The following is a 72089-nucleotide window of genomic DNA, read 5'->3' as shown; positions in this document are numbered from 1 at the left end:
TGAACAAGTAATAATATATATATATTTTGAGTGTATATATATATATCCATTCATTTTACTTCTGCTTAGTCCCTTTATTTATCTGGGGTCGCCACCGCCAACTTATCGAGCACATGTTTTACACAGCGGATGCAATCCAGCTGGGAAACACCCATACACACTCATGCACACACATACACTACGACCAATTTAGTTTATTCAATTTACCTATAGCAAATGTGTTTGGACTGTGGGGGAAACAGGTGCACCCAAAGGAAACCCACGCCATCACAGGGAGAACATGCAAACTCCCCACAGAAATGCCAACTGAACCAGCCGTGACTCAAACCAGTGACCTTCTTGCTGTGAGTCAACAGTGCTAACCACTGAGCCACTATGTTTTATTTGCTATTTTAATATTTTTAACTTTACTACATGCAAGGTGGTTGTTCTGTCCCATACAGAAATGTGATCTTTGCTAATATATGTAAATTATATTTAAATAACATATAAAATATAATATTTGGATTTTACATATATAAAATAAATGTCAAATTTGCAACATATAATTCCAAAATATTACAAAAATTGTAGCTCAAAAGTTTTTATACCATTGTAATTACAAATATATAGCCTTCATAGGACCTAAATGCTAAAATATGTAAATAATAATTTTATATATGTATTCATATACAAACATATATAAACACAGACACACACATACAGTGCTCAGCATATATAAGTACACCCCTCACAAATCTATCTTTTAAATTCATATTTTTAGGAAGTTATACAATATTATATTTATGCATATACAGTAGGTTAGTCCTGAAGCCAAATCTGGAGCTTATCTAAGAAAATACGATAACGGTCTAAAAATAGTACAGCCAAATTTATATATTATAGAAAGATATTAAAGACAAATTTAAAAATGAGGAAAAATCAAGAATTTTTTGTAGGTTGTAATTTTCTTTTGCAATATTTTGCTTGAATTTAAATGTATTTTCTTTCAATTTCTAAATATGTCTGGTGACTAAAATATTATTTTAATAAATATATCTGTTTAATAAATCAGTTTTGCTTTAAATGCACCAAAATACATTGCCTGTATTAATTGAGAAATGGATGAAAATATTCATTTTCAAAATGGGGTAGTTAATTATGCTAAGCACATATGGTTCTGTGTATGTTCATGTTCATATGTATAAGGCCATATGAAAATATAATGTAATTCCAATGTTGAAAAATATATGTAAACGTCCATTTTGGTAATAATCTTACATATATGTTGTATATATGACATATATTTTATATATGTGAAATCCGATTATGAACTTGTATGCAATAGATGTGACTTGCATATAATGACAGTTCTACACCTCCATCGCCGAATCAGTCATCTGCACATCAATAACTGTCTGGTTTAGCTCAGCTACTAAATACGATCTTCAAAGACTACGTCGAATAGTTCGGACTGCTGAGCGAATCACTGGTACAACCCTTCCTACTCCCCAAGAACTGTACTTATCCAGAGCGAGCAGAAGGGCTGCCAAAATCACTCTGGACCCCTCACACCCAGCACACTGCCTCTTTGAACTTTTACCTTCTGGTCGACGCTACAGAGCACTGCGCACCAGAACAGCCCGACACAGAAACAGTTTCTTCCCTCAGGCAATCCATCTCATAAACACTTGATGATAATAGATGTAGAACCAACATCACTACTTGCTATACACTATTACACACATATACACTTATTTAACAACACACTTACATGCCAATATGCACATAACAGCTGCACATATAACATTGTATATAGTAATACACCTGTACACACACTTGTCAATTTGTATATTTGCACTCACTACTTACTTCTATATTTTTTAAATATATTTATGATCTGTTTTGTGTCCTGTCTCTGTAATCCTTTTGCACTGTAGAAGCTCTGTCACCAAAACAAATTCCTCGTATGTGTGAACACACCTGGCAATAAAGCTCTTTCTGATTCTGATTCTGTCATATATCAGATTTCTGTATAGGGTGACATAACACCTTATAAATGCAGTATTTTGTACTTAATACTATTCAGAAATGTTTAAAGCTACACCTTTAAAAATGATATGATTAATTGGTCAGGACAGCATATGTTTTTAATCCATTGTAACTCATTAAACTAAGTTTTCATATTCTAACTTAACATTAGAAGTTACGCAAGCGATAGTCAGTTTAACATATAAGTTCAATGAATTCATAAGGTTAATTTGATTCAGCTTAAAAATTTAAGGCAACCAGTATTTTTTACAGTGTACGACAATTGAACGAATTAGACAGACAAAGATTTCCTGTGTGACAGAATCTGAGTTGCTCTTTTCCGCCACCTGCTGTATAGTCACAACACATCAAGACTTCTTCACCTTGATTTAAATAGACAGATTGTCAGTCATGTGTAAAATCACAACAACTTTCCAAGCACACTGTGTGAAATATATATATATATATATATATATATATATATATATATATATATATATATATATATATATATATATATATATATATATATAATACTTCATTCATGTGTAACAGACTGCTTTACAGCTCAGTTTGTCTGAAAGCATTTCCCTCTTTTTCCTCCAGCTTTTCTTTAATTTAGTTTATGTTAACAAATGTCACTCTTACGCAACTGCAGGCTGGAGTTACCAGAGTACATGTGGTTTAAATCAGTTTTATTCATCACTCATCATCATCTCACTTATATTTTAAAGCAGTGTGGAGTCTGTCTGCGGTGTTCATGTGTTGTTGAGATGTAAAATCTGCTCGGTCCGAGTTTGAAGGACTTTATAGAGATTCATTTATGTAACTTTGCATCAAATGTTTCTTCACTTTCAATGAGAAAGAAATGTAGCGGAATATAAAAAAAGTAAAAGTTTATATTTAAAAACACATATATTTGTGCATACTGTGTATATTTTTGTATAGGCAAGGCAAGTTTATTTCTATAGCACATTTCATACACAGTGGCAATTCAAAGTGCTTTACATAAACAGGAATAAAAGAAACAAGTATAAGAAAATAAAAACAAATAATAAAAATAGTAAAAAAAATTATAATAAATAAATAAATAAAATAAATAAGCATAAAAACAGATAAAATGTGTTATAAAAGAATGAAAAAGAAGAGAAAAACATAATAGTGCGATCTGTCGGACGTAGCACAGTGCTCATTCAGTAAAGGCACAGCTAAACAGATGTGTTTTCAGTCTTGATTTGAATGTGCCTAATGTTGGAGCACATCTGATCATTTCTGGAAGCTGGTTCTAGCATATTTAAATGTAAATATATGTATGACTGTTGTATAAAAATATACAAATGAAGTCAAAGTATTAATACAAGACAGACACCATCGCATCAATACTTAAATAACATTCTGAATTAACCCTAAAAATAAAAAAGTTTGAAAAATTCCATTTATGAAAATGGGAGGTGGAACTGGACATAGAATTATCAGAAGATAAGTGGCAGTCCGTTTTAGATAATATTCACTCATCTTCAATTTGTTTAAAACACAGAGTTATACAATTTAAAGTAGTACACAGATTCCATTGATCCAAAGTGAAACTAGCCGAATTTAAACCGGATATATTAGCCCACTAAAATTCAATGTCTAGCCAGTGTCTAAGGACATCGTTATTTTGATGTCCAATAATGACGTCAAATGACGTTGATATTTGGTTGATTTTAAGTTGTGTTAGAAAAGTCGAACGCCGATCCAACATCTTAAACCAACATCATATTGACGTTGAATACTGATATTTATTAGTCAGGTATGGCAACAAAAATTCAACATCTGATAGATGTCATAGTGGTAAGATCCACACAATGTCAAGCTGTAACATCATTGGACATTGATATTTGGTTGATTTTAGGTTGGACGCTGGACATTGACCTGACACACAACGTAAATCTGACGTCACATTGACGTCTTGTGCTTGCTGGGTGTGTAAGGCCTTTACGGTCATCATACAGTAAACATCTGTCATCTTCTCATCAGTGACCTGCATCTAAACAGTCTCTGAGTCAATGCGTGGAAAGATTTTGGTCATCTTCTTGGACACTTTTAATGCTTTTAAACAGTTTGCTGCATTTATAAATCGCCCATGTCTTGAGGTGGTTCATTATGATGCGATTTACCTTCTATGTGTGATTTAATTAGACAGGAATCACAGGACTGATTTTCCTAATCCCCATAGACAAGACAAATAAAGTAGTGACTGCAGGTTGAAGGAAAGTAGTGGACTAAAAATACTGATTCAGCATTAAAAATGTACTCAAGTGAGAGTAAAAGTACACATTTTTATAACTACTTAGTGACTTATAATTCCTAGAAAAACTACTCAATTACAGTAAATCGAGTATATATAATTAGTTACTTAACAACACTGGCCAATGCTCATCACAACCAATTTTAACCACACCTAGACACATGCATAGATGTTTAGAAGGTGCTTAGTGTTATTCACACAGACACTACTACTAAACACCAGTATAACGCATAAACTTAAAGTCATGAAATAAACATTGTTTATCAACATTAGATGCAGCATAAATCTCTAATGTAAATAACTGATGAGTAAACTAGCTTGCATGGTTCGGGATCTATAGAGCTGCGCATCAGTGGATTTGCTCTTCAGTGTTTGGACTCTCAGTAGTGATTATTAAACCACACTGAACTGAGCTAAACTGAACTGAACTTAAACACTACAAACTGAACTACACTGTTCCTATTTACTATGACCTTATATGTGAAGCTGCTTTGACACAATCTACATTGTAAAAGCGCTATACAAATAAAGGTGAATTGAATTGAAAACAACTAAAAAGATCCATAGTAATGTCAACAAAAAGCATAAAAAGTGATGTGCCGTGCAGGGATTTCTGGGAAAGTCAATTTACGGTTATTCGCTGTATATATTAAGGAAACATACTGTTAACCAGGTTACGGAATTTTACTGTAGCATTTTTACAGTTTTTTACCCTTGAAATCACTGCCATTTTTTACAGTGTAGAACCTTTCCTTGTTTTTTTTAATACGTTAAAAAATGTATTTATTTTTCCTTTTCTTTTCTTTCCTTTTATTTATATATATATATATATATATATATATATATATATATATATATATATATATATATATATATATATATATATATATATATATATATATATATATATATATGAGTAAAATATGTCTTACTTAATACTATTATATATTTGTATTTTATTTTAATATTATTCATATATTTTATAGAGCCTAAATGTATATGTGTGTGACGGGTTTTGTTTGTTTGTTGTGTTAAAAAAAGATAAATTGAAAAGATATTTGTTCTACATGTTTCATATCTAACATGTTCAATAAAAACAATTTTGAGAAAAAAAATCCATATTTTTCAGCATATAGTCAGGGGCAGAATTAACCAATCAGCCAGGAAAGTGAACCACTAAAAGAAAACCTGCGAGCCTGCATTAAATAACTGGACGTTTCTATAAATAATAAGCTATATAACAGTTTTCTATCATGTTTGATGATGTGGGTCCAACAAATAAAATGTCTATGCAATTATTACTTCCATCTGAATACTTCCCCCCCCCCCCCCCCCCCCCCCCCCCCCCTCCAATCATGGATCAGTGGAACATGCCAGTAAAACTAGTTCTGAGCAAAGATTAATCACATCCAAATTACAAGTTTGTTTTGACATAATATATGTGCATATTATATATATTTATTATGTATATGTGGTACAGACTCATACATAAAAACAAAATCTATTTTGTCACATGGTTATTTAATCTGTATCATATACATGTGTGTTAAAATATAAAAAATTTCTCAAAAATATGCATGTATGTGTGTATTTATATACACAAAATAAATATACACAACAACACACATATATATGTAAAAATGTGATTAATCTTTGCCCAGCACTATTAAATAATGTTATTAAATAAACAAAATAGTTTATTATTTTTTGCATTGCAAAATGTAAACATGTAGAAAACAAGATTGTGTTACATATGCACTGAAAAAAATGATTTAAAGATGATTCCTTGGATTTACTCAATTTTTTACGTTAAGTGGTTGTAAACAATTTATGGGCTGAATTTAAACAAACAAATTAAGTTGAACATTATTAAATTTTATTTGTTTGTTTAAATTCAACACAAATAAATTGCATGCAACACTTTTTTCAGTGTAATAAATAAATAAATAAATAAATATATAAATAAATAAATAAATAAATATATAAATAAATAAATATATAAATATATATATAAATATATAAATATATATATATATATATATATATATATATATATATATATATATATATATATATATATATATATATAATGCACAGACATATCTGACACAGACATATCTGACACAGACATATCAAACCAACATTTTATTCTGGATGGGATTAGTTTTTTCCGCAGCACTACAATAAACTCATAAGAAAACATTAAATATAGTCATATGGGTTATTATTTGACTCTATATTTTAAAGTCATGAGCTCCAAACATTACAATAAGATAAAAATATAAGTTCGCTAAACATTTTTGAGTCTCAGGAGGATAAACAAAGACTAAAGTCATTAGAGCTGATTAATTAGTTTTAGACAAGCGCTCGGATTAAGCTACGGTCACACTGGGCTTTGTGTGTGCGAAATTCTGTCGTGCGGCGCTGCGAAAAGGGGCGGGATTAAACAAGATAATTAGACATTAATAAAGCGAGCGATTGCTCCATGTTTTTAATTTCTGTCTAGAGAGGTCCTGTTTTGATGCTCGATTCATCTCACGCAGTCCAAGTGATGCGATTTCGCAGGTTAGAGTTCACCAAGCTTGAACTTGCACCGCAGCAACCTGCGAAACTCGACGCATGACCCCGCGTTTCCGGTCTGACGCATTCGCGTGCGTATGAATGGAAGTCTATGGAAGGAAAAGTCAAGTGTGACCGCACCTTTAACATAGTGTCTACGTCACAACGCAAAACCGGCAGGGCGCGCGCTGATTGGTCGGACGCGTCTCTCTGCGTTCCTCCGTCTGAACTCATGAAAAGAACCGAGCGATCCGTGTGTGTCAGTGATTTCGTACCGGGCAGAACCGAGCAGAACCGGGCTTCCCATGCTGGATCTGCGTGAAACATGGCGGAGTTGAGCGCGGTGCGACAAGAACTTGTAAGTATCTAAACAATCAGGAGTGACGTCACGTGGGTTTTCTGAAAGCCTGCTTCACACACACACACACACGGAAACAAGTTTGACCAGCTGACTCGAGAATATGCGCGTAGTGTTGTTTTACAATGAATAATACACCCGAAATATACTTTAATAAGGATTGTTATCGTTTTACTCACCCTATATGCGTTGTTGTAGATATATAGGTGTAGTAGAAGATGTTTAGCAGAATGTTGACGCTCCTCCTACAGTGGAAGTCTGTGGGAAGCTGTCAAACTCCGGAGCTGACGGGAAAACTTAAAATGCGTAACATTAATGCGTTATATTGACTAGCGAAGGCAAAGAGTAGTTTATAAAATGAATCTGTTGGTAATATTGACATTTACAGTGTTTTATCAACAACATTGTGTTAGCTTGAAGGAATTGTAACTAAGGCTGGTCTTATTACTTTTGTACAGTAGAATATTCCTATAATAATAATATGAATAATGATAATAATTGCCTGATAATTACTATTATTATTCTCAAACTACTACTACTATATTAAGCGGCGACACAGAGGCTCAGTGGTTAGCACTGTCGCCTCACAGCAAGAAGATCGCTGGTTCGAGTCCCGGCTGGGTCAGTTGGCATTTCTGTGTGGAGCTTGCATGTTCTCCCCGTGTTGGCGTGGGTTTCCTCTGGTGCTCAAGTTTACCAGTACTGGGTTGCAGCTGGAAGGGCATCCGCTGTGTAAAACATTTGCTGGATAAGTTGGCAGTTCATTCCGCTGTGGCGACTCCTGATGACTAAAGGGACTAAGCTAAAGGAAAATTTATTATTATTATCATATTATTCTCATTGTATTATTGATAATAAAATTGATAAATAATAATTTAATTAATATAACAATAATAAATAAACAGACTACCACAATTAGTATTGCAATATCATAATATCACTCATTTGTTATGCGTTTTAAATTTAATATGAATAAATGAGTATTTGATGGAGACAAATTTCATTCAATCATTCATTTTCCTTCAGCTTAGTCCCTTTATTCATCAGTGGTCGCCACAGCGGAATGAACCACCAACTTATCCAGCATATGTTACACAGCATATCCATACACAGTGGACGCCCTTCCAGCTGCAACCCAGTACAGGGAAACACCCATACACACTCATTTACGCACACACTCATACGCTATACGGCCAATTTAGTTATCAGTTCCCCTTTAGCGCATGTGTTTTGGATTGTGGGGGAAACCGGAGCATACGGAGGCAACATGAACACGCAAACTCCACACAGAAACGCCAACTGAGTCAGACGGGGTTTGAACTAGCGACCATCTTGCTGCGAGACGACAGTGCTAACCACTGAGCCACCGTGTATATAAAAATATCTCATAAAAAATTGCGTCTTCAAATTGTCTTTGTGATTAATGTAATTTAATTTAAGGATTAAAATGGAGTCACACACACAAAATAAATCTAAAAAAATAAATGCTGTTTGGAAAGTAAATATAATTATTATATTATTAATTATTATTAAATGTAATTAAATATTTTAATTATTTTAAAAAGACAATATAGATTCTATTTTATAATATAGAGCAGAATTACATCAGGCCATACATGTGTATAGGCTTTCTAAGATAGACATCGAGCATACAGATGCTTTGTTTCTGAAAGATGCTGCACATTGAAAAGATTATGAATATAGGAGTGATTTAATACTATCTGTACTTTTGTTTACGGTGTGTCTGACACACTCTTCATTTACTTTCAATGTACAAAAGAAAGCAGCTTAGATATTATGGATACTCATGGATTTGTATGTTTTCTGCTAAAGACGTGTGTGTGAATCAGCTTTTCCAGCAGTCTGTAATAGTTATCATGTTTTCTTGCCTCTTTTGATCGTGGCTGTGCTTCCTTCGTTCATCACAGAGGAGCAGAATCGAGCAGTTTCATCATCGGGGAGCTTCAGTCACCACAGGAGGAGATGAGCAGAAACTGTAAAGACGGAAGCAAAGGCTGTTTTGCTTGGATTTGCATGTTGTCGTGTGTGTGATGTGCGCGATGTGATTGGTGTGTGTATGTTGTCGTGTGTCAGGCCCGTGCCATTCTGTGGAGGGATCCCGTGGAGGACTGAGACCTGGCAAGAAGATCACCATCATGGGTGTTGTGAATGCAGGCCGGAAAGGTAGTTTTATGCTCAATGCACACCGACACACACACGCACACCACACACAAGTTGAAATCAGAATAATTAGCCCTCCTGTTTATTTTTTCCCCCAATTTTTGTTTAACGAGAGATTTCTTTAACACATTTCTAAACACAATAGTTTTAATAACTCATTTCTAATAACTGATTTATTTTATCTTTGCCATGATGACAGTAAATAATATTAGACTAGATATTCTTCAAGACACTTCTATACAGCTTAAAGTGGCAATTAAAGGCTTAACTAGGTTAATGAGGTTAACTAGGCAGTTATTGTATAATGATGGTTTGTTCTGCAGACTATCAGAAAAAAATATAGCTTAAGGGGTCTAATAATATTGACCTTAAAATGGATTTTCAAAAATTAAAAATCTGCTTTTATTCTAGCTGAAATAAAACAAATAAGACTTTCTCCAGAAGAAAAATATTATCAGACATACTGTGAAAATTTCCTTGCTCTGTTAAACATCATTTGGGAAATATTAAATAAATATAAAAAATCAAAAGGGGGCTAATAATTCTGACTTCAACTGTACCTGTAAAGGCCGATACACACCAAGCAGACACCAAACATCTTGCGCTGATGAGACTCAACTGAAAACTCAACTCTCTCTTCCTCTCTTCTTCTCTACCCCTCTCTCTCTTCCTCTTTCTCTCTCTCTCTCCTCTCTCTCTCTCCTCTCTCTCTCTCTCTCTCTCTCTCTCTCTCTCTCTCTCTCTCTATCTATCTCTCTCCCTTTCTCTCAGTTCAATTTAATTCAATAATTGGTTTATTGACATGACAAAAGTTACAAATGTATTGTCAAAGCATTTATAAAGTTTACATTTAAAAGAACATGCGTATATATTTAAGAACACAGTAAATAGAAATAGTAGTAGTAGTAAAAAAATTAAATAATAATAATAATTCTGTGCCCGACAATCGGGTTGTCATGGTCCTAACCTTCGACCACCACCCGTTCCACAATGCACTGGCCTTTTACGACTCCCCCTGTAGGTGGTGGGACCACAGGAGAATAGTCCCACGTCGCTCCTTTGGGCTAAACCTGGCCACCAGGCACTGCACGACCATACAGGCCCCAACCCCAGGCCTGACTCCAGGGTGGGGCCCCGGCTGCGCCATACTGGGCGACGTTACAGTCCTCAATGTGTTTACGTTCATAAGGGGTTTTTGAACTGCACCCAGTTGGAGGAGGCCTCTGGAAAGACCCAGGACACTGGAGGGACTATGTCTCTGGGCTGGCCTGGGAACGCCTCGGGATCCCACGGAGGAGCTGGAGGAAGTGTCTGGGGAGAGGGAAGTCTGGGGGTTCTCTCCTAAGACATAGCGGATGAAAATGACATGACATAAATAATATTAATATAAATTAAATAAAATACAAATAAAACAATGATGAATTAAAAAAAATCAGAACAAACTACTTTAACAATCAACAATTATGGATAAAAAAAAATATTTACATTGATTTATATAACATTTTGGGAATGAATTAGAAGTTTGAGAAAATGGATTTTCTCTTTTATATGTAGGACTCTGTTTTGCATTTAACAAAACCAAACAAGACTTTTCCCGACCATAAGGAAAGTTTTTATCAATGTTCTCAATTCACACAATAAAGAAAAAAAAGTATTTCCAAAGCAAGTTAGAAAGAATTGCATAATATGAATATATTATGCAAATAATATTTAACACATACCTTCCAACATTCCCAGGAGACCAGGGGAGTTGTGGTGGCGATGTGTGTTTGTCCTGAATAACACAGTTGAGAACTGGGTTAGTAACGGTACTGTGGGATTAGTACTGTACTATGGACCGGTGTTCTTGTCGATTTGTCTTACCTTGTCAGATTGGTCCTACCTCCCATTCAAAAAAATAGGTAGCGCATTTTGATTGAAGAGCAATATGCTACCCATCAGATTTGCTACCAGAGTAAATTTCAATGTGAAGTAGTGTGATTTAAAGCTGTAATATTGCCCTACACCTACCGAATCTCTAACCCCAACCTCAGAACCATTTAAATACAGTGTTGGTAGCATAATCTGATGGGTAGGATAAAAATGTCAGGACACCTGGTTTCGGCGGCTGCTGCGATCGCTACATGAGTTGGCGACTCAAATGTGTTGAGCTGAGGACTGGGGGGCGGGGTGGAAATACACAAGTTTTCCACGGAGAGAAATAACAAAACGGGGAGGGTGGCGGGAGATGGGTCTGAAATAAGGGAGACTCCTGGGAAAAACATGAGTGTGGCAGGTTTGTATAATAAGAGTAATAAGAATAATGAAGCAGACTCTGGGTGTTGCTTACAAAGGGAACAGTTTTGTATTGATATCTATTTGTAATTTACTAAGAAAGTATTCGCGTGATATGTACGATGGATAATTCTAAATGAAATGTCTATTTATCTTATTTGTCTTTAAGAAATGAGTTATATCTTTTCCAATCAATATAAGGACACAAAACGTTCCTCATAACTTTCACTTTCACTTTCAAAAGAGTTCCAATAAATACTTGTAACTGATCTCTCTCTCTGTTTTGCTGTGTCAGTTTGACATCATAGTCTGACGTGCGGCTGTGCTGACGTGGCTCTCGATATGTGCGTGCGCTTCGAGGATCGGGAGATCCTGCGAAACGCCTGTGTATCTGACCACTGGGGTGAAGAGGAGAGATCGATACATATTTCCCTTCATCACAGAGCAGCCTTCAGGGTCAGTATCAGTGTTATTAATTCAATAAAAGTAATACTATAATTTACTCTGCTCATTTACCTCTTTGAATGAGTTGGATGTCGGTTTTGGGTTATGTTTGGTCCTCGGCAGCTAGCTCTCTGCAACTCTCACATGGTCGCTAAGCAGGGCTGCGCCCGGTAAGTACCTGAATAGGAGACCACATGGGAAAGCTAGGTTGCTGCCGGAAGTAGTGTTAGTGAGACCAGCAGGGGGCACTCAACATGTGGTCTGTGTGGGTCCTTATGACCCAGTATAGTGAAGGGGATTCTATACTGCTCAGTAGGCGCAGACTTTTGGACGAGATGTTAAACCGTGGTCCTAACTCTCTGTGGTTGTTAAAAATCCCGCCATCCTGACCAAATTTGCCCACTGGCCTCTGTCCATCATGGCCTCCTAACCATCTCCATATCATAATTAGCTTCATCACTCTGTCTCCTCTCCACCAATGAGCTGGTGTGTGGTCCTGGCGCAATATGGCTGCCGCTCATACGTCATCCAGGTGGATGCTGCACACTGGGAGGTGGATGAGGGGCTAGTGGTGGATCCCCCCAATGGTAAAGTGCTTTGAGTGTCTAGAAAAGCGCTATATATATATAAGGAATTATTATTATTATTATTATTATTATATTATTATTATTATTATTATTATTATTAAGTTATAGGGCGAAGGTCATCATGGGTCATGTAATATAAACGCGTTTAAAATATTAAAATCCTTTATGCCAGAAACAAATAATATGAATATTAATAATGTAATAATATTAATGTTAGTATTTAGAGTATCTATATGTAGATATTAGTAAGTATTTGTATTGTAATAATTACAGTTGAAATATTGTCATTAATCATTTATTTTATCATTTAGTTGTATTTGTGCTGGTCAAAGTTTAGAGTAAAATCATGTTTATCTTATTGTTCTTGTACTTGATATCAAAGTCCTTTATGCCAGAAGAAATGATATTTTAGTAAATATTTGTACATGATTACAGTGATATTGTTGTTAATATATCATCATTATAGTTTTTATTTGACTGTGAATATATGAAAGTTAAAGTAATGATTATAGTAATTAATTCATTTTTATGTTTGTGTTTTTATTTTGTTATATGTAATATATAATACAATATGAATTATTATTATTATGCTTTAGGCTGAAACATGTTTTATCAGATTGTACGATGCTTAATCTTTTTTTATTTAGTTTACTCTTTTAAGGACATTTTCATAAATCGAACATAAGGTTTTTTAAGGTTCAGATTGCTGCAAATGTAATATTTTGTTTTGTTCTAACCATGAAAGATTGCTCCAGAACCTGGCATTAAATACAAAAGTATATATTATTATTATTGCCATGATAATATTCAATCAAATATGTTTTTTTCCTCCAATTGGGCAGCAAAATAACTTTACGTCACAATTTATATTGTAGTTTTATCTGAAAAAAATTATGTCATTATTTTCCCCAAATAGATCATTTTTCCCATACAGATTATACATTATAGCAGGAATAAAAAGTCTGATTATGATTTTAAATTATATTATACCTAGTAATCTCCTGTCATATCTCCTGTTTCAGATTGCTGTATATGTAATATTTATTTTGTTGTAGCCATGAAAATATTGCTTCAGAACCAGGCATTGAAAAAAAAAAAATCGAATATTCTAATTGTAATCATGGTATTCAATCACCCATTTTTTCCTCCAAATTGTGCAAGCGATTAAAAACAAAACACGTTTACATCAAAATCTAAATTGTATTTTTTCTTGCAGAAATAAATGCAGTTTTTCCCCATACAGATTATGCCCATAACAGCATTATGTAGTCTGATAATGATTATGTAACACGATTACGATTTATAAATATATATTACACCTACTATCTCCAGTCATATATGTTATTTGTTGGTCTGATGTTTTTTTTTTGTGCAGGTTGAGATCCACTGTGAGCATCCGCGTTTCCGTGTGCTTGTAGACGGTCATCAGCTCTTCGACTTTTACCACCGCGTGATGCCGCTGAACGCCACTCGACACCATCCAGATCAGCGGCAGCTTGACCATCACAAACTTAACTGATCTCCAGCAATACAGTCTCTAAACCAGCAAGAACATTCATCCAGATTGAACCCCAGAACCATCAACATGGAGCTCTTCAATCAGCCGTGAGGAGGCTTTCGTTTTTATGAGCATCTCATTCTTAATATATTAGCTGGAGTCAGTTCATAATGCACTGAAAAATTCAACATTTAAAATAACTTTACTATAAAGGTTGAGTTGTTTTACTCTTAAAGGGACAGTTCACTCAATAATGAAAATGTTGGGGGGAAAACATCCTTTGACTTCTATAGTGTTTTTGTTCCTACATTCATTAATTTTCTTTTGGCTTAGTCTCTGATTTATCAGGGGGTCGCCACAGCAGAATGAACCGCCAACTGTTCCAGCATATGTTTTACGCAGAGGATGCCCTTCCAGCCGCAACCCAGTACTGGGAAACACCCATACACTCTCACATTGATACACACTCCTACACTACGGCCAATTTAGTTTATTCAATTCACCTACACCACATGTCTTTGGACTTGTGGGTGAAACCGGAGCACCCGGAGGAAACCCACGAGAACACAGAGAGAACATGCAAACTCCACACAGAAATGCCAACTAACCCAGCCGGGACTCGAACCAGAGATCTTCTTGCTGTAAGGCGACTTACCACTGAGCCATCATGCTGCCTTTGTTCCTACACTGTTAATTAAAAAAAAGTTGACTCAACTTAAAATTGTAAAGCAACTTGATGAAGACTAGTTGACTCAACTTAAATCGAGTCAGGTGCGGTACTTGGGTTAAAAATTGAGTCGACTCAACAAAAGCTGCTTTTCGACTCACAATTTTAAGTTTAATCAACTTTTCACATTTTTTTACAGTGTATATGAATGTTTTCCCCCCAATATTCTTCAGAAAATCTTTTTTTTTGTGTTCAACAAAGAGTTGAAGCTTTAAAACCACTTTAAATGTGAGGAAATGATGTGGAATTTAGCATTTTTGGTGAACTGTCTATTTACAGTAGAAACAATAAGCAATGCATTTGTTACAGTGTGTAATACATTCATTCATTCATTTTCTTTTCAGTCACCCTTTATTAATCAGGGGTTGCCACCAGGGCCGGATTAACCAATGCGTATTATGAGCACAGGCCCCAGCGGGCCCGTACACACTTGGGGCCCCTGCAAGGGGGGAAATGCAGATTTTGGAGTGTCTATTTAGGCTAAGTGCAAAAGCGCACCTCGTTGGAATAAGCTAGTTGAGGCATTCCTGCCCATCACATAACTAAAGAGCATGATTAAAAGCAGTGTGAGTGGCGTAGCTCGTACAACCCATGGCATTAGGTTTTGACGCGATCGATCATGATCCGATTCGAATCCAGCGTCTGATGAACACGTTCTTCTTTTTTACCCACTACATATCAGATTTTGCCTACTGTTCATCATGAGGAAGACAAGTAGGAATCATCAATTAGTGTGTGTATTATGGAGGACTCAGATTTATAGAACTGGATTGGAGAGGTGTTATATCCAAATCATATGCATTATAAGTTTGTAGAAGTTATACATAAAAATACCCTTAAATATATCTTTTTTTAGTACTGCTTCAGTGAACTTGAACAAGTATATTAAAGTCCATTCATTTCACTAGTTGTATTAGTATTATTTTTTTCAAAGTGTGCTTTAAAATGCTTTATAAATAAGTTAAATCTTTTGTAGACTATATATGTACTGATGTACTGTATATCATTTATTTTTTAAATGCGGACAATACATTATAGATTCATTTTATTAAAAATAATATTATTTTAATCTTTTTCCCAGTGATGGGTTGCAGCTGGAAGGGCATCCGCTGCGTAAAAACATGCTATATAAGTTGGCAGTTCATTCTGCTGTGGCGACCCCAGATTAATAAGGGACTAAGCTGAAAAGAAAATGAATGAATGATTGAATATATTAATCTTATTTTTTAATACAACTATAGGGGTGCGGCCAGGTAGGGGGCCTACAAGACATTGTGCCCAGGGGCCTCTGAATTCTTAATCTGGGCCTGGTTGCCACAGCGGAATAATTGTAATGATGCAATAACTAGTTAAAAAATATGAATTTTTAAAAAAAAATAGCTTTTTTCCACCAGCATCTATTTAAAATAAAGCACTGCCAGCATTTTTGATGAGCTGGGATTCGAACTCGGGACGCCCTGACATGCTACTGCACCATATGTCAGCGCACTAACCACTAGGCTATTGCGCCGACTGCATTTTTGATGATTTTGATCTTGAATTTGACGGCCCTCAGAATATTTTCTGCTATAAATATAAGACAATATTATTATATCAGAACTATTCGCCCTCCTGTGAGTTTTTTGTTTCCTTTTTCAAATATTTCACAAAATTGTTTTCCAGATTCAGGAATTTTTCACAGTATTTCCTATAATATTTTTTCTTCTGGAGAAAGTCTTATTTGTTTTATTTTGACTAAAATAAAAGCAGTTTTAAATTTTTTAGCTAAATATCTTAGTAGCCCCCCTAAGGGGTTAATTAGTTTCGATTACAGAACAAACCACTGTTATACAATGACTTGCCTAATTTAACCTAATTAACCTAGTTAAGCCTTTAAATGTCACTTTAAGCTGAATACTAATGTCTTGAATACTAATATCTTGTAAAATATTATTTACTGTCATCATGACAAAGATAAAATAAATCAGTTACTAGAAATGAGTTATTAAAACTATTGTGTTTAGAAATGTGCTGAGAAAATCTTCTGTCCATTAAACAGAAATTGGGGGAAAATATATAAGAATTCAAACTTAACAGGATGGCTAATAATTCTGACTTCTACTGTATATATCAAAATAAAGAACAGCAGCATTTTATTATATCTTCATGAGATGTTTTAGCGTCACTTGAGTGGAGAGAGGTTTCATAAAAAATGAAAAATGAAACTTAACTACTTAACAAATGCAAGCTTATTGTTAAATGTTCAATTAACTTACCTGCTTAATTACTGTTTATTGTGTTCATTTTTAGAGGAATTATATTTGAATTAAAGCATAAACAAATATGTCAACAAATCAAGCACAATATTGCACTGAGAAAGGCCAGTCTTGATACCAACCTTATGGTGCAGAAATGAAGATATAAGAAACATATTGCAGTACATAGTGAAGTCTTAATATAAAAGCACAACAAACAACTGAGCAATTAAGCGCATTAAAGAGATTTATTTATTTTCTAGACACGTGTTGATGAACTAAACAGGGTGATTTTGAGATTTTGCGAGTGTTTTATGAGAATATTATAATTCCATTGACGTGCACTTATAGCTAAGCAAGTGCATCTTCGAGGAAATCCATTTAGGTGCTTCTGTTTCCTCCAGACCAGCATGAAATCAGGGAGAAATCATCGCATTCCAGCGCTTTATGTGTGTGTATTTATGAGTCGCAGTGTGTCATGTTAACATAATTCATGTCCTAATTAATTAATAAAGGCTTCTAATGAGTGATATTGTGTCATCAGTGGTGATTGCAGCATGAACACACACACACACACACACATACCGCTGATATTGTACAAATCGTATTGCTTGTTTAAATATATATGAGTGCAAGTTTACATTTATCTAAATTTAAGTTTGGGGTGACGTGGTGGTGCAGTAGGTAGTTCTGTCACCTCACAGCAAGAAGGTTGCTGGTTCGAGCCTCGGCTGGGTCAGTTGCCGGTTCTGTATGGAGTTTGCATGTTCTCCTCGCGTTCGTGTGGGTTTCCTCCGGGTACAGGTGAATTGGATAAGCTAAATTGTCCGTAGAGTATGTGTGTGTGAAAGAGTGGTATGGATGTTTCCCAGAGATGGGTTGCAGCTAGAAGGGCATCCGCTGCATAAAACATGTGCTGGATAAGTTGGCGGTTCATTCCGCTGTGGCGACTCCGGATTAATTAAGGGACTAAGCTGAAAAGAAAATTAATGAATAAATGAATTTAAGTTTCCTCATGTACGAGCGAAGCAGCCGTTGAAATACTTTTGGATGAACACTTCCAGTCTCATTCACTTCCACTGATTTCTGGACGGTAAAAAGCTCATTATGCTGCTTCATGTTGCAAACTTATTTTTTCTTATTATATTCAGGTTGTGAATTACAGGGGAAATTGGGTGGGTCTGACCCCCTAATTATGGCTTGATCCCCCCTGAAGGACGTCAAAATAAGATGTAGGGGGGGGGGGGGGGGGGGGGGGGGGGTTAGTCTTTCTGAAACAGAAAACGTTCATTCTGATCTGTATTTTAAATAATAATGTAAATAATAAAAATATTAGAGATCCACTTGACCACCCCTATAACGGTTCATACCATTGTGAATGCATAATCGTACCAATCAGTCTATGCAAGAAAAAAAGTCATTCAACAGTCTGAAACTGCCAGATTTGAGCACCGATAGACACCGTAAGAGTTCACAAGACTGATTTCTCATGAAATGTGTTTGTTTCTACATGTAGCCCACATGTAAACTTTAAAAGTAGAGTCAAATTAGATGCATAGTTTGTATAGCTTGACCTAAAGTATGCCGAAATAGCTAATCAGGTTAGAATACACTAAATAGCCCATCCCACAAAACACTGAAAACATAAATACATTTTAATAATAAATTAGATGTAATTTAAATAAATATATATATCTGATTCACTGAAACATGTATTACACAAACTAACATTACTGAAAAAACAGATTGTTCAGTTCAGTTCATCTTTATTTGTATAGCGCTTTTACAATGTAGATTGTGTCAAAGCAGCTTCACATAGAAGATCATAATGAACTGATTCAGTTCAGTGTGGTTTAATATTCACTGCTGAGAGTCCAAAGACTGAAGAGTAATCCATCGATGCGCAGCTCCACAAGTCCCAAACTATGCAAGCCAGTGGTAACAGCGGTGAGGATAAAAAAAAACTTCACCAACAGGCGAAAGTGAAGGAAAAAAACCTCGGTAGAAACCTGGCTCGGTTAGGCACGACCATTTCTCATATGGCAGCGCCGCACGCTGGAGAACGCAGGACGTCAGCGAAGACTCTGCGGTCCCTGGAGTCTCACAGGAATCGGTCTCATGCTCTCTACTCCTCCATGACCACCACAGCAGCTGCTCGGGATACGGCCTGGTCCAGGATTATGGAAACTTTAGGATCATCTCTTCACAGCTCTTAGATCGCATCAGTGGCACTGCATAATCTCTGGGGGCCCGGGATGAGTATCCCCAGGTGGAAACAGAAAATATTCGCACACTGACTATATTATTCTACTTTTTATGTGTAGTCCTGAACATACTTGTTCGTAGAGTAGTTTGATAATTTTCTCCCATATACGCAACTAAAACAGCAGTTATGAAACATTCGCAAAATGTGCGTACTTACTTACAGAATATTATATATAAGGTCAACACTGAGGTGTGTTTGGGGAATCTTTACTTCAATAATTGTCCAATTCAAACTTTCCGGATGTTTGAGTTGTGCTGTTTTGTCTTGTCTTCTTCCGGCATGTTGCGTGTTCTTTCTTCCTGCTGGTTTTCTTATCTCCCGCTTTGCTTCCTCAGGATTGAGTCTATATAGCTGAGCTGCTTCTCTATTGTTTCTCTTTTGAGTGGATGGAAATGTGCTCTTTAATTTGGCTTTCATCCAGAGAATGAACCTGGCTATATTCACTGTGCCAAAATACATTGATGGAGCTCTTGTGTTGATGTTAACGCAGTGGTGATTGTTGACCATCTGTTGATTTCTAACTAGTAAAGCAAACATAATTAACAATTTACTCATAGTTTAGTTCCAAAAAGGTGACACGGTGGCTCAGTGGTTAGCTTTGTCACTTCACAGCAAGAAGGTCGCTGGTTCGAGCCCTGGCTGGGCCAGTTGGGATTTATTTGTGGAGTTTGCATGTTCTGCCCTTGTTTGGGTGCTCCGGTTTCCCCCACAGTCCAAACACATGTGTATGAGTGTGTGTGTGTGAATGAGTGTGTATGGATGTTTCCCAGTACTGGGTTGCAGCTGGAAGGGCATCCGCTGTGTAAAACATATGCTGGATAAGTTGGCGGTTCATTCGCTGTGGCGACCCTGGATTAATAAAGGGACTTAGCCAACAAGAAAAGGAATGAATAAATGAATTTAAGTTTCCTCATGTACGAGCGGGAGCAACCGTTGAAATACTTTTGGCTGAACACTTAAGTTGGTGGTTCATTCCACTGTGGCGACCCTGGATTAATAAAGGGACTAAGCCAACAAGAAAATTAATGAATAAATGAATTTAAGTTTCCTCATGTACGAGCGGGAGCAACCGTTGAAATACTTTTGGCTGAACACTTAAGTTGGTGGTTCATTCCACTGTGGCGACCCTGGATTAATAAAGGGACTAAGCCAACAAGAAAATTAATGAATAAATGAATTTAAGTTTCCTCATGTACGAGCGGGAGCAACCGTTGAAATACTTTTTGCTGAACACTTAAGTTGGTGGTTCATTCCGCTGTGGCGACCCTGGATTAATAAAGGGACTAAGCCAACAAGAAAATTAATGAATAAATGAATTTAAGTTTCCTCATGTACGAGCGTGAGCAACCGTTGAAATACTTTTGGCTGAACACTTAAATTGGTGGTTCATTCCACTGTGGCGACCCCAAATGAATAAAGGAACTAAGCTGAAGGAAAAATTAATGATTGAATGAATATTTTATATCAGTGATGTATGATATCATTCATTCATTCATTTTCTTTTTAGCTTAGTCCCTTTATTAATCTGTGGTCGCCACAGCGAAATGAACCGCCAACCTATCCAGCATATGTTTTACGCAGAGGATGCCCTTCCAGCTGCAACCCATCGCTGGGAAACACCCATACACACTCATTCACACACATACACTATGGGTAATTTTAGCCTACCCAATTTCCAATACCCAAAACCCACGCAAATGCTCGAACCAGCGACCTTCTTGTTGTGAGGCGACAGCACTACCTACTGCGTCACCGCGTCGCATGTATGATATCAACAACACTTATTTTCCACTAAGAAACTGAATTCTGTTTAATAAATAAACTAATTAAAATAACGTTTATAAAGTAGATTAATAATAATAATAATAATAATAATAATAATATTTACTTATAGATTACATGAATAAAATTGATTAGAATACATTAGACTGAATTTTGGATTAGATAAATATAAATAAATTTATAAACTACAGGAAAAGCCCATTTCATTTAATTTATTATATGTAGTTATTTAATATTTAATTTACTTTATATAATGTTGTGATTTATGTATGTACACTATAAAGAAATGGAGGGTTTCATACAAGTCTTTCATGTTGTCCAAACACAAATCGATTAAGTTAACTTAATCTGTTTTTACAAATTTAAGTGGATTGAACATAAAACAATTAAGTTGTCCAGCAAAAAACCCTTAAGAATCGTGTTGGTTCAACAAACTTTAAATAAGTAGATCGAACGAGCAGCAAAAGTCATATTTTGAGTGTAATTTGTTCATTTCCGCATCTGTTATTGTACTGTAAATGTGTTCTGATGATGATAAGTTGTTCGACATTACTATATGTTCAATAATAAACAAATAAATCCCCCAAATGATCTTCATCCAATCCACACACGTCAGAATCCAGAAGTGCCACACCACAGCCCATGATGCATGCTGGGTAATACTCGGAAAAGAGCAGGATACACACACACACATTCACACACACATACACACAGAAAAAGAGGCGGTGTGTGTTTTTGTTGTGTCTGTATGTGGAGCTCCAGATGCTCGCCGGGATGACGGGATTCACCACTCCGGACTCCTGAGGTGAAAACACGACTGACAGCTGCGTGAAAACTAGCCGTTAGCTCACAGGATTAGCCTGCTAGCATCGCCCGTGTTATTCAATGGATTCTGATGCTACTTTGAGTTTGAATGCTAGTAGCTCGAGTGTGGGTTATTTGGAGAGTAATAACACGAGTCTTACGGCACCTTCGTTTCAGTGTCAGGTAAAAGCGAGGTTATTTTGACAGGTAAACACCCTGTTGAATGGTGACAGGTGTATTGAGCTGCTGTGAGGAGCAGGCTAACGGCTAACAGCTAGCCGTAATGTAAACATCCCCAAAAACCGATTCGATTTCATCTGAAATATGGCATGTCAGTGATTGTGTTTAATTCCGATTTAATCTCGTGTTAATGTAGGCTATCGTTAACTAATGTCCTCATCAGCTGTGTGTGGTATTAATAGATATTTTGATATATGTTTAGTAACTTAGGCCTGTTCTTTCTTGACAGCTGTAATGTTAAAATCCGGTTTGTTGATATTAAATCATCATGTTTTACAGATTTAATAACATCTGTGTTAAACTGTGCTTTATGTACTAGAATTCTGTTATTTAACATCCAAATAACATTTAATAACATGTTGAATTTGTACTGCAGAACTTTAGATTGGAGTTATGATAGTGAAAGTAAAGAATACATATCAATATGTTAATATATGTAAAGCACCTTAAATTGCTGTATGGAGAAATTTATTATTACATTAATTTACATTACATTTGTAGAATAGTTGTCATAAAATTGGACTTGTTAGTTCCTAACTAAAAATAGTAAATATTAGCACATCTCATTTGTGTAGGTTTAATACTTAGCAATATGAAGTATTTGTAATGTATATTTGATATGTTTATATATAATTTAATTAATAATGTAAAAATCTAATATATATACAGTATATTTTAATATAATGACACTTATTCTGTTATATATTTTAATTAGCGCAGCTCAGAACAAGCATGTTGTTTAATTTTTACGTTCATATATTCATAAATACATACATATATACCCTATTTAAATTACTTGCTCTGCTAAATTGTGAAGTTCTTCATTGGAAAAAAACTAAAGGTTATAGATTAAAGGTTACACAGATATAATTCAAGTTTTGTTTATTAATTACTTTTCTACAATAGTTGTCTTAAAAATGCGACTTGTTAGTTAGTTACTAGCTAAAAACAATGAATGTTAGCCCATCTTATTTTGTATTGGTTTAATACTTTACAATATCAAGTATTTATAATGTATATTTGATATGTTTAAATATATTATGTTTAATATTATCAAAAATATGATATATATATGCAGTATATTTTAATATGATGACAATTATTCGGTTATATAGTTTAATCAGTACAGCGCAGAACAAGCTTGTCGTTTAATTTTTACGTCCATATATTCATAAACACATACATATTCCCTATTTATATTATTTACACTACTAAATTGTTATGTTGTGAAGTTCTTCATTGAAAAAAAAAACTAAAGGTTATAGATTAAAGATTGCACAGATATAATTCAATTTATTTGGAAGCCTTGTTATTTAGTAGTCTTGTTTTATTAATTACATTTGTACAATAGTTGTCTTAAAAAATGCGACTTGTTAGTTAGTTAATAGCTAAAATTAATGAATGTTAACTCATCTCATTTTGTGTGTTTAATACTTTACAATATCAAGTTTTTGTAATGTATATTTGATATGTTTAAATATAATATAATATTATAGAAATATAAAATATATTCAAATAAAAAATATATTTTAATATGATGACACTTATTCTGTCATATATTTTAATTAGTGGAGGTCAGAACAAGCATATTGTTTAATTTTAGGTTTATATATGCATAAATGCTTATATATATATATATATATATATATATATGTATATATATATATATATATATATATATATATATATATATACATATATATATACATATATATATACATACATATATATACATACATATATATACATTATTTTTATTAATTGCACTAGTAAATTGTTAAGTTATTCATTGGAAAAAAACTAATGGTTATAGATTAAAGGTTAGACTTGCTCAGATATAATCCAATTTATTTATTTAGAAGTCTTTTAAATAAATTAATTTATTTATGAGTGTATAAAATTGTGGTCAAGCTTCGTAAGTATCGTGAACGTAAACTGTGGTTTGGCAACGATCCTCTGCTTTTAAAAGAGATTGTTTGACCCACCTTTAAACAAACACAGGGCTGACATTCAACACAATAGTGCTGTTATATTTGCTTTGTTCCTTTGCAAATACTTGCGTCGTGCGACTGAATTCTTTCAGTTTACTCCCGTCGTTGGTCTTTCAGAATGGATCTGGTTTTCTGCTCCTCCACAGTCGCCACTTCTCACGTTAGCACTTAATTAGCGTCTGTTTCGAAGGCAATCTGTCTGCTTTTACTCTGCTTGATTTGATTCGAGTTAAACAACAGGAACCTGTTTCTGTAAATAGACCCTCGAGCGCTATGATAGTGAGCGCTGCCAACAGAGAGCCATTTAGCGCTAGTCCAGTGCTTTGCAGGAGCATTGATTTAAATATGGATGAACATTGATTTAAATATCAAAAGATTGATTGTTTATTGATGAATGTCTACTAAATGCAAATGTATATTTAGGTTTAAAATTAGGGCTGCATGATACTGGAAAAATATGCAGTATTATTGTTGATATTGTTGTCTTACGATATAACATTTCCCTTGAAATATGCTGTTTATTAGCTGTGCTTTTGTTCACATTGTACTTTAATGTACAATTCAATTCAATTCAATAACAAACCATTAGCTTAGTAAACTACTAATTAGCTGATTATTACTAGTTAGTAAGGTAGTTGTTGGGTAGGATTATGGATGTAAAATAAATGCTAATAAATATCTTAACAATAGGCAGATAATAAGTCAGTAAATGGTGTGAATTGTTACTTATGTTAAAGTGTTTTTAAATCATTTATTTTTTTAATGATATTAAAATAAACAGGTAAAATATATATTTTATATCCAATTAATTCTAATTCAGACTAAAAAACTATGAATGAATAAAACCTGCGCAGATATTCTACTCTGATTGGCTGTTGTCATTTTCCTCTTATCTCGACTCCGCCTACTAGTGTTAATTTTCAGTTCAGGGTTCAGCTCTCCAGCCAATAGCAAAACAGCAGGTAATGAGGAGGTTGGGCTAAATATAGTATGACCCCATCTGATTGGTCAAATTCAGATAAACAACCAGTGCATAAAATAAATGTAATCCATCCGCGATACATACAGTTGAAGTCAGAATTATTAGCCCCCCTTTGATTTTTTTTAAATTTCTTTTTTAAATATTTCCCAAATGATGTTTAACAGAGCAAGGAAAATTTCACAGTATGTCTGATAATATTTTTTCTTCTGGAGAAAGTCTTATTTGTTTTATTTCAGCTAGAATAAAAGCAGTTTAAAATTTTTAAACACCATTTTAAGGTCAATATTATTAGCCCCTTTAAGCTATATTTTTTTCGATAGTCTACAGAACAAACCATCATTATACAACAACTTGCCTAATTACCCTAACCTGCCTAGTTCACCTAATTAACCTAGTTAAGCCTTTAAATGTCACTTTAAGCTGTACAGAAGTGTCTTGAAGAATATCTAGTCAAATATTATTTACTGTCATCATGGCAAAGATAAAATAAACCAGTTATTAGAGATGAGTTATTAAAACTATTGTGTTTAGAAATGTGCTGAAAAAAATCTCTCAGTTAAACAGAAATTAGGGAAAAACATAAACAGGGGGGCTAATAAATCAGGTGGGCTAATAATTCTGACTTCAACTGTATATTGCATATATTATTATTGCGATAATGATAATCTTGGGGTATATTGTGCACTATATATTATACTAATATTGCGGTATATTAATCACTATAGCCTATGTCGAGTAAGATGCGTGTTGCTATACTTTTGAAAAACTAAAACAAAAGAGTAATTAGATGTAGGACAAGGCTGATGAAGAAAGACAAGGCTGAAGTGAGTAAAGAGGACGCGAGACTGATAATGCGGAGACTCCCTGCTGTTCTCACTGTTGCGTTTCAGCACTGCAGAAGGAGCCCACTTCATTTTGTGTGGGAAATCATTCCCAAATTATTCTCTTCATTTCAGAATTTATGTAATTACAGTTTTGGATTAATCCTGAGGGCTTCCTGACACTTCATCCTGACATCGTGTTTCATGTATTTCATTGTTGAGTTGCATGAATTGTAGGAAAATGTATTGTGTAGTAAAATGCAGTTCTACATCAAAACAAATGTGAAAATATATTTAAATAGTTTAGATATTGTAATAGTTTTTTAAATTCGGTTATATATTATGAATTGTACCTGTTTGCAATGTAAATTGCAAAAACACTTACACACAAAAAAAACACAAAATATTTTCACATTTATTATGTTTATCAATGTTTATTAAACAACATAAACACTATTACTGAACTATTACAGTAATATTTACATTTAAAAATACAAAGAAAAAATCCTAATTTAAAATTGAGTTTTTTTTAAATGCTTGTCTTTACATATATGGCAAAATGGCTTTTGAATATTATTGTGAACATAGTATGCACATAATTGCAGGTTATTAGACTGATGCAGACATAATTTTTATGTGCGGCTGAAATGACTACAAAATGCGTCACTGAGACACTGAAAATCAAAAATCATGATCTACTTGCATGCAAACAAACACGTGCTTCACTTCATTCTGATGTGGTTTATTTAGATGAAATGCTGCATTTTAATATTTGGTTTTAATTTGGTTAATTATGCATCACTCGATAGTGAAAATGTACTCATCGTTTACTCAACCTCAAGTGGTTTCAAATCCATTTGAGTTTCTTTGTACTAGGGTTGCACGGTTTACCGGTACTATGGTAGTATCGTGATACTATGGCTTAAAAAATGCTAGCGGTGCCACTGTAGTTTATAAACGGTAGCATCGTCATTAATGGTTTATCTCCAATAGATAATGTTGCACATGGAAAAGCCACTAAAATGCTCACACGTTTGTGCAGCAATAGACCATTTTATTTTAATAGTCTGTGGAGGCCTTTAACGGTTACAAAACTGTGCAGAATTCACGCCTTTTATGGTAGCCTATTGCACGTTTTCTAATGCTTCAGTTTGAATGCACATCTGAATCGGTTCATTTCTGTTAAATAAATAGATGGAAAACCCAAAATAGCAGCAGGAAACATTGAAACAATTATTGAGCACTTCATATAGCCTAATTTTGTTAAAGAAATGCTCTTTTGTTACACATTTTATTCAGTATAATTAATTTTTTTTTGTTGGCCAGTTATCTACAAAATAAACAAAAAGACTGAATACATTTTAGGTGAAGTGACGTGTAAATAATACTTTATTTGGTCTTAAGGGAATTATGAACTACATTAAAGTTGACCTTTTATAACATAAAATATAGTATTTCTGACCATTTTCTTTATAATTTGAGTTATGAATTACAGTATCGCAATACTACTTGCTATCGTGATACTTCAGCTGGTATAGTATCGTAAGATTAATTAATTCTATTGCGACAACCCTAGTTTCTACACAAAAGAAGATATTCTGAAGGATGTTGGAAACTGGTAGCCATTGAGGTCCACAGGAGGAACAAAAATCCTCTGTAGAAGTTAGTAACTGTTTTTTTGTAACATTTATTTTGCAAAATATCTTCTTTATTAGAAGTAGAAAGAAAACATTATCACAGAGAACACAGATGCAAATCTATATTTAGTGTAGATCTTAGTCTAGATCTATATTTTCGATTGATTTCAGTGTATCATTGGAAAATATTGATTTGTATTACTCTTTATTTGTACTCAAATGTCGGTGTTGGTGCTAATCTCCATCGCTTGTGTGTTGCAGGTGTGAGCCGTGACGTGTGTTTCTGCTCAAGGCCTGATGGAGCCTGATGTGATCCGCATCTACTCCTCCTCTCCGCCGCCGATGGAGGACGCTGGCGAGGACGAGGAGGACGAATTCAGCGACTTCACCGGCGTCCCGAACAGCACCAGCTTCTCAGAGTTCGACACGCCAACCACCTTCAACCAATCTCAGGCCCTGAACGCCACTTCGCCACCAGAGCTGCTGAGCAATGGACGGATCGTGGGTCTGTCTTCACAATCCTCCGGGTCTACCAAGGCTAACGGCGTAGCGCCTGGCGGGGGTCAGACTAGCATGCCAAATGGCAGAACGGTTAGCGTTGAGGAACTCAAAAAGCTGACCGAGCACCAAGCTCACATCACATCTCTGGAGTTTCCGACCAGCTCTCGAACTGACAATGACTGCAATGGCACTGTTGAGGTGCTTACAAACGGGTTTGCAAGCTTAGAGCAAGCAACAAGCCCACCTACGCCACACAAAAACAACGAATCTGATGACGATTTTGCAGATTTCTCTGCTTTTTCAAATGCTGAACATGACCAGCCTTCAAATACAGACTGGGAACTGTCTAATCAAGGGTGTAGAGTGGCTCAGAACGACATTAGCGACAGTGTTGAACTTTCCAATCAAGGGAGTAGATTAGCTCAGAATAACGTTAGCGGACAGTGTGAGGAGAGTATAGAAGGGGTTTCAAAAATCACAGGGTTTGGACTCCCTTCAGAAAGCTCTGAAGGTCTCAGTAATGGGGACTTGGGTTTTCATGAGGGATCAGATTTAGATCAAGGAGATCTAGAAACTAATACTACTGAATACGTTAGCACATCGCTAACTCTTAACGGCGTTGCTCGGAGCGAGAGCGATGACAATAGTGTGTCTCCAAATGGTGAGAGATGTAGCGGCGGACAATCAGACGAGAAAGGCTCTGAGACTGAAGAAACCGAAACGGAGACCTCCTTCGGTCGGCCGCTGTCCACAGAGGCGCTCGAAGAATTCGGCGACTTCAGCACGACGGGATCCGTACCATCGCCTCCGCTTCAGGAGGAGACCGCCACTCCTGCTGACCACAGCCAGCTAGCCGAGGACGATGACGAGGATTTCGGAGACTTCGGTGACTTTGGAGATGCCAATGCATTTAGTGCAGGTGGTTTTGCAGATTTTGACCAGCAGGGGGCGGAGACGCAAGTCACTCAGCCTGAAGTGACCGCAGAGAAAGCTGAAGATGACGAATTTGGTGATTTTGACACATCAAAAGAATTTAGTAAAACAGATTTGCCAGCTGAGGAAGCCACAACGTCTGCGGACTTTCCTGGAAGTGACAGTTTTGCGGATTTTAGCTCTGCACAGGGGAACGATTGCGGTGATGACGGAGGTTGGCAAGCGTTCTCTGAGCCAGATCAGAGCCAAAATGGAGAGGAATCATGGGCAACATTTGAGCAGGCACAGGATGGAGCATGTGCTGAAAAGAGTGGAGATAATTGGCAGCCAGACACAGCACCCCCTACTGGTGTGGAGGAGCGCAAAAGTTGCACAACGGTAAGCCTAAATGCCTATTTAAAAGTACTAAACAATTTGTTGGTTTGTCTTTGCGGTTTTTCTCCCCACCCCATGCTGTTTTGTTTTCCTGAATGTTCAAAGGTATTGAGAGTCTGGCAGGGATGTCTACAGGAAATTAAATCAGATTGAGGAATGTACCTGGACTGGATGATTTACTCGGTCTACACGGTTGATTGAGCAAAAATACAGCCTTTTCAGACGTCTTCATTTCATTCATTTCACTGATTATTCATTAAGTTGGAAGGAAACATGTTAACAAAGCATGTCAAATGGGTCATCTTAAAATAAATCAGACTTTCCTACACACAAATGTAAAATAATTAGTTTTTAATAACATTGGACTAATAATAATCTTATAGAGTGACGTTTTTTTTCCCAACACATTTTTAAGCAATGGTTTTAATATCTATTTTCTAATCACTATTTTTTGTCTTTGCTTTAATGATAGTACATACCAGTATCTTGTGAAATAAATAGTCAAATATTACTGTATTCAGTTTAAAGCTCAATTTAAAGGCTTACCTAGGTTGGTTATGTTGAATATGTAACCATTGGACAACAGTTGTTTGTTCTGTTGACAATCAAAAAGTAATAATTTCTTGGGGTAATAAGTGGGCTAATAATATTGACCTTTTAAAAATATATATATATTTAATTCCAGCCAAAACTAAAAAAAATAAAAGACTTTTTCCAGAAGAAAAATAAACTTGAGAAAAATTTGAAAAATATTAATAAACATTTTAAGGAGGCTTATTAACACTAATGTTAATTTGTGTTTTTGTTGCAAAGGCGGCACTGGTCAGCCGTCTGGAGAAGATCTTCCAGGTCAGTTTCGAGCTGGTTGTGTCTCCTCGGGTGGAGGATGAGGTGAACACACTCCACAGCTTCCTCAAACCTCCATCAGAAGAGCAGGATGGAGGCCGAGGACAGACCTGCGGGTGAGCGCTGACACATCATTATTTTGCAAAAATTAATTTGCCCTCATAAACTTAAATCAAATACTATAGCATTCCTTCCTCTAAACAACTTTCCTCACTTCCTGTTTATATAGAATTCATTTAGGGCAGGGCTATTGGTAATTTAGGGAGGGGCTATCAGTCATTTGGGGCAGAGCTATCAGTCATTAAGGGTGGGGCTATCAGTCATTTTGGGCAGGCTATCAGTAATTTGGGCAGGCTATCAGTAATTTGGGGCAGGGCTACTGGTAATATGAGGCAGGGCTGTTAGTCCTTTAAGCTGCGGTCACACTGCACTTTTCTCCCCATAGACTTCCATTCATACGCACGCGAATGCGTCAGACCGAAAACGTAAGGTCGTGCGGCAAGTTTTGCATTTCGCTGCATTGGAAAGTTCAAGCTTGGTGAACTCTGACCTGCAAAATCGCATCACATGACTGCGTAAGACCAATCGAGCATCAGAACATGACCTCTCTGGATAGAAATTTAAAATATGGACCAATCGCTCACTTTTTTTAATGTCTAATCATCTTGTTTAATCGCGCTCCTTTTCGCAGCGCTGTACGACAGAATTTCGCATGCTCAAACTCCAGTGTGACCACAGCTTTAGGGTGAAGCAATCAGTAATTTAGTGAGAGGCTACCGCTAATTTGAGGTGAGGCTATCAGTAATTAAGGGACAATTAGAAATTTAGGGCAGGACTATCAGTCTTTTAGTTCAGGGTATTCAGTCATTTAGGGCAGTGCTATTAGCCGTTTAGCAGCTATCAGTTATTTAGGGTGGGGTTATTAGTCCCTTTGGGCGGGGTTATTAGTCGCTTGGGCGGGGTTATTAGTCAATTAGGGCGGGGCTATCAGTCCCTTAAGGCGGGGTTATTAATCATTTAGGGCGGGGCTATCAGTCCCTTAGGTCTGGACTATCAGCAGATGTCTCGTTGCTTCTCTAAAATTTGTCTATGTGTATTTGTCTTGGGTCTATCAGTCCCTTAGGGCGGGACTATCAGTCCCTTAGGGCGGGACTATCAGTCCCTTAGGGCGGGACTATCAGTCCCTTAGGGCGGGACTATCAGTCCCTTAGGTCGGGGCTATCAGTCCCTTAGGACGGGGTTATCAGTCATTTAGGGTGGGGCTATCAGTCCCTTAGGGCGCGGTTATCAGTCCCTTAGGGCGCGGTTTTCAGTCCCTTAGGGCGGGGCTATCAGTGCCTTAGGGCGCGGTTATCAGTCCCTTAGGGCGGGACTATCAGTCCCTTAGGTCGGGGCTATCAGTCCCTTAGGGCGGGGTTATCCGTCATTTAGGGCGGGGCTATCAGTCCCTTAGGGCGGGGTTATCAGTCATTTAGGGTGGGGCTATCAGTCCCTTAGAGCGGGGTTATCAGTCAATTAGGGCGAGGCTTTCAGACCCTTAGGGTGGGGCTTTCAGACCCTTAGGGGGCGGGGTTATCAGTCACTTAGGGAGAGGTTATTACTTATTTAGGGCGGCGCTATCAGTCCCTTAGGGCGGAGTTATTAGTCATTTAGGGCGGGGCTATCAGTCCCTTAGGGCGGGGTTATTAATCATTTAGGGCAGGGCTACCAGTACCTTAGGTCTGGACTATCAGCAGATGTCTCGTTGCTTCTCTGAATTTGTCCATTTGTCAATCAAACTTTATTTTGTTAGCATCATTCGACAATCCAATCGGTTCCCAAATAACAAAATCATGCACCACCCTACATTTTTTTTTCTCAATTCAACACCATTTCAAGTGGATGTATGTCATGATGGCGGAAAAAAGACCTTAACTTCCGTTCCATGGCAAGTTTAATATCAGTGTGGTGATCATTATTGTGCTGAAGCATTATACATTAATCATTATTATTGTACTGTGTTCACTGAAGTGCTCTCTGTCTCCCTCTGGTGGGTTCTGCAGGGCAGTGCGGGACGTGTGGCAGCAGCTGCAGGATGTGAATAATGCCTTCGGTCTGCGATATCAATGGGGCGGCTCTCACACCAATAAAGCTCTGCTCTGCTCTCTGGGCATCGACACTAGAAATATAGTGAGTCCAGTTGGGGAACAGGTGGGGGTTGGGTCATTTTGAATGCAAATAGGTAACTAGCTGTGCACTTAATTGAAAGTTTATTGCTCTTTGGGTTAGTGCAGTTAATGCTTAATATATCATGAGCCGGATGCATAAAAATGAACAGAAAACAGTGGGGTGTCTTTATATGTACAGCTGTTAAAATAGATGTTTAATGTAAATATTAGTTCTTTTATTTTTAATTAATTGGCATATATATTTTCAAGTGCATAAATAGTATATTTCTTGTTTTAATATTGTTTATTTATTTAAGAAAATAATTTTATAGTCTTTTAATGAATTGATCGTCATGTTTACGGCCTAAAAATGATGCAGGATTTATTCTGAGTTAGTAATTTTCACAAGTAAAAACAGAAATACATTCGATTAGCAGTGAAATTTTGAAGTAGAGTGAAATATTCTTGTAAATTATACTTTAATAGACTAATATTAGTTTTATTTATGAATTTGATAATTTCTTTATGTAGTTATTATTTAATGGTGAAGTGATATTTAATATTTATTGTATTGTTATTTTTGTTATATTATATTATGTTAATTTAAGAGAAGTTCTTGTAGATTATTAAGCCTTAAGGTATTTGTCCTTTACATTTTCAGCTTTTTAAGATTATTATTTTCAACACAAACTGATCTTGAAATCAAAACTGCCTCACTCCCCAAAATCCTGATAAAGTTTTTAATATTGATAAGAATATATACAGCACAATGGTTAATTTCCTCCTGAATTCGTGAGCCTTTTATCGTTAACTTTCTCCTCTTCTGTGTGTTTCTCCTCAGCTGTTTACAGGCCATAAAAAGCAGCCTGTGATTGTGCCAATGTACGCTGCCAGTCTGGTGAGTCCAGTCCAGCTGCAAGCAAACTGTGTGTGTGTGTGTGTGTGTGTGTGTGCGTTTCTGTGTGTGTGTGTGTGTGAGTGATGTAGGCTGGTTTATTCTAGTCATTCATGTGTGTTTCATCAATCATCTTTGACACGTGTGGATCTGCAGGGGATGCTGGAGCCCACAAAAGAGCCTGTGAAGCCGGTGTCTGCTGCCGAAATGATCGCCTCAATAGCACAATCTCCTTCAGTCGCCACAGAGTTGAGCTCCTGTCCACCGGATAACACACAGGTCAACCTTCAGCATTCATTCTGTACATATGTATGTATATATATATATATATATATATATATATATATGTATATATACACACAGTCGAAGTCAGAATCATTAGCCCCCTGTGAATCTTCTTTTATTTTTTCCAGATGATGTTTAACAGAGCAAGGAATTTTTCACAGTATTTCGGTCAGTGTATCTTTTGGATTTTCATTTTAGAAACAGACATTGAAAAATGAAAAACGAGCCGTTTTTTGATTTTCGTTTTAAAATTAAAAATGAAAATTGAAATTCAAAGCGTTTTTTGATTATCGTTTTTGAATTTTAAAACGAAAAATCAAAAAACGGCTCGTTTTTGGTTTTCATGATGAAAAACGGAAAAACTAAACTCAAAAATGATTTGATTTTCGTTTTTTATTTTGAATAACAAAAACTAAAATCACCTTTAGAGGTGATTATTAAGAAATATGTATTATATATTTTTGTTATGTATTATATTATTATGTATTATATATATATATTTTAAGAAAATATGTCTTATCAAAACACAGTTATAACAAGAAAATACCTTTTGTAACATTATTAAATAATAAAATAATAGGCTATAGTAGGCTAGCCTGTGTGTGGCAGCATTGCGTCATCGTAAATGCGTCTGCTTATCTGGTTTCGGAATATAAAAAACAAGTCTTTATTCGTTTTTGTTTTCTGGTGATTTTAGTTTTTGTTATTCAAAATAAAAAATCTAAATCAAATCATTTTTGAGTTTAGTTTTTCCATTTTTCATCATGAAAACCAAAAGCGAGTCATTTTTTGATTTTTCGTTTTAAAATTCAAAAACGAAAATTAAAAAATGCTTTAAATTTCAATTTTTGTTTTTAATTTTAAAACGAAAATCAAAAAACAGCCTGTTTTTCATTTTTTAATGTCTGTTTCTAAAATGAAAATTCAATGACCTAAAGATACACTGACCTACTTCCTATAATACTTTTTTCTTCTGGAGAAAGTCTTATTTGTTTGATTTCGGCTAGAATAAAAGAGTTTTAAAAATTTTTTAAGGTCAATATTATTAGCCCCTTTAAGCAATATTTGTTTTGGATACAGAACAAACCACTGTTATACAATGACTTGCCTAATTAATAAACTTTAACCTAATTAACCTAGTTAAGCCTTTAAATGTCACTTTAAGCTGAATATTAGTATTTAAAAAAAATATCTAGTCAAATATTATTTACTGTCATCATGGCGAAGATAAAATAAATCAAAAATAAATAATTAGAGACGAGTTATTAAAACATGTTTAGAAATGTGTTGAGAAAATCTTTCGTTTTGTTAAACAGAATTTGGGGGAAATTATAAATAATTGTTACAATACAATAGTTATTATAATAAATTAAATAATTACAATTTAACAGGAGGCTAATGAGACTTTCTGAGATATGATTATGAATATGTTCTTTGGTTTTAGCTGTAAATTCCCCCACATCTCCCACATTTAATTGAAAACTATTAGAGTTTTGTATTATTATAACTGTTTTGATTGGTTTTGTTTTGTTTTTAGGAGTCTCTTCCTCCTGTTCAGTTTGACTGGAGCAGCAGTGGCCTTACCAACCCTCTGGACGGTAAGATCAGTCTGTGGTTTCTCTCACCACAGAAAAGAGCAGGAAAAACAAAGCTTATTTCACTCCTTGTGTCTAAAAACTAACCATAAGCTCAATTTATGTGAGCTGAAAGCTTCTCGCTAACACTAATCCACTCATGTAGAGCTCATCTCTAATGAATATCTGGATTAGGGCTGCACAATATATGGCAAGATCATTACGATAATAGTATATGCAATATATGGATCATAAGTCTTTTAGGTCATTGCTCGTTTCAGTTTTCTGCTGCTGATGCTTGGACTCATGTGCAGCAGACCTTAAAGCTCAACACTTTCATTCCACTATCATCCTTTAAAAATTCAATCCAGTTAATAATACAAGATCTCTGTGCTCGTTTTTAGTTTTTCATTAGTTTTATATGTTAGTTTTATATCTGCATTTGGGAAATTGGTATTGTATTGTGTCTCTGCTGCTTTGTACTGTATCAGATTGTTTGTCAGATTGGCCAGGTCATCATTGTAAATGTGAACTAGTTCTCAATAACGTACTGTACCTGGTTAATTAAAGGTTATTATTATTATTACCACCACAGATGTGTGTGATGAGTTACATTTATGTTATCCATTAGTTGTTTAGCTAAATTTGACCAATCAGATGGGATTGTGCTATCTTAAACCCTGCCTCCCCAGTAGTCGCAGTTCTGCTATTGGCTGGAAAGCTAAACCCAGAGCTGACAATAAATACTAGTGGGCGGAGTTGAGACAAGGAAAATGCCAACAGCCAATCAGAGTCAGAATATCACTCGTTCATAGTGACTCATTTAAAGACTGAATGTTTGCATCTTGTTCTTAAGTCTGAATTAGAATTAAATGGCGACACGGTGGCTCAGTGGGTTTCCTCTGGGTGCTCCGGTTTCCTCCGCAGTCCAAACACATGCGCTATAGGTGAATTGGATGAACTAAATTGGCCGTAGTGTATGAGTGTGTGTAAATAAGTGTGTATGGGTGTTTCCCAGTATTGGGTTGCAGCTGGAAGGGCATCCGCTGTGTAAAACATATGCTGGAGTAGTTGGTGGTTCATTCCGCTGTGTCTCCTGATGAATAAAGGGACTAAGCTGAAGGAAAATGAATGAATGTATGAATTTTAATACATTTACATAAATGATTTAAAGCCGCTAGTAAAATAGCATTTTTCAAGGAAAACGTTCTATCGTAGAAAATATAGTCATCGCAGTACTCAACAATAATAAGATCTCATAGTGTTCCAGTATGGTGCAGCCCTAATCTGATCATGCATCCACTCCTGCTGTCTCGTTTCTCTCTTTCTCTCCATAACCACCACCTTCTTCTTCTGTGGTTCTGAAGCGAGTGGAGGCTCGTCTCTGCTCAACCTCGATTTTTTCGGCCCTGTGGATGAATCGCCCTCCGGCACGGCCACCTCTATTCCAGGTTTGACCAAAGCTTTCTGTATTAACATCAAAACTCTTTCTCTGTGAGTGTGTATTCTTGATTTCTGCTCTGTTTGCATCTGTATCTTTAACCGTCTGTTCAATCTAGTGTTCTTGCATATGTGTGTATGCAGAAGAAATGTTTTTGTTTTTTGTAAAAACTTAAAAAAAAACAAAAAAAACCCCAAATACATCATATTGATTTTTGTCATGTGTGACAGTGAATGTGCAACATCACGCCAACAAATCAGTGATGTATTTCAGAGGTATGTTGATGTCTGTCTGTCTGTGTGTGTGTGTGTGTGTGTAGGCGTTGACCCAGAGCTGTACGAGTTGACCCAGGTGAAGCTGGAGGTCAGCGGGGGCAGCAGTCGTGTTGTGGATGCGTTTGCTCGCCTCATGTCGACTGTAGAGAAGACCAGCACCTCCACCAGGTCAGTGAAACTCATTCACTCTCCACCAGAGGGAGCCGCACCGTTCAGGATGAGTTCAGATCAGCACTGCTCACAGCTGTTCTGATGCATTGATATTAGTGTGCACATATCATAAAGTAGAAACATTTACACATATATGATTTCTAATTGATCTGATCTTTCTTTCCCATACTAGTCTGATCTCTCTTTGATTGGTCTGATCTCTCTTTGATTGGTCTGATCTCTCTTTGATTGGTCTGATCTCTTTATCTTTGATTGGTCTGATCTCTCTTTGATTGGTCTGATCTCTTTATCTTTGATTGGTCTGATCTCTCTTTGATTGGTCTGATCTCTCTTTGATTGGTCTGATCTCTTTATCTTTGATTGGTCTGATCTCTCTTTGATTGGTCTGATCGCTTTATCATTGATTGGTCTGATCTCTCTTTGATTGGTCTGATCTCTCTTTGATTGGTCTGATCTCTTTATCTTTGATTGGTCTGATCTCTCTTTGATTGGTCTGATTGCTTTATCATTGATTGGTCTGATCTCTCTTTGATTGGTCTGATCTCTTTATCATTGATTGGTCTGATCTCTCTTTGATTGGTCTGATCTTTCTTTCTGATTTATCTGATCTTTCTTTCTCAAACTGGTCTGATCTCTCTTTGATTGGTCTGATCTCTCTTTGATTTGTCTGATCTCTCTTTCTTTGATTGGTCTGGTCTTTCTCTCTAATTTGGTCTGATCTCTTTCTATTGATCTGACTTCTCGCTCGCTCTCTCTATCTGATTGTTCTGATCTCTCTTTCTCTGTGATTGGTCTGATCTCTTTCTCTCTGGTTGGTCTAATCTCTCTTTCTGTTTGATCTGATCTTTTTCTCTAATTTGGTCTGATCTCTCTATCTGATTGGTCTGATCTCTGATGTCTCTTTCTGATCGGTCTGATCTCTGATGTCTCTTTCTCTGTGATTGGTCTGATCTTTTTCTCTCTGATTGGTCTGATCACTCTCTCTGTGATTGATCTGATCTTTCTTTCCCGGACTGGTCTGATCTCTCTCTCTCTCTCTCTCTCTTTCTTTGGTTAGTCTGATCTCTCTTTGATTGGTCTGATCTCTCTTTCTTTAATTGGTCTGATCTTTCTCACTGATTGGTCTGATCTCGTTGTCTGATTGGTCTGATTTGCCTCTCTCTTTCTCACTCTGATTGGTCTGATCTCTCTTTATTTGATTAGTCTGATCTCTCTAATTGGTCTGATCTCTCTTTTTAATTGGTCTGATCTCTCCCTCTCTCTCTCTCTGATTGGTCTGATCTCTCTGATTTCTTTCTGATTGGTTTGATCTCTCTTTCTCTGATTGTTCTGTTCTCTCTGATCGTTCTGATCTCTCAGTCTGATTATTCTGATCTCTCTCTCAGCAGAAAGCCAGTGCCGAAGGAGGAGAATCTGAGCTCGGAGGCTCAGCGGGTGATCTCAGGCCTGCCGGATCTGTCCTTCATGCAGGCTAAAGTGCTGATGTTTCCCTCCACACTGACTCCTCTCCTGCCCTCGTCCTCTACGCCCGACTGACGCGCTCTTTTCCTCTCTTTCATTGTGTATCACTCTCCAGCTCCACAATATCTGACCCCATCTATGATTTTAATGCCATCCTTTCAGTTCTCCAGCTCTCGTTCCTCATTCTAGCCGTTTTTAAGTTCAAACACATCGTCCTGTACGCCAGAGAGAGAGTGCTAATCGGCTCAGTTGCCAAGATTAAGATATTTTATTCGTAGAGTGACTGTAGGAAGAGTTTGTGTTAATATTAGAGCCAATCTGTATATAATCAGGGATGAGATTTTGTTTTTTCTTTCGAGTATTCTTCACCGGTTACGTTAGTGTGTGTGAGAGAGAAAAGAAACAGAGGCACTTTCTTATTTTCCATGGGGTTTTTTTGACTTAAAAGTCCTTCAGCGGCACAAATGATGATGTGAATGATCTGATTTGTATTTAGATTATATATAAATGCATAGTTATATCGACTTGAAACCAAACCGCCTGCAAATTTCTCGATTTCTTTGATTATTTTTTATTTTTTTGCATAACAAAGGCCTTAGTTTTGAATCATTACGGCTGACGTTAGGATTTATATCGTTAAAACTGTAGGTTTCAGTTGTGTTGATTTCCCACATGCATTAGCGAACACTTTAGGTTTCTGTTGTGCACATTAGAGTTGAATTAATAATTATCTTGATTCCACACTGACAGATTTAGCTTTAATATCTAGCTGCTCATCTTTTGTTCTCATTTTATTCTTTTTTTAATGCTAGTTGAAACCACTGGCTTCCGACTGTAATGTAGTGAAGGAATTGTTGAATGAATGATTAACTTGAATATATATATAAATATAAATATATAGATGTATCGAGAATAAGGGACCAATATCTGCTGTAACAGTTTGCTGATTTCCCTGTGTTTTCGGTCATGCTGTGTTTTATTTAATCTCTCGTGACTCCTCTGGAGGACGTCTGCCATCATTGTGGATTGCATGAGGGGAAACGTTCGCCAGAAGGGTCTTCTCATCCTTTGGCTTTTGGTTATTTTTCGTCTGTTTGTCGTTTTATTTAGTCGTGTCACTGTTTAGTCTGTCTCCTGGAGGATTTTGCACATTGTAAAGATATATGGAAGAACTTGCTTACATAGTTAACTGTGGCTTCAGACTGTGTGCAGTCAAACTATGGAACATGTAAAAATTGTTATGGGAAAATTCCTATGGAAAACTCATACCGATGAATGATATCTCTAAAGAGCCTGTACTGAGGTCAATCGCGCATGCCCGGGTTCTTTGAAGAACAAAAAAAAGTGTGTAAATTTTCTTTAAGTGTACACAAGAAATTAAAATAATTTAAGAGAAAATCAAGTCTCAATCCTTTCTGTACTGCCTAAACTGAAAGCAATAAAGCACTTTTTAATGAAATGTAAAAGCTCCGATTAATAGATGAATCAGTTTTCAGCAATAATAAGTGATAAACTTGTTTAGAAATTGTTAGTTCATTGTTTGTACTTTTGTTTAATGTATTTCTTCAGGCTTATATCAGTATTTATGGTAATAAACTACATTACCCATAATCCTTTGCAGAAATTCCACCAATAAGATTTGACAAAAGCAAAGCAGGCCAAAATAAATCTTTATCTCCACCCACTTCCTTAAAGTATGTGTCTGTATACTCTAAAGTTCGTTCAGATTTGCATAAATTATGCATATTTTACCATATTTTAATTCCCAAATGTATATTTATATCTGCGTAATAAATTTCCACAAACTGTTACTTCAGTTTTTATTTATTATAAAATTTAATTACTACAATGCTGTAAATCATAAGAAAAAACAAACATTAAAGTACCACTTTATAACATTATATTCATATTATAAAATAGCCGCAATATATCTTTACACCCTCTGATAATGTTATCAACGTAAATAAACCAACACGTGTATATTTGCATTGCCATAGTAACCCTTTCCGAAAAAATTGAGCACATTTTATGATAAACTACAAATAATAGTACTTTAAAAACAAATTCGCATCAAATTTAAATGATCAAAAAACTGAATACTTAAGACCCGACCAAAACCTCCATGATGCAAAACCTCCAGAGTGGGCGGAGTCAGAGAGCAATTTGCTTCTTATTTTTGAAAGATCCGAATCAACACTCTGACTCATCAGGACAAACCAGAAGTACAAATAAAAAAATACTATTTTAAAAAGAAATTCATGTGAAAAATTTACAATTTAAATAAAAAAAAAAAAATGATAATAATTAGGAGCCGACCAAAACCTCCATGATGTGTAATTTCCAGTAATTTGTATGTCTGACTGGCCAATCGTCCAATGAGAAAACGGTGAGGAGGTGTGGCCAAACACAGAGTGGGTGGAGTCTGGTTTGTTTCTTATGTCAGATAGATCCAAATCAATATTAATTGATTCATCAGAACGAACCGATTCACTGCTACTATAAACATCCGCTGTGGAAAATAGTCGCTTTACCACATACCACGGTTTGGTATTTTTAATTCTGTTTATTAAAATATTTCAATGCAAAAATAAAAAAAACTCCACAAACAAACTTAAAATAAAATAATAAACTACAAACTACAAAAATAAAATAATAATTAAAATACCACTCTCTAACATTGTGTTAATTTTATAAAATAGCCGCAATATATTACATGGCATTACATGGCACAGCGTCTGATGTTATTAAAATAAATAAACCAATAAAAGCGTATATTTTCATTGCCATAGTAACTCTTTACTAAGAAAATTGAGCACATTTCCTGAAAAAGTACAAATGAAAAAAATTTATAGTAAAAAAAACCCACCAAATTTAACTCGACAATTTAAATGACCAAATAAAAAAACTAAAAATAATTACGACTCGACCAAAACCTCCATGATGTGGTCCAGTTTGTTTAGATTTAATTTGAACATCCGATTGGACGGAAGCACAGATTGGCCAATCCCTGTCTTGCTGTGCAACAAAAAGTTGTCTATTTCTGTAAACCGGAAATCATCCAATGAGAAATCAGTGAGGAGGCATGGCTAAATGGTGGGCGGAGTCAGAGAGCAGTTTGCTTCTCATTTCAGAAAGATCCAAATCAACACTCTTTGACTCATCAGAACGAATCGATTCACTGCTACTAGAAACATTCGCTGTAGAAAATATGAACTTCAGTTTGGTATTTTTTATTTAATTTATTAAAATATTTAAAGGCTAAAATACTGTAAATCATAAAAAATTTCCACAAAGAAAAAACAAACATTAAAATACCACTTTATAACATTATATTAATATTATAAGTTATAACATAGCCGCATTATATTACATTGCGCACCCTCTGATAATGTTATTAAAATAAACGAATAAAAGCGTGTATTTTTATTGACATAGTAGCCCTTTTCCGAAGAAAATTGAGCACATTTCATGATTAACTACTAATTAAAAATAAAAAACCTATTTTAAAAACATAAAATTTAAATAGACAATTTAAATGACCAAAAAAAAAGGAATAATTCCGACTCGACCAAAACCTCTATGATGTGGTCCAGTTTGTTCAGATCTAATTTGAACGTCTGATTGGACAAAAGCGCTGATTGCCCAATCCCAGTCTTGCTGTCCAACAAAAAGTTGTCTATTTCTGTAAACCGGAAATCGTCCAATGAGAAATTAGCTATGAGTAAGGAGGCGTGGCCATAAGCAGAGTGGGTGCAGTCAGAGAGCAGTTTGCTTCTCATTTCAGAAAGATCCGAATCAACACTTGTCGACTCATCAGAACGAACTGATTCACTGCTACTAGAAACATTCGCTGTAGAAAATAGTCACTTCAGTTTGGTATTTTAAATGTATATATTAAAATATTTAAAGGCTAAAATACTGTAAATCATACATAAAAGAAAATCCATAAAGAAAAAACAAACATTAAAATACCACTTTATAACATTATATTAATATTATAAAATAGCCGCAATATATTACATTGCGCACCCTCTGATAATGTTATCAAAATAAATAAACCAAACTAAGTGTATATTTGCATTGCCATAGTAACCCTTTACGAAGAAAATTGAGCAGAATTCCTGATAAAGTACAAAAAAAAACCTTTAAAAACTAAATTCACATTAAAATGAAATCGACAATGTAAATGTCAAAATAATTACGACCCGACCAAAACCTCCATGATGTGGTCCAGTTCGCTCAAATCTAATTTGAACGTCTGATTGGACGGAAGCGCTGATTGGCCAATCCCTGCGCCACCAAAACCAGTCTTGCTGTCCAATAAAAAATTGTCTATTTCTGTAAACAGGAAATTGTCCAATGAGAAATCGGCGATGATTGAGGAGGTGTGTCCTAACGCCGAGTGGGCGGAGTCAGAAAGCGACTTGCTTCTCATTTCAGAAAGATCCAAATCAACACTCCTCGACTCATCAGAACGAATCGATTCACTGCTACTAGAAATATCCGCTGTGGAAAATAGAGCCGTGATTCCCACAGTCGGACACAGATCTTCAATGTCAGCCAGCGCTGAGCTGAAAGTGTCTTTAGTGATGGAGGGTTGCAGACGGAGCCCAGCGCCGCCCTCCACCCGCAGCTCGTCCCGGATGTGTCGGAGGGTGTTGGAGATGAGCACCCGGCGGGACAGACGTGGCTCTGAATGTCCCGGGACGCTATGGAGCTTCAGCAGGGAAAGATTGAGCACCGTCTGCCGCTGGAGTCTGTAGCCGCTAGAGGACTCAGACTCGGATTCATCCCGACCGGAGCCATTATTACTCACTTCTGGCTCCTCCTCGTCCTCCAGTTTCCGCTTCAGGCCTTTACTCAACATGTAGCGTTTTTCTGAGAGAGAAACACACACACACACACACACACACACACACACAAACACACTGTAATTCTTGCTGCCTTAATAATTTTAGTTGAATCAAATTAATATTTCTAGTCATCTCAACTAACATCAATTAAACTGACTAAAAATATTAAGTTGAACTTTGTGAAACTTAAAAATTGTTGATGAAACCTGATTAACTTATTCAAATAAGTTAAACAAAAACATTTTGTCGTATTTTTTTCTCACAGTGCAATAAGAAAGCACAAAAAGTTTAGTATAACCAAACATGATATGATATTCTTATTTGTAAATTAGTTATAATCATATAAAATATCACATCACTATTGTAAATAATATATATATTTTATTTTGTTAAATGTAATCAAAATTAATTATAATATAAAATATTTCATGAATATTACTAAAGTTATTGGTAAAATGTGATTAAAATGAATTATAATAATATAAAATTATATATTAATATTATCAATTATATATATATTACTTGTGGAATGTAATTAAAATTGATTATAATATAAAATGTGACATTACTATTGCAAATAATATATATCATTTTGTTAGATATAATCAAAATTGACTATAAATATATCAAATATTACATTAATATTATAAATTATATATATATATATATATATTATCTGTGAAATATAATCAAAATGAAATTATATTTATATAACAAATATTATTTGTAAAACTGTGATAAAAATGTATTATATATATGCAATAATATAAAATATTACATATTTGTTAATAGTGCAAAATATATTAGAAATCTATATTTGTAAAATGTAATCAACATTTATTATAATATAGAATATGACAACAAATATTATAATTAACTTTACTTTTTAATTACTAGTATTATTTTAATATATATTTTAAAATGTTTAATATAAAGTTTTATTTTAAATATTTTCTAGTTTTTTATTGTATACAAAATTGATTATACAAGAAAAATTCAATGTAATAAAAACTAAATATCAATATAAAAATATATATAATCCTTAAATAATGTAAACAGATAACAACAAACAAAATATATAAATGTAACTAATAATATATTAACCCTTTATAGAGCACTCGTTGAAACAATATGTAAATGGGGTTATTACAAGACTTTTCGAATTTAATCACTTATATGTGCTTTTTCATCTGATAAAGGGTTAATAATCTTGCCCAAAGGACCTCCTGTTAAACTTATGACATAAAGTTCCTCTTTTTTTTAGATAAACACTGAAGGAGTCATCTTTGAACAGGCAAAAAAACTCAGCATCTTAGTCAACATTCATCAAACAATCATTCAGCACTCATGACTCTCCTCATGACATTACTGTAAATCACAGCTCTGCTTTAAACCTCACGTACTTCAAGAGATGACTGCTGAGTGATTATGATTAATAATGTGACTTATGTGAAAACATGTAAACCAATGATAGCAAGACACTGATAAATGCCTGTAATTATGAATTCTACAACTTTAAAAACCCTCTAAAACTCTACACTGTAAAAAAATATGCATAAATTAGCGGTTTTCCCATATTGTGTGAATTATGTTTTCATTTTTTCCCTGTTTATTTATGCTTTTCAACAACTTTTAACCTTAAAAACTTGGAAAAGGTGACTTTTATGAACATTTTTATTAGTTTAAAGTGATATATTGTCTGGGTTGGTGTGTGTATATCTTTATTAATAATGAGAACTCTCTTTAACATTAACTGTTAGCACTTCAGTAGTCAAGTGAACCCGTGACATTTAGCGTCGCACGCCCACATAACATTTTTAAAGTGAAACCTATGAAGGCTTACAGTAAAATGAAAGCTTCAGGGCTCTTGTAAAACTCAAATAAAGCAGCAAGTCAAGAGAAGAAACTACGTGAACAGTGATTAACAGCATTTACCGACCCTTGACCATCGGGCTCAAACTACTACAGTAAACACGACACAATGGGTCAGGTTTCACTCCGTTACTCACACTGGTGTCATTTAAATGATTTAAATATGACGTGTTTTACATTACTACACATTCGAGACACATTCACTACAACACAATTACAAAACTAAGTAAATACGGTAATTTACAATACAGTAGTATTGCTAGTTGTTAAGTTTTACCTCAAAATACGTACAATAAATGTAACGGAAAAGGAACCGTTACATTTAAATCTTCAGTTAGCGATATTTTCGAGCTCTTCATAGTGAATCACGAGTCTCCTGAAGTGGTTTAAATGAATTAAATAAATCAGCTGGTACACTCACCGCTTGCAGGTCTTCGAGCTGCTCATCGGACTCGGGAATCGCTCGCCGTTTTCCCCTCACTGTTGGATTTTTACGAGTCTTCAGTTCGTGAAGTCAGCGACTCCAGTCATCGGACCGACGGATCTACTATTCCGCCTTCAACAAACCCGCAAGCGGAGTCTTCAACAGTGACGTAAGGGCAAGGCTCGCAGATGTCGACCCATGAATGAATCATTTGAACCGATTCATATGAACAATTCAGTTCAGTCGATTCCCAAAATGTTTAGCCTCCCAACAAAGCACTGAACAGAAGCATTATTGTGAAAGAAACAGAAATACACGATATAAAACTTTAGCCTAATGACAGTAATTGTTGTAAGAAAAATTAATATACTTCTTTAAATGTGAATAACTGAAACAATGCCAATGCTAACTTTATTTTCTCCACAAATACCTTTAGAAAAATCCACATTTGATGCTAGTTGTATCAAATTCATATTTTTGTGCTAAATAAATGTGCCAGGAACACTTGGCTGCTTAAAAATTAATGGATTATATGTTAAAATTGTATGTAATTTATGCAAATAATGATTTCTGGCCTTAATAGCATATTTTATTATCATTAATACTACTTTAAAAATCATTACAAAATACTTAGTAAACATTTATGCAGTTGCATTTAAAAATACTTTGCATTTACTAACATAATACTTTGTCAAACCTGCAAAAACCTGAAAACGCAAGACCTTTTACTACCAAAGTATTTTTTAAACATATTACTTGAAGGGAACGCCACATAAATAATAATAAATATATGTGCTTTCTGTGTGTACATTTAGAGTAAACCTACAAGGAATTTAATTTAAAAGAGCATCGTTCACACAAATGAATTCACACAAATGAATCATGCTTCGTAATGCCACAGATGTCAGCCCTCCCTCTCCCTCTCTCTCTCTCTCTCTCTCATTCCAGTCCTCGTATGTCAATGAACGTGATCTTTCTCTACTCTGGAAAAGCCGCAAGTATGTGAAGTATTCACAACACAAGCTCAACAGCTCCTTCTCAGTCCAGGACTGCAGAAAAACAGTCATGAATATAAGTATTTCACATTACTCTTGTTCCATTGGCGAAAGCATTAGTTCATGTGTATATTTGTGAAAAACAGCAAATGAAGGAGGAGTGTAAGAAATCACAACAGATCTGCCAATACATTAAAGTCTGCGATCAATACTCAGATATATGTCAACATCACACTTCTGTCAACTTCAGAATATGATCAGTTAAAAAAATTATACATTTGACAAATATTTTCATGCAGAAAACAAAATGTATGAAAAAATAAAGTATATTTTGTTCACTATATGCTAGCCTTTAATGTACAGTCACCGGCCAGTTTATTAGGTACACCTGTCCAACTGCTCATTAACGCAAATTTCTAATCAGCCAATCACATGGCAGCAACTCAATGCATTTGGGCATGTATACATGGTCAAGACGATCTGCTGCAGTTCAAACGGAGCATCAGAATAGGGTTGTAAGGCGATTTAAGTGACTTTGAACGTGGCATGGTTGTTGTGCCAGACGGGCTGGTCTGAGTATTTCAGAAACTGCTGATCTACTGGGATTTTCACGCACAACCATCTCTAGGGGTTTACAGAGAATGATCTGAAAAAGAGGGAGATATCCAGTGAGCGGCAGTTCTGTGAATGCAAATGCCATGTTGAAGCCAGAGGTCAGAGGAGAATGGCCAGACTGGTTCCAGCTGATAGAAAGGCAACAGTGACTCAAATAAACACTCGCTACAACCGAGGTCTGCAGAAGAGCATCTCTGAACACACAACCTTGAGGCGGATGGGCTACAGCAGCAGAAGACCACTCCTGTCAGCTAAAAACAGGAAACTGAGGCTACAATTCACACAGGCTCACCGTCCTCAAGACTGCTTCATCAGTGTGTATCAGCAGATCTCCAGACAGACTTTGGGTTTATGTGCATGCAAATAAGTGTGAAAATCTGTGTGTGTGTGAAAATGTGGAGCCATATTTCCACACGCTGCACATGGTGACATCTGTGCTGCAGGTCAACCACAGCATCCAGATGGCCAGAACAAGAGGACGGAGATAAAGCAGCAGTCAGTCAGAGCAGCTGATTCATGCAGCACACACACACACACACACACACACACATAAAAACACACACATGCAAGCATGAACACACACACAAAATGCAGGACAAGCACACATGCAAACACACACACACACACGCTCAAAACGTACACACACAATGTAGGACAAGCGCACAAACATTTATTCAAACACACACGTACATGTAAGCATGAACTTGCACACACACTGCAGAACTGCATACACACACACATGCATTCAAAAACATACATGCAAGCATGAACACACACACACACAATACAGAACAACTACTTGCGCACACACACACTCAAAAAACACACATGTAAGGATGAACACACACACAATACAAAACAACTACATGCATGCACGCACACACTCACACACACACACACACACACACACACACACACACTCAAAAAACACACATGTAAGGATGAACACACACACACACAATACAAAACAACTACATGCATGCACGCACACACACACACACACTCAAAAAACACACATGTAAGGATGAACACACACACACACAATACAAAACAACTATATGCATGCACACACACACACACACACACACACTCAAAAAACACACATGTAAGGATGAACACACACACACAATACAAAACAACTACATGCATGCACGCACACACACACACACTCAAAAAACACACATGTAAGGATGAACACACACACACACAATACAAAACAACTACATGCATGCAGGCACGCACACACACACACTCAAAAACACACATGTAAGGATGAACACACACACAATACAAAACAACTACATGCATGCACACACACACACACACACTCAAAAAACACACATGTAAGGATGAACACACACACAATACAAAACAACTACATGCATGCACGCACACACACACACACACACACACTCAAAAAACACACATGTAAGGATGAACACACACACACACACACAAAATGGCTCAGATGTAGCAACATGTGCGAGTATCTGCACTTCAGGATGTGTCACACTACTAACAGCAGAAAGAAACCTCAGATGTTCATTAATAGAGACCCCAGCCTCACATTCACAGTCCAGCAGATCAACACAGCCACACGTCTGATTAATCACTTCCTCATTTGCATATTTAAACATTATTTTACTAAACGGTTTGTGCATTTCCCAATATAATTAATGAACTGCAAAACATTCATGAGAAATACGAGATCATGTATGCATAAATCCTCCTGCAGCTGCTGCTACTGCTCGCACATCCATTCATCACACACACACTGCACACATCTCCACATAACACACACTGCGCACATTTTCATTCATTTATCACACACACACGCTCCAGCATTGTCCTTGACCCTGACCTCTGACTGCAGGACAGCTGCTTCTGTGTGTGTGTGTGTGTGTGTGCAGATGTCAGAGCAGCTCTCTCCTCTTCAGGCATGTCAGTGTGTGTGTGTGTGTGTGTGTGCTGACTTCTATTGTCTGAATCTGCTGTGCATAATGAAAGTTTCTGACCTGCTTCACACACTTTTGAAAGCCTTTTCTTTGTTGTAGTAGACAATACTCAGTGAACAGAAGCGTATTAGAGTTTTTTCAGAGTTTGACCTGCAGAAATCTTGATTTTAATATATTTTAAAGACATCTGTTACGCTTAATTTATGTGATGAAAAACAAATCAAACAGAGCTGTCACTTATAGCAGTTTCTCCACTATCATTTACTTACTGTACCTTTTGTGAGGGGGGGGGGGGGGTGGACTAAACCTGCTGCCTTAAAAGTTGACAACTTAAATAGTGACGAAACCCACTAGTTATCTCCCTTTTTATCCTTTGCTGAATGAACGTATTATTTAGCTGACTAGTTATTAGTTACAGTTAGCAAAGGTGAATTCCTGCAGCTCTACTTATGCTACGTCCCAATCCGCATACTTCTACTACACCCTAAAAGTATGCATTTTTTTGTCAAGGAAAAGTACACACTTTTGAGTGTGCAACAGTAGAGTATGCAAGCTCTTGGGACATACTACGTCCTCGTTAACAGATTGTTGTGTTGCTTAGTTACAATACCTGTCAATCATCCACATTTCTTCCATATTTAATTTCCTACCTTATTGGAGAAGCAGCAGCAGCAGGTTAATCTCCCATTCACGAGTCTTTCATGCAGAGAAATCTCCTCAGGTGTTTGGATGATTCTGCATTCAGATGCTAATGTCCAAACACCTCTTTATATAAGTTCAGTATTGTTGTTGCAGATGAAATATAACACAGAAAACGCGGTTAAGACATGTTCCAGTTGGCTAGATATTAATTATCAGTCATTCAAACATCTTTACCGAAGCCTCTCTACTTGACGGTTGGTTTCGAGCGTCCGCCATGTTTGTAGTTTGTTTACACTTTTCACTCGCGTTTGATGTTCTAAATCGAATTCACGTCCTACGCGTAATGTATATGGTATATGCCGAGCTAGTGTTTTGCATACTGATAAACTTCTGGTGACCTGTTATTGTGAGTTTTTTTCCATTTTATACGGTTCCTTCTACAGCATGGATGTTGTAATGTAATTCAAATACAATCAGTTAAACAGACTTAGGCATACATTTAGTTGCTCAAGCGTAAAACGAGACAAAAGCCGTGTACTCGCACGCGCCCATCAGAATCGGCAGGCTAGCGCAGAAGCTCCATTGAAAATACCGGGGTAAAATAAATGCTCATAATATAAAGACATGGCGGGGGAGGGGGGGGGGGGGGGGGGGTGTTATTTAATGCAGTGCTTCTTGTAATCTGAGATCCACGTTATATCGGATATCACTTAGCCAGTGGAGATTGCTGATTTTTAAAGAAAACAGATCTTAATCACGCCGATTTTGCATTGGCATACAATTCACCGGAAACGATTAACCCAGATTACTGACAAATTAAAAGTCCCATTAGCATGCTTCGACATATACCCCAATTGTGGGCAATGTCAGTGGTCAGAGCAGGGGTAGGGAACCTATGGCTCGGAAGCCACATGTGGCTCTTTAACCAAAAATACGTGGCTCTCCTCTTCAATAATATTTTAAAGTTAAAAATTATAACTGTCACTAGAAATCAGTTTCCTATTGAAAAATATAATTACAATTCCCTTTTTATTGTATTTTCTACAGCAAAATGAATAAGAACTCAGTTTACAATAAAATTACTTTTTAACCAATGCGCATATGTGATGCTGTGGTTTAACTTAAATCGTGACACCAATAAAGGGCAAGCAACTTACATTTCTATGGTAACCTCGCGCATGTACATGCAAACATTCATGAGTGGCGATGACAAAAAGAAAAAAAAATCTATAAAATGTCCTTTGTCCATACATTATGATGCGTTATATTTTATTTTTTTTTTGAGTTGTGCATGAATATAAACAAAGGTTTTGCTTAATAATAAATAAAGGTTTTGTTATATACACACCCGCAATGGCTCTTTAAAAAATACATTTGATAAAACAAATCAGAAATGGCTCTTTTCTGAAAAAAGGTTCCCAACCCCTGGGTTAGAGCATGGAAGCTTCTACACTTTGAGTTTTTACAGGAAATAGTAAACCATCCGGGAACCTTTGGCACACTCTTTTCAACATACTAAGATTTGGGACGTACTAATTCTACTTTCAATTACTATTTAGGACGGATAGTATGCTAATTGGGACGCAGCAACAGTTTTGCTCCAACCGTACTCAAACACAGCTGATCCAACTAATCAAGGTGATCAAGACTGCTAGACTATTAAGCAGGTGCAGTATATAAGTTTGACACCCAGTGGTTGAACTAGGTATTACATTCCTAGATCAAAACAAACACAAGCACATGTTGCCAGATTGAGGACTAACAGGAGCGAGTTGATAATCGAGCCTAACCGCGGATTTAAATCGTGTTCTATATAAAAGCCGCAACACGCTGTAAGATTTGAGAAATCCCAGATATTGAGATCCACATGGACAATGCAAACATCTACATTCACACCCCATGGAGTGAGAATGCGGGAAAAGCTTGGGTTGGGTATTGGGTGGGTTAAATGAACGAAAACAAAGACACCATCCCGACACAGAAAACACATTCTCAAAGCAGAATACCTGACTTCAGCATGTTTCTGAAATATCTGCAGACATATTATGATATTTTTATGCTTCAGAAGAGTCAAAAACTTACATACAGCACCCTTTAAGCAGTTGCGAGCTGGAGCTGGTTGGAGTTAAACTATGCAGAGCTGCGGCCATCCAGGAATTGAGTTTGAGACCATTGCTGTAAATCTTCAGACTGATCTGAACACACTGATGATCCAGCTTAAAGCACAGCGATGAACAGTGCCACCATCTGGACACTATCAGCACCGATCTGAGACCAGTTTCCATCTCACACACATGCTGCTAAACACTACAGTTAAGGACCAGGGGGTGCCAAGTCAGAGCACTCACTCTGGTCCCCCGGGCTCAGCGCTTGTTGTAAAAAATAAAATAAAAAAACCTTTAGTTTACATATCAGGGCAGCATTTTCATTGTCTTTTACTAAAATACTATAAATAATTAAAACCAAAACTAAAATGAAAGCAATTAAAAAGCAAACTAAAATTTTAAGTCTGAAAATAAAAAAAAAGAAATTTAATAAATTTAAATACTAAAATAAATTCCAAATTGATCCAAAAAAAACAATCGATTACAATTGGCAAGCAAAATTCGGGACATTGCAACCTGCAGAACCTGGAAACTAAAAAAAAACAAAAAAACAAAGTCAGCTCTAGTGGTTAGTGCGTGGACACATGCACTCCGGAGCTCACGGCGACCTGAGTTCGATTCCCGCCTCGTGGTCCTATGCTGATCCTTCCTCTCTCTCTGATCCCCATGCTTTCCTGTCAATACTCTGTACTGTCCTATACTATAAAGGTGAAAACCCCTAAAAAATAATAAAAACAAAAACACTCCAGTTAAAATCATTTTATTAAACCTTTCCTTCATAATTCAGTTAAACATGGAGTGACATAAAACAAAACGAGAGCCTTCTCTCCATCAAAACTGAAAGTGACACAAGTAACGTCTTAAAGGGACAGTCCACGCACAAAGTTTTATTCACTCATTCCAAACTGATCTGTTGAACACAAAAGAAGATATTTTGAAGAATGTTGACTTCCATAGTAGAAAAGAAAAAAACACTATGGAAGTCAGCGGCTGTTATTTATCCAGCATTCTTCAAAATATCTCTTCTTTCAATACAGAAACTACTTAAACATGTTTGGATCAGGTTGAAAGTCTATTTTTGCGTGAGCTGCTCCTTTGACTATTATGATGTCAGTTCCTGTTTGTCCGTCACTCAGCCGGGAACAGGTTTATATTTATACATAAATCTGCTATAGTTGTGCTGTCAGTATACAAATATACAGGATATACATGAGCATCGGAACTAATTAAGACAAAATAATAACCCATTCATAATAGAGGATTACGAGATTTGGTTCTGAATTAGTAGAACATAAAATTGCACCGGAGGATGAAGGGATGGTTCACCCAAAAATGTAAACGTGCGCACTATTTACTCACTGTCAAGCGGTTATAAATGATTTATTAAGATTTCTCTGTTGAACACACAAGAAGATATTTTGAAGAATGCTGAAAACCGGTAACCATTGACTTCAATAGTAGGAAAAACAAAGTCAATGGCTACAACATTCTTCAAAATATCTTCTTTTGTGTTCAACAGACATTCAGAAACATTTCAAACGACTAAAGAGTGAGTAAATGATGACAGAATTGAGATTTTGGGGTGAACGATCCCTATAATGCTGTTAGCGACTAGCGTGTGTGTGTGTGCGTGTGTGTGTGTGTGTAGTTGTGCAGTCGTTCAGAGGAGCGCCGTGTTGAAATGCAGAGAACAGAAGAACAGGAGAGGAAGATGATGAAAAGGCTGAAGGCAGAGGTGAAGAAGAGCTCCGGCCAATCAGAGTCCAGCGCTTCCTTCAAAGTCCGCGAGAGGAAGTGCAGAGGCGGATCGAGCTCGTCCAAAAGTGCGTTCGGGAGGCTGTGTGTAAAATCAGTGTGTGTGTGTGTGTGTGTGTGTTCGTGCATGATCCGGTCAGAAGATGCAGATCCTGTCATTAATATTCTCAGTCTTTATTGCACACACACTCACATTCACTCACACATACACACACACTAACACTCTCATGCACACAAACACACACTCACTAACATGCACAAGCACACACACACACACACACACTTACCTATGCACACACACACACACACTCAAATACTTGCATGCACCCACACACACACTTACTCACTAACATATACACACACACACACAAACTAACATACTCATTCACTCATACACACACACACAATCACACACACACACGCACACACACAATCACACACACAAACATACTCGCATGCACACAAACACACTCACTAACATACACACTCGCACACACTCTCATTCACTCACACAGCCACACACACGCACACACACACAAACATACTCACATGCATGCATGCAAACAAACTAACACACACACACACACACACACACACACACTCACTAAATAACTAACATACTCACACTCTCATTCACTTACACAGCCACACATACACACACACTAACATACTCGCATGCACGCACACACGCACACACTTACTAACATACACTCGCGCACACATACTTTAGAAAACATGCGCATACAAACATGGACACACACACACACTGAAAAACTCATGCAAACACACGCTCACTCTCTAACATATACACACACAGACACTAACATACTTGCATGCACTCAAAAACACACACACACACTAACATACACATTTACACGCACACAGTTTAGCACACATGCGCACACACTCATAGACACACGCACATACACTTACGAATGCACACACTCTAGGCGTATGCACGCACGCACGCACGCACGCACACACACACACACACACACACACACACACACTCACTCACTAACATACACACTCACACACACACACTTTAGCACACATACCTATGAATGCACACATTAAAATACTCACATGCATAATCACTCACTAACACACACTCAATCACACACACACACACACACACACTCGCTAGCACTCAGTCACTAACATACAAACTCATGCACGCACTCATACGCAAGCACACACTCTCAAGTGCGCGCACACACACACACACACACACACACACACACACACACACACACACACACACATTTTCACTCACTCACTCACTCACTCACACACACACACTCACTCACTCACACACACACACACACACACACACACTGTCTCTCTCTCTGGTTACTCAGCTGTGGTGTGTGTGCTGGTGTCTGTGGTTTGTAAGGTCAGTGTTCAGCAGCAGCCTCCGCTGGACGTCTTCACTGGTGTGCTGTGGATCTTCAGGTTGGATTTCTCAGAGCCCGCTGTGGCCCCGGGGCCCATCCGCTTCTTGATCTCCGCAGCCATGGTCATGAAGGCCTGCTCGACGTTCGTGGAGCTCTTAGCACTCGTCTCCAGGAACGGGATGCTCAGAGAGTCCGCAAACTCCTGACACACACACACACACACACACACACACACACACACACACACACACACACACACACACACACACACACACACACACACACAGAGACCAACAGATGAGAAAAGGGGCTGTTATATATTAGAAAATAATGTAATATATAGTAGGGTTGTCACGATACTGGAATTCGGTACCAATCAATGTCCAATCGTGAATCCTGATTGGTCGTGAAGGTCATCAGTTCATCAAACTCATCACTGTTTACTGAGCGTAATCGCAGATACAGGAACACTGGAGCATTTTAAAGCCTCGATTAATCAGCGGATCGCTCATATGTCAGCTTATAGACAAACCAGCTGACAAAATTTGTGTATCTGTGGTTACACTCAGTAAACAGCGGTGAGTTCGATGAACTGATGACCTTCACGGCCAATCACAGTCATTTCTGTTGAGCATGTGAACACAATGGCAGATCAGCGCTGTTTAAGAACGTGCTCAACAGTGCTCAAATGTTTACGGGAAATGGACGTGTTTAAAATTTCAGTATCGATTGGTACCGAATTCCAGTATTGTGACATCCCTAATAATCCCTAATCCCGAATTAAGCTTCATTTAATGCTTAATAATGTAAAAACTATTTAGCTCCAACAATCTCATATAATCAAATCTTGTGTGAGCGTTTTCATAAAGTTTTTATTTCTTAAATATTTCCAAAGTTACACACAATAAAATTTTTTTAAAAAAGTATAATATTTACAAATATATATATATATATATATATATATATATATATATATATATATATATATATATATATATATATATATATATATATATATATATTCATTCATTCATTCATTTTCTTGTCGGCTTAGTCCCTTTATTAATTCGGGGTTGCCACAGCGGAATGAACCGCCAACTCATCCAGCACATTTTATGCAGAGGATGCCCTTCCAGCTGCAACCCATCTCTGGGAAACACCCATACACACTCATTCACACTCATACACTATGGTGTATTACCCAATTCACCTGTACCGCATGTGTTTGGACTGTGGGGCACCCGGAGCACATGCAAACTCCACACAGAAACGCCAACTGACCCAGCGAACTTCTTGCTGTGAGGCGACAGCACTACCTACTGCGCCACCACGTAGCATATATATATATATATATATATAATTATATTTATATATAAAAATACATATTTATTTATTATTTATTTATTGCCACATCAGTAACTTATGGCTATTTCGTGGCAAAATGGATATACATAAAATATTACATGATAAAAAGAAATTCGTATTACACTAAAAAAAGAAACTTAGACAAATATCTAAAATATAAATCGATCAAATTCACACAAAAATGTATTCAAAGTTAAATATAATTTTTCAGTTCAATTTTTGTTAAATAATTTAAAACTCTTCCTGGTGGTTCCTTTTTAAAAATGTCCATCAAAGTACTCTCCTCATAAAAATGTTGTCTTATTGAATTTAAACTTTTGCATTCCAACAAAATATGTTTGATGGTAAGAGCGGCCTGGCAGTATTTACATTTAGGTGATTCTTCGTTATTCAGTAAATATAAATGTGTCAACCTAGAATGTCCAATTCGACATCTGATATAGACCGTCTGATCATGCCTGGTCTCAAAATGATAATTTGCTAAAAGTCTTTCATTTATTTTTGGGTTAATTTCATATAACTTATTATTTATGCAGTTGTCCCATTCCCAATGCAATGTTTCATTTATGTACAAATTGATTGTGGGTTTCAAGTCCTCAGGAGGAATCGGTCACATTCAATATAAAAATACATATATTTTGGAGATTTTTCACTTAAATAGATTATGAATTACAGCTCTCAATGCATTGTTTGATAATTAATACTAATGGTATATTTGGTTTATTTAGAAAGTATTAAAGTTTTTTATTAACATTTCTTTACAACTTACATTAATTTATTTAAGTTTAAGGAAAATCTCATTTAATTTTTGCTTATTATTTCTGAAAAAATTTTTTGCTTGACAAGAAAATGCTTTTTGATTTAAGAATTTTTAGATATTTAGACTAAAAACAACATAAAAATCTAAGTACCAAAAGCTTTTTATGCAGTGTGAGCTGAAACATTACAGTGAGAACCCTGTAAAACACTGTTTTTTGTAGCATCTTTGCTATATTTTATTCTTTTGTGCTTTAGCATGTAGACTGATTTTTTTTCTGGATTTCTATTTGACTGTGCCCTGTTTTGTTTACTTAACATTTCATACACCAAACCATACCAAAACTGTGACTCTACACTGTGATTGAAAAACTAAAATTGCTTAAGGAGGCTAATAATTTTAACCTTAAAATAGTTTTAGGATAAGTTTTTTAAGCGGCTTTCCTTCTAGCCGAAATAAAACAAATAATACTTTCACCAGAAGAAAAAATATTATAGGAAATACTGTGAAAAATTCCTGAATCTGTGAAACATCATTTGGGAAATATTTTAAAAGAAAAAAACGAACAACAGTATATTTATGAGTTTCCTGTACCTTCGCTGCTGTGTAATCCACTACTTTCTTGGTGGTCAGATCACACTTGTTTCCCACCAGAAGTTTGTTGACGTTCTCGCTGGCGTAGCGGTCGATCTCCTGAAGCCACTGCTTGACGTTATTGAAGGACTCCTGAGAAACACAGTCATGTTAAAGACAAACACACATACATACACAGAAGCAGTGTGTGTGAAAGGTCACTGGAGCATCGCTGTGCTGAAGGAATGTGTGGTCACCTGATCTGTGACATCATAAACCACGATGATGCCGTGAGCTCCTCTGTAGTAGCTGGAGGTGATTGTGCGAAAGCGCTCCTGACCGGCTGTGTCCCACTGAAAACACAGACACACACAGGTTTACCACCATAACAACATACAAATGCATTCAGAAGATTAATGTTTTTGTAAACATGTGAAGTCTTTCTATATTTATAAAAGACAAATTAAACTAATATTTACGAAAAAGTATTCACTAACCCTCAAGATGATGGTAGTATGGCTCCACGATATTGGAAAAATCTGATATTGCAATATTTTATTGTTTACGATAAACATTGCAGAATATTTGAACAGCTCTATTTGACTCTGATGAGTCTAATAGTATTCAGAGAAATTTAATAAGACTTACTTTGCTTTGTCTCATTTCTAGTCCAAATCTCTATAAATTCTTAGATCAAGCAAATTTGCTGTGTTTTGTTTTCAACTTCAGAAAAAAATAAGTCAAAATTATGAGTTTTTCCTTAAAAATGTAAAATGATCTACCAGTGGTGCAAGTAAAATGATCTTGTTTTTGCTTTGAAACGAACATATTTGGACTAAAAACAAAACAAATATTCTAAGTGAGAATTTATTTATTTATTTTTTTTTGCATAAATCCTAAAATTCTGTATAAATACAGTAAATAAATACAATTCTGCAGCTCTTAGTCAACTATAATTCAGACTCAAAATTGCATATTTTGGAATGTGAATATTGCAGATGCGCACACCACGATTTCGATGGAGAAACCATATATTGTGCAGGTCAAATTGGTACTCTGTGTTATTAATTTAATCAGTTGTTATCTGTGAATAACATACTTTGCAATGTCATGATTAATGCCTGGAATTCTGTATTCTGATTGGTCAGTGTAATTTTTTTATATTCACCTTATTCTTCACATACTAGCAGGCGCAGCCACTTAATCTTTTTGGCTCGAGACTTCCACTTTCATTCACTTCCATTCATTTTCAGATGTTAAAACAGCTCGTTATGCTGCTTGATGTTGCAAACTGATATTTTCTTATTATATTATTCTACTTTATCTGTATAGTCATGTAAAACACTTGTTTGTAGAGCGAGTAGTTTGACTGTTTTTTTGGTTTATTTTTCCTAGTCATTTCTCCCATAGGCAATTAAACCGGACGTTCTAAATCATTGAAGAATAAGGTCAATACAGTACACCTGTTACCAACTGAAAACCTGAGTAACAGATACAAGTTCTGCAAACTTACGATCTGTAGTTTGATGGTCTTTCCATCAAGCTCTATGGTCCTGATCTTGAAGTCCACTCCTATCGTGCTGATGTAGCTCTCTGTATACGTGTCGTCCTGAAGAAAAAAGTGCACACACTCACAGATCAGAGTTTTATATGGAAAAAAATCACTGTCATTAATATTTCGTGCGTAAATAAAATTCACGCATCTGTAATTATAAAATCGTAAAGGAAAACGGAGTGTACTTGTAATTTTACGAGGCTACAATTCCAAAATCTGCGATTAGAACAGACACAGATCCGACATTTTCTTTTTCTGTTTGTTTATGACTGATAAATTTACGATGGGTGTACTTTACAAACAGTTATTTAAACAGTTAAAATAGGTGACTTAATCAACAGATGTCATGTTATAGTTAAGTGATTCACTGAGAGACTCTGCGCTCGCTGCCTGTAACGTTAACTGACATTATGTTAGCTCTCTATCCTCGGCCCGTTCTTAATTTTGATTCAGTAAAATGTCCAAGAAACACAGCGAAATAGGACCTCATTAAGTCTCAACCTTTATTACAGCTCATGACGGACATTTCTCAAAGAGGGAATAACAGAAATCTTATCTGAGACGGTGTGTGTAAGCTCGAACGTCCAGCAGGTGCGCCGTTGTGATCGATGACTCTCGCTTGTTTATTAATGCCTGTGGAAGCGGTGACGTAATTTTGACAGTGAAGTCTCGCTGTTTGATTTGTACTCGTAATCAGGACTTCGTGTCCGTAGAGAAACTGTAATTCGTGTTTGTAAAGTACACCCATCGTAAATTCATCAGTCATAAACAAACAGACAAAGAAAATGTTGTATCTGTGTCTGTTCTAATTGCAGATTTTGGAATTGTAGCCTCGTAAAATTACGAGTACGCTCCGTTTTCCTTTACGATTTTATAATTACGGATGCGTGAATTTTATTTACGCACGAAATATTAATGACAGTGATTTTATTCCATAGTTTTACAGACAAAAAACCCAACAGATTTTAAAGTCAGCGTGAACCCGATGTAGCGGAGACTTTTGTATTTCAGTATGTTGATGTACTTCCAACTGAAACTGAATATTGAGCAGGGGGCGGGGCTTCTTTTACGCATCATTCCCGAATACATTTACATTTATGCATTTAGGAGACTCTTTTATCCACTAACACACACCCAGGGAGCAGTTGGGGTTCAGTGCCTTGGTATTGAGGTGGATATTTCAACAATTCCTGCTGGTACCGGTACTCAAACCTGTGAACTTTGGACCGCAAGTCCAACTATTTAACCGTTAGCCCACAGCTGCCCCTCATAGCAAACTAACGGTAAGAGAGAGATTCGACCTTTAATATGTATATTCTATTAAATCGCTGTTATCTTTTTCATTTTGCCCACTTCACTCTCAATTTCCACATTTATTATATCTATCCTGGCATCACGAATGCGCAGTGGGTAGCACAATTATCTCACAGCAAGAAGGTCGCTGGTTCGAGCCTCTGCTTGGTCAGTTGGCATTTCCGTGTGGAGTGTGCATGTTCTCCCCGTGTTGGCGTGGGTTTCCTCCGGGTGCTCCGGTTTCCCCCACAGTCCAAACACATGCGCTATAGGTGAATTGGGTAAGCTAAATTGGCCGTAGTGTATGAGTGTGAATGTATGGATGTTTCCCAGTGAGGGGTTGCAGCTGGAAGGGCATCCGCTGCGTCAAACATATGCTGGATAAGTTGGCTGTTCAATCCGCTGTGGCGAGCCGATTAATAAAGAGACTACACTGCAAAAAAGGCTTTGCTTACTTAGATTTTTTTGTCTTGTTTCTAGTCTAAATATCTAAAACGTCTTATATCAAGAACGATTTCTAGACAAGGAAAACATATTGTCTTGTTTTAAGAAATAATATAACAAACTGAAGTAAGTTTTTTTCTTAAAACAAGCAAAATAATCTTATGTCAAAAGGAAAAACAAGATTATTTTACTGATTATTATACTTCCTTCATTATATGATTCATTATACTTACTTTATTATATTTACTTTTGGCATATTATTTCTTAAAATAAGACAATATGTTTTGCTTGCCTAGAAAATGCCTCTTGATATAAGAATTTTTAGATATTTAGACTAGAAACAAGACAAAAAAAAATCTAAGTTAGAGAAGCATTTTTTGCAGTGTAAGCCGAAAAGAAATGAATTAATGAATTAAATCTATCCTCAGATCAGATAACCTACTGATATTTCTTTATTTTTGTTTTGATTTCTGTTGTTTTTTTCTCCTTTATTGACACCACTGAAAATACTCTAATGATTATTATTGTAAATTATGTGTGCCAAATGCATCTATCATTTAAAACGATAAATGTAAAAACGAGAGATAGAGAGTTTTGAATCTATTGCCATATCAGTTTCTCAGGCTATTTCATGATGAAACCAGATCAAATTGACACACAAGAAAAAATCTTTAGGTGAACATTTAACCCGTGAACAAAGTTAATCCACTGAAAATAAAAAAGTCAAAGCTTTTTTTTTAAGGTTTAATTTTGATAAAAATTCTCACATTTCTGAAGGATTCCTTATAATATTTTATTTTTAGTCTCTCTCAGGCTTTCATTAAAGATAATCAAAAAAAACTTTTTTTTTAGTGGATTAACTTTGTTCACAGGTTAATTTTTCACCTAAAGAATAACAATGTGCGCTCGCAAAACAAATATTGCAACTGTAAGTGTTTAAAGACCCAGAAAGTAAAAGAGTCTAATAATATGTTTGATACATGTAATATTGGGTGGCACGGTGGCTCAGTGGTTAACACTGTTCCCTCACAGCAAGAGGGTCACTGGTTCGAGTTCTGGCTGGGCCAGTTGGCATATCTGTGTGGAGTTTTCATGTTGTGGTTTCCCCTAAAGTCCAAACAAATGCTCTATAGGGAAATTAAATAAGCTAAACTGGCCGTATTGTACGAGTGTGAATGAGTGTGTATGGCTGTTTCCCAGTACATGATTGCAGCTGGAAGGGCATCTGCTGTGTAAAACATATGCTGGATAAATTAGCGGTTCATTCCGCTGTGGTGACCCCTGATGAATAGAGAGACTAAGCTGAAGGAAATTGATTGAATGAATGAATGATCTTTTAAATTATGTTTTAAATGTCGGTGCCAGTAGCCTAGTGGTTTAGTGCCCGGACATATAGCACACCATGGTGATCACGGCGACCCAAGTTCAATTCCCGGCTCGAGGTCCTTTGCCGACCCTTCCCTTATCTCTATTCCCAATACTTTCCTGTCTGTAACCTTCACTGTCCTATGCAAATTAAAGGTAAAAAACCTCTAAAAATAATTACTTTTTTAAAAAAATTATGTTGTAAATCTAAAACGAATTAAAAATTTAAATATTCCATTGTCATTTAATTAATTCATATTTTTTAGCTTGTCATAAAATGATTCTTGTTGCCTGTTTGGCGAAGCAGAAACAACACTTTCACCTTTAGCATGAAGCTCTTTGACAGGCAAATCCTCAGCGCAATAATAAAAGCCATTATCTGATCCGTGAGTGTCTGAGTTTGTGTAAACAGCGGACTGGTAACTAATAACTTACAGCAAAGCGCAGCAGAAGGCAAGACTTCCCGACGCCCGAGTCTCCGATCAGCAGGAGTTTGAACAGGTAATCACTGAAACCAGAAAACAATTAATAACAGCAATCAGCACAACCAGTATTCTCTGACACTCCTCATCTGTGACGTGGAAGGGGCAATTATGTTACGTAAGAGAAGTGTGTCATCACATCTCAACGGCCGGTGTTACACATGATCACGTGACCCTCGTGAATCACCAAATCTGCAGTTTCAGTCAAATCAAGAGTGAAATTAAAGAAGATGATATTCATACGTCACGTCTCAGGTCGTAATTTAGCCAAAATCAAAAGTAAACATTATTTTTATAAGTAAAAATAATTATTTGTTTTACTATTAAAGAAATAAAACTGAATTTAATAAAATAATATTGAATAACACACAATAAAAATCACAGATCTGTAAAAAAAAAAAAAAAAAGGTGAAAATATATTAAAATCTAAATGTTTGAATTAATAAAAAATAAAAGATGACCACAGAAATGGTATGAAGTATGAATGTGGACATGTTTTAACAGGTCTCCTAATTCCAGTGGCACATTAAAGGGTTAGTTCACACAAAAATGAACATTTTCTCATCATTTACTCACACTTCTGAAGAATGATAGCGGAAAAAAGCAGCTATTGACATCAATAGTAGCAACACAAATACTATGGAAGTCAATGACTGAATTTATAGCATTCTTTGGTATATCTGCCTTGTGTTTAACAGCATAAAGAAACTCAAACTTTCATTTCTGGGTGAACTATCCCTTTAATATAGCAAATATTCACTATCATTGTATTACCAGGGTAAAACCCTATGCTCTGAAAGGGTGGTGTGGTAACAGGTGAATCAATTTCCCATCATCCTCTCAAACAAAACTCAACATGTCAATAGGTTCAGGCCCAAGTTCACATTTCTGACAGCAGATCAGCAGATTAAGAAGCCTGAATATAATTAAATCTCATAATAAACACAATCAGATGTGCTTCATTTCTGCACTTTCGTTCTTAACTTATCAGTTTAGCAGCGACGTGGCACTTGAGGTTGTCAGAGAGCTGAAGAAACAGCCTGACAGTTATGATATATACCACAAATACACACATTACTATAGTGAAACACATATTTAATAGTGATGCACGCTTTTACATACATTTAAACGACATCGTGGTTGGTTGCTATGGTTAAACAAGCAACAATGTTGTGGTCAATAATACACAATTAATCCTATTCCATACAGCGAGTGTTTTGTTTACTTAAAATCTATGTAGATGTTGATTAATGTGAATTGAAATGATAATAATAATGTATGTGACGAGTGCGCGCTCATGTGTTTGATGTGTCATCAGCGCTTTTCTTCACAAACTTACTATTCAGGATTCATGACGGACAGCACACGGAAATCCCCGGTTTATCTGTGGGTTTCTTCTCTGATATGAAGACTATTGATGTCCAGGACTCGTTCGCCGGTGATATCCGTTATTATTCGGTGTTAAAAGCGGGTTTAGGGGAGAAATGAGCGGAACCGGGATCCGGACACATAAAAAAATGGCCTCTCGACAGTGAAGTTTGAATAATCAGAGAGACGTTGGTCACTTTCGCTGCAGCACCCACCAAAATAAAAGTCACGACAAATAAATGACTAAAAGAGCTTGATTATTATACATTTTTAGACATTTTATAATGTACTGTTACTATTGTATATTTTTCTCAATATGTTTGGCGAATGGCATTTTGTTAGACATAGCGCATCATGGACGTTATCTGGATATATATTACTGGAACGTTTCCACGCGACTTTTATTCTGCAGGAACACGAAAAAGTTTCTTGTTTTGCTTTTAAAGGCATTTGCTGGATCAGTGCAGTGTCTGCATGTTTTCTAAAGTTCATATGTTTGTGGTTTTTCTGAACGAATTGAAACAATACCAATTGTCTAATAACCAAAAAGGCTCTAAAACTGTATCTGTTTGCAACTTTTTTCTTGTTCAATGAGTAAACTGTATGTTTATTTACTTTATTTATGTATTATTGCATTACATTGGCAATTACAATGCAACTACAGTACAAAATACAAATATTACTTTTTGCACAAAAAGAGAATGACAATTTTATAAAGAAGTATGACAATAGTATGGCAAAGAGAAAGATATGAGAAAGAAAAAAGACAATGAAATAATAAAATAAATAAAAAAGGAGGGAGGACACATAAAAATATGACACAAATTAAAGCAGAATTTTTAATGAAACACATGTTTTAGAAGTTTTGATTGCTTTCTTGTTATAAGACCTAAAAAATACAAGATTTGGTTTTCATTTAGAATATTTACACTTATTCATGGCGATGCAGTGATGCAGTAGGTAGCGCCTCACAGCAAGAAGGTCGCTGGTTTGAGCCTCAGCTGGGTCAGTTGGCGTTTCTGTTTGGAGTTTGCATGTTCTCCCTGTGTTTGCGTGGGTTTCCTCCGGGTGCTCCGGTTTCCCCGACAGCCCAAAGACATGTGGTACAGGTGAATTGGGTAGGCTAAATTGTCCGTAGTGCTGCTGGAAGGGCATCCGCTGCATGAAACATATGCTGGATAAGTTGGCGGTTCATTCCGCTGTGGCGACCCCGGATTAATAAAGGGACTAAGCCGACAAGAAAATTAATGAATGAATGACACTTATGTATATAAAAACTTTCCAATAAGTAATATTATGTTTATACAAAAATTTAATTAGCATTTTTATACCCCGTGTTTAGCTGTTTCTCTCTTTTGTTTTTGGTTGTATGTATTTTTCTACTGTTAAAGATCATTATTTTGCCTATTTGTTATTGTATGTACAGTGAAGTCAGAATGATTAGCCCCCCTTTAAATTTTTATTTATTTTTAAAATATTTTCCAAATGATGTTTAACAGAGCAAAGAAATTTTCACAGTATGTCTGATAATATTTTTTCTTCTGGAGAAAGTCTTATTTATTTTATTTTGGCTAGAATAAACATTTTTTTGTTTGTTATTTTTTTAGATTAAATAACATTTTTTTTAAAAACCACTTAAAGGTCCATTTGATTAGCCCCTTTCAGCTATATATATTTTTCGATAGTCTACAGAACAAACCATCGTTATACAATAACTTGCCTAATTACCCTAACCTGCCTAGTTAGCCTAATTAACCTAGGTTTAGTAACCTAGTATTTACTGTCATCATGGCAAAGATAAAATAAATCAGTTATTAGAAATGATCTATATTAACACTTCTCCCAATTCATCGGCATCAATGTCATCGCTTAACGATTGCTTAACTGAAATTAAAGCTTGGATGCAACATAATTATCTTAAACTGAAAAGTTGGAAAACAGATTTTATTGGTTGGCACTTCTTTTAACATCAAGAGGTGTAGTGAATTTGAGTTAATGGTTGATGGGTCTGTGTTATCACCATCTCCGCATGTGCGTAATCTCGGTGTTCTCCTTGACTCTCAGCATAGCCTGAAGCCTCATTTTAACATGTAACTAAAACGGCCTTATATCATCTTCGTAATATAGCCCACTTACGTCCTTTTCTCTCGAGGCCTGATGCTGAAAGACTCGTCCATGCTTTTATCACGTCTCGCTTGGATTTTTGCAATTTTCTGTTCGGAGAGTTACCAGCAAATTCTCTCAAGATTTTACAACACATTCAACATTCTGCTGCACGTGTGTTGACATACATCCTCTCGGTCTCACATCACTCCCATACTCCAACAGCTTCACTGGCTGCCCGTCAAGTCTCGTATTGATTTTAAGACATTGATTTTAACATATAAAGCCGTTCATGGTTCTGCTCCAGTTCACATTTGTGACCTGATATCCGTTTCCTCAACCTCTCACTGTCTACGCTCTGCCTCAAGTCCTACGCTGTTTCAGCCTAGCTACAAACTCAGCACCATGGGAGGTAGGGCGTTCTCTTTCCGTACTCCCAAACTGTGGAATGCTCTTCCCACTGACATTAGGTATGCCGGTTCATTGGACGCTTTTAAAAAGCTACTTAAAACTCACCTTTTTAGGACTGTTTTTAATTTGTGATATCTTTTATTCTTACTGTGTTTTTTATTGTATTTTTTATTGTTTAATGTGCTTTGTTGTTTTTACTTTCCTGTAAGCGCTTTTGGTTTTAGAAAAGTGCGTTATAAATAAAATATATAATTATTATTATGAGTTATTAAAACTATTATGTTTAGAAATGTGTTCTCTCCATTAAAACTGCAGAAAAAAAAATAAACAAGGGAGCTAATAATTCTCGGGGGCTAATAATTCTGACTTCAACTGTGTATGCTTATATGCCTAATTACCCTAACCTGCCTAGTTAACCTAATTAACCTAGTTAAGCCACTTTAAGATGTATAAGTGTCTTGAAAAATATCTAGTCAAATATTATTTACTGTCATCATGGCAAAGATAAAATAAATCAGTTATTAGAAATGAGTTATTAAAACTATTATGTTTAGAAATGTGTTCTCTTCTTTAAAACTGCAGAAAAAAATAAACAGGGGAGCTAATAATTCACGTGGGCTAATAATTCTGACTTCAACTGTGTATGCTTATATTGTTTACACTGTTCATGGGCTTAATAAAAATTTCTCTAATGTTAGACTGTTTATTTGCAAACCAATTTCTGTCAAATTATTCACGTTTTTAAATCAATCAAAACACACAGAAAAACATCTTTACAAAAGATTTTAGCAGGACACAAAAACAATTTCAAAATATTAAATCATCATTCAGTGTAACAGATATAGGCTAGTAATGTAAAACGACTCATTCTGACTTTTTACAAAACATGTGAAAGAACATTTAAGGCAAAGCTCTCGATTTACCGGTCAATCTACGTTACTCTCATATGGTCATGAGCTTTGGGTCATGACTAAAAGGACAAGATCTCGGATACATGCAGTCGAAATGAGTTTTATTCGCAGGGTGGCAGGGCGCACCTTTATGGATAGGACGAGGAGCTCTGACACCCGGGATGAGCTGGGAGTAGAGCCGCTGCTCCTCCACATCTGTTTCGGATGCCTCATGGATGCTTACCTAGGGATGTGTTCCAGGGATGTCCCATCGGGAGGAGCCCTCGTCAAAGACCCAGGACATGCTGGAGGGACTATGTTTATCAGCTGGCCTATAAACGCCTCGGGATCCCCCCGGAGGAAGTGTTGGAGAGGGAAGTCTGGAGTTCTTAAGACTTGCTGCCCCTGCGACCCAGCCCCGGATAAACGGATGAAAATGAAAGAATGAATGAATATTTTTGTTTTATGTCAAACGATTAAAAACTTAAAATGACATTAAATTAGTACATTCTTGTTCTAAATACGTGGTTATTGTTCGCAATATTTAAACTCCAATGGCATTCTGTTTATTCTGCAAATAATGGCTAAAATGATAGTATTTATTTATTAAATTTAAGAATTTATTGTGAAAAGGGTCACATTACAATGTAGAGGGGAAATATAGCTGTATTTAATCATTTTTATGCTTAAAATGCTTGTTTCTTTGTGCAACAATAACGTCCCATAAAGCACATTAACAATATTTCCCCCAGGTGGCGCTATAGTCACATTAAAACATACAGCTTTTTCCGGGATCTTTGAGTCCATCGGTCAACTCCACATCCTATTCTTTATTAAATATCTCAGAAATTAATTATTAAACTCTGTGTGAGTTGCACTATGTGTGTAGCATATTCCGCCATTTTGCTTTCTCTTCATAGATTTCGCTTATTTCACCAGCGGTTGAAGAGTATTAGCAAACTTTACCTCACAGAAGTGGCTGAAGTTCAATGTCAATGTGTTTTGACTCTTCATTTCTTCCAGGTTTGGGAAGTTTTGGCAGCAGACACTGATCCTGGCCGGCGGTCTGAATGAAGGGGAAATGCTTCACCCTTATCCGAAAGCACAAGCACACACATGCTATTAATACACCTGCCTGATGACTGCCGTAGACAGATAATGAGATGTCGACAGACCCGGACAAACACAATGCAGTGATGCTTTTATTGCGGTGTTGCTCTAAGAAGTCAAGTTTTCCTGTGTTTGTTTGGGACACGCGACGCTCATTGTTGTTATTTCCCAAACAAACACACCTATAAAGTTCATCCATTCACTGCCTAAATCAGTCTCGCAGATGTGCTTTATCTAAACACCATTGTCGCTTATAATAAATAACGTAGTGTGAATTAATTCTGTAGTTGATAAGGTAACACAATACTATAGTAATATAAACAAACCAACCATATACTGATACACATACACTCATCGGCCACTTTATTAGGTATACATAACTAGTACCGGGTTGGACCCACTTTTTGCCTTCAGAATTGCCTTAATCCTTGGTGGCATAGATTCAACAAGGTCCATATTGACATGATAGCATCACACAGTTTCTGCAGATTTGTCGGATCCACATCCATGATGCGAATCTCCCGTTCCACCACATCCCAAAGGTGCTCTTTTGGATTGAGCACTGGGGACTGTGGAGGCCATTTGAGTACAGTGAACTCATTGTCATGTTCAAGAAACCAGTCTGAGATGATTCACACTTTATGACATGGTGTGTTATCCTGCTGGAAGTAGCCATCAGAAGATGAGTACACTGTGGTTATAAAGGGATGGACATGGTCAACAGTAGTACTCAGGTAGGCTGTGGCGCTGACACGATGCTCACTTGGTACTAATGGGCCCAAAGTGTTAAAAAAATATCCCCCACACCTTTACACCACCACCACCAGCCTGAATTATTAATACAAGGCAGGATGGATCCATGCTTTCATGTTGTTGATGCCAAATTCTGACCCGATCATCCGAATATCAAAGCAGAAATGGAGACTCATCAGACCAGGCAACGTTTCTTCAATCTTCTTTTGTCCAGTTTTGGTGAGCCTGTGTGAATTGTAGCCTCAGTTTCCTGCTCTTAGCTGACAGGAGTGGCACCTGGTGTGGTCTTCTGCTGCTGTAGCCTATCCTGGCATGCGAGAGTGTATGTGGTACAAGATTGTCTTGACCATGCCTACATGCATTGAGCTGCTGCCATGTGATTGGCTGATTATTAATTTGCGTTAACGAGCAGTTGGACAGGTGTACCTAATAAAGTGGCCGGTGAGTGTATACAATGCAAGACATTGACTGTAGTAAAAACTGAAGTTTGCTACAGTATTTATTAGGTTGATGTAGCTTCCATGGTGTTGTGAATAGTCTTTGTTGATCAGGGGTCGCCACAGCGGAAAGAACTGTCAACCATTCCAGCATTCAACCATTCCAGCACATGTTTTGCACAGCGCATGCCCTTCCAGCTGCAACTCAGCACTGGGAAACACCCATACCCTCTCACATTCACACACACACTACAACCAATTTAGATAATTCAATTCACCTATAGCGCATGTGTTTGGACTGTTGGGGAAAACTGGAGCATCTGTAGGAAACCCACGCCAACAAACACAGGGAGAACATGCAAGTCCACACAAAAATGCCAACTGACCCAGCCGGGACTTGAACCTGTGACCTTCTTGCTTTGAGTTGACAGTGGTAACCACTGAGCCATCGTGAGCCAATTATATATATATTTACAATACAATTGACTATAGTATGGATTTCATGTGTGTGAGGCCTAAATAAGCTGAAGGATTGTGTGTGATGATGAACAATAGATGAAAGGACAAATATTTAGCATGATGTTGAAATGACTTGATAAAAAGTGAAGAGACTTTGCTGTACCGCTGTGATTGTGTGTTCGCTACAGTAATTCTTGTGCTTGGGGATCGTGGAATAAAACAGAGATGATATCTGAGCATCTCAGAGAGATTGTGTTGCAGAGCCTGTGTGTGTGTTAGAGAGAGAGTGAATGTGCTTCTGTGTGAGTGTGTACGTGTGAGAGAATGTGTGTGCGAACGTGCTTCTGTGTATGTAAGAGAGTAAGTTTGAGCGTGTCAATGTGTGTATGAGTAAGACTGCGTTTGAGTATGTGTTAGTGTGTATGGCGTCAATATGTGTATGAGTGAGAGTGTGTGTTTGAGTATGTGAGAAAGAGTATGTCCATTTGTCTATGAATGAGTGTGTGTATGTGTCAGTGTGTGTATAAGTGAGTGTGTATGTGGCAATTTGTGTATGAATATGTTGATGTGTGTATGAGTGAGTGTGTTTGAGTATGTGTGGCAATTAGTGTATGAATGAGTGTGTGTGTTAACGCGTGTATACGTGAGTGTGTATATGAGTTAGAGAGTGTGTGTTTGAGTATGTGAGAAAGTGTTTGTGTCAATTTGCATATGAAGAGTGTGTATATGTTAATGTGTGTATAAGTGAGTGTGTGTCAGTGTGTATGAGTTAGTGTGTGTTTGAGTATGTTAGAGTGTCTGTGGCAATTTGTGTGTGACTGAGTGTGTATGTTAATGTGCGTATAAGTGAGTGTGTCATTGTGTGAGTGTGTATGAGTTAAAGAGTGTGTGTTTGAGTATGTTAGAGTGTCTGTGGCAATTTATGTGTGACTGAGTGTGTATGAGTTAGAGAGTGTGTGTTTGAGTATGTTAAAGAGTGTCTGTGGCAATTTGTGTGTGAATGAGTGTGTGTGTATTAATGTGTGTGTAAGTGTGTATGAGTAAGAGTGTGTATGTGGCAATTTGTGTATGAGAGTGTGTATGTGGCAATTTGTGTATGAATAAGTGTGTGTATGTGTTGATGTGTGTATGTGTGAGTGTTTGTGCCAATTTGTGTATAAATGAGTGTGTGTGTGTTAATGTGTGTATAAGTGAGTGTGTATATGAGTTAGAGAGTGTGTTTGATTATGCGAGAGAGTGTTTGTGGCAATTTGTGTACATATGAGTGTGTATGTGTCAATGTGTGTATAAGTGAGTGCGTGTCAGTGTGTATGAGTTAGAGAGTGAGTGTTTGAGTACGTGAGAGTGTATGTGGTAATTTGTGTATGAATGAGTGTGTGTCAGTGTGAGAGGTGTATGCATGTCAGTGTGTGTTTGAGTATGTGTGAAGGTGTGTATGTGTGTGTCAGAGTAAACCTGCAAAATATAAACAACAGTAAGCTGTAGAATGTCCCCACATTTCACAAAAACCAACCTGTGTGTA

The 72089-nt window shown here is 36.3% G+C and overlaps 4 protein-coding genes across 7 annotated transcripts; 2 read left to right on the top strand and 2 right to left on the bottom strand.

Annotated features, from left to right (window-relative positions):
* The first annotated feature begins 7068 nt into the window (after positions 1–7068).
* On the top strand, positions 7069–17692 carry lgalsla (lectin, galactoside-binding-like a). Its single transcript, XM_056456268.1, is given in 9 exon segments — positions 7069–7221; positions 9151–9197; positions 9200–9213; positions 9312–9336; positions 9338–9401; positions 11968–12094; positions 12096–12132; positions 14079–14171; positions 14173–17692. Coding segments are annotated over 9 exon segments (516 nt in total). The 5' UTR covers positions 7069–7184; the 3' UTR covers positions 14245–17692.
* Positions 17693–21847: 4155 nt separating this feature from the next.
* aftpha (aftiphilin a) lies at positions 21848–39987 on the top strand. Of its 4 annotated transcripts, none has more exons than XM_056456240.1 (10): positions 21848–22015; positions 27947–29497; positions 30308–30456; positions 32383–32509; positions 33329–33385; positions 33539–33661; positions 35205–35265; positions 36609–36692; positions 37002–37125; positions 38517–39987. In XM_056456240.1, the coding sequence occupies exons 2-10, from the start codon at positions 27983–27985 to the stop codon at positions 38662–38664; spliced, it is 2388 nt and encodes a 795-aa protein (XP_056312215.1). In that variant the 5' UTR covers positions 21848–22015; positions 27947–27982; the 3' UTR covers positions 38665–39987. The 4 variants fall into 4 exon arrangements, with proteins under 4 accessions (XP_056312215.1, XP_056312206.1, XP_056312233.1 ...); XM_056456231.1 differs by having other exon boundaries at positions 38514–39987; XM_056456258.1 differs by lacking the exon at positions 36609–36692.
* A 493-nt stretch (positions 39988–40480) lies between these two features.
* Positions 40481–45911, bottom strand: sertad2a (SERTA domain containing 2a). The gene is made up of 2 exons (XM_056460772.1): positions 45736–45911; positions 40481–43467 (listed from the first exon to the last, which is right to left on the bottom strand). The coding sequence occupies exon 2, from the start codon at positions 43454–43456 to the stop codon at positions 42788–42790; it is 669 nt and encodes a 222-aa protein (XP_056316747.1). The 5' UTR covers positions 43457–43467; positions 45736–45911; the 3' UTR covers positions 40481–42787.
* Positions 45912–52794: 6883 nt separating this feature from the next.
* On the bottom strand, positions 52795–64572 carry rab1aa (RAB1A, member RAS oncogene family a). Its single transcript, XM_056456219.1, has 6 exons — positions 64376–64572; positions 62990–63062; positions 59411–59506; positions 58155–58250; positions 57919–58050; positions 52795–55404 (listed from the first exon to the last, which is right to left on the bottom strand). The coding sequence occupies exons 1-6, from the start codon at positions 64387–64389 to the stop codon at positions 55210–55212; spliced, it is 606 nt and encodes a 201-aa protein (XP_056312194.1). The 5' UTR covers positions 64390–64572; the 3' UTR covers positions 52795–55209.
* Between the last annotated feature and the right edge of the window lie 7517 nt (positions 64573–72089).

Source organism: Danio aesculapii, chromosome 1, assembly GCF_903798145.1.
Source record: "Danio aesculapii chromosome 1, fDanAes4.1, whole genome shotgun sequence".
NCBI lineage: Eukaryota > Metazoa > Chordata > Actinopteri > Cypriniformes > Danionidae > Danio > Danio aesculapii.
The sequence above is the reverse complement of the archived record's forward strand: the minus strand, read 5'-3'. Positions and strand labels throughout refer to the sequence as shown.

Bases quoted from the DNA above. Each gene is read 5' to 3' on its own strand.
- aftpha (XM_056456231.1), top strand. From the start codon at position 27,983: ATGGAGCCTGATGTGATCCGCATCTACTCCTCCTCTCCGCCGCCGATG. The intron at 33,386-33,538 runs GTGAGTCCAGTC...GTGGATCTGCAG, and splicing joins CAATGTACGCTGCCAGTCTG to GGGATGCTGGAGCCCACAAA. The intron at 37,126-38,513 runs GTCAGTGAAACT...TCTCTCTCTCAG, and splicing joins AAGACCAGCACCTCCACCAG to CAGAAAGCCAGTGCCGAAGG.
- rab1aa (XM_056456219.1), bottom strand. The intron at 58,051-58,154 runs GTGACCACACAT...TGTGTTTCTCAG, and splicing joins TTTATGATGTCACAGATCAG to GAGTCCTTCAATAACGTCAA. The intron at 55,405-57,918 runs GTACAGGAAACT...TGTGTGTGTCAG, and splicing joins TGGATTACACAGCAGCGAAG to GAGTTTGCGGACTCTCTGAG.
- sertad2a (XM_056460772.1), bottom strand. From the start codon at position 43,456: ATGTTGAGTAAAGGCCTGAAGCGGAAACTGGAGGACGAGGAGGAGCCA.